Source organism: Synchiropus splendidus, chromosome 16, assembly GCF_027744825.2.
Source record: "Synchiropus splendidus isolate RoL2022-P1 chromosome 16, RoL_Sspl_1.0, whole genome shotgun sequence".
In the NCBI taxonomy this organism is placed as follows: domain Eukaryota; kingdom Metazoa; phylum Chordata; class Actinopteri; order Syngnathiformes; family Callionymidae; genus Synchiropus; species Synchiropus splendidus.
The window spans coordinates 17,542,540-17,614,628 of record NC_071349.1 but is presented as its reverse complement, the minus strand read 5'-3'; the positions used below and the strand labels follow the sequence as shown (position 1 = coordinate 17,614,628).

General features: G+C 45.0%; 1 protein-coding gene across 1 annotated transcript; it reads right to left on the bottom strand.

Annotated features, from left to right (window-relative positions):
* Positions 1-40,938: 40,938 nt before the first annotated feature.
* LOC128747788 (bcl-2-modifying factor-like) lies at positions 40,939-53,471 on the bottom strand. The gene is made up of 4 exons (XM_053845946.1): positions 53,322-53,471; positions 52,115-52,314; positions 51,478-51,680; positions 40,939-45,485 (listed from the first exon to the last, which is right to left on the bottom strand). Exons 2-4 carry the CDS (start codon positions 52,287-52,289, stop codon positions 45,375-45,377), a joined length of 489 nt encoding a protein of 162 aa, XP_053701921.1. The 5' UTR covers positions 52,290-52,314; positions 53,322-53,471; the 3' UTR covers positions 40,939-45,374.
* Positions 53,472-72,089: the final 18,618 nt, after the last annotated feature.

Genomic DNA, 72,089 nt, shown 5'->3' with positions numbered 1-72,089 from the left:
TGTTTCATTTCACTTTCACCACTTCAATACCAGAATCAAACCAACATGTTTCATCACTCGCTTTTGTCTCTCCTTTATCCACTTTTGAAGCTGCCTTGTGACATTAGATGTTTGACCACGGCCTTGCCTTCAACAGATACCACATTAATGACCCCCCACCTGACACATGGCAACATTTAATGTCAATAAAAGGGTTTTTAATTGAGAATTCATTCGGGAAAAAACACTTTTTGTATTAGTGTCCCTCACCGATTTGCCAAGCCAAGAGGGCATTTTGGATGCGCCATTAAGAGCTGCCATTTCTTCCCGTAATAGGGCACTGACGTTCCTCAGTGACATTGAGGACTTGCCTTTCCGGCCAAGCTCGAGGCGTCACTGACACTTCAGTTCCATTCTGCTCCGTGTTCCTATGCAAAGTTTGAAGGAGCTCATGTGTCACTGCCTGTTTGCTCAACCCTTATCGAGAGGGATTTTACCAGGCAAACGCTGTAAAATAGCTGTACAGCCAAGCCAAGAGGGCATAATTGACTGCGTTTCAAAAGAGGGCAGAGTGGATAAGAGAGAATAAGGGTTGTTTTCTGCAGTGCAAACCCCTTATCAGAGGGGTTCAGGTCAGGCAACTCTACCTGACCTGGTAGACTGTCGGATCTAGGATACCCAACCCTACGACCCCTCGAGGGGCCGTCATTCTTCATGAATAACCACCTCTTAACGTCCTCTCGCAGAAGTTCAGTAAACCATATAGGTCCATCACAAGCACCAAACACACACCGTGTTGCATAACCATCCCACTTCTGACACCATCCGACCGAGACCACAGACCAACTGGCCACGGCATTTCAAAAAAGAACCCATGAGGTGCCCGGATTAAGAGGAAGTGGAACGGACCATTAATTTCAAATAGCTGTTGGGCTTCAGTCCTTATATTTTAACTTGCTGCACGCCCACCCTTTCAAACTTGAATTAATAACGGGTCTATTGAGACGCCCGCCAAATAAATACATTCCTCTCGACCGTCTCTCACGCTGGCTGACACACTCCTGCGTGATGTTTCCAGCGCTGCCGTGAGGATGCAGCGCGGCTTTGTTCTGACAGTGAGCGGAGGTCTCAGGAGGGGGATGCTGAAGTTGAAAGCTCAGCACGCTCTCTGAAGTGGAGGGCTTTCATGTTTCACATGGAGATGTAGCTGGCGGAGAGACAATCCCAGGCAGTGTGTGTGTCATTCACCTTGTGCACAGTCTGAGCGCTGCAAAAGTCGGGGTTTCTCTTTCAGTGCTAAATTTACACGCAGAAAATATAATTGCCAGCCCTGGCGGTGGGACAGTAACAACTTATTAAAGTGTGGATTCTGGCTGCTGAGGTCACAGGGAACATGTCGGGACACGAACGCTACTCTTCGCCGCGCAGGATGAGAGTTAACTGCTGCAGCCTGTGTGTGAACGCTGAGTCACAGTGTGGTTACCACCTCTGTCATTTAACAGCCCCCTTCTAATGGCTCGCAATATAAGACGCTTATTATGGTAATTGTGTTCAGGCGGGTTCATCCAGTAAAACAGCACACCAGATGATGACAGCGGAATAAAGTTTATTAACGCAGATGTTGACAAGGGAGTCGAACCAGTCATACCTGTGCTGGGATGACTGAGAAGGAAAGTCATGCTACCTGGTGAACCAACCCCCCTGGCAACAGATGGTTGGGTAGGAATCAGAGCCCATACGATACCTCAAATAATGGCCGACGATGAACCCAGTCAAATGTTGAGCTGCCTAAACTTTGAAAACCTTCTAAGTGCAACTTTTCGAGAGATGAATTTGACCAGGGGAACGTCAGTTGAGACTCAACACAACACTTGTTTGTCCTTCACCTACTCGATTCTGCCCCCTAGAAACCGCCTTTATGCATTCCCATCTCAGATGACAGAGATAAATTCTCCTGTCTCGGGTCTGTCCTAGGGCCTCCTCCCACAACACCTTGCCAAGAAGAAATCAAGGAAGCATCTGAACTAAGGTACCCAAGTCTCACGGTGGCCGAGATGCTAACCCAACCTTGAAGTGAGGGTTCAGACATCCTGCTGAGGAAGCTCTGGCTCCAGCTTGTTGTTGAGAACGCAGATACAAAGTCCTCATGCTTGAAGACACTGGCGACATCACCTCCATCATCCCTTACTCCTGAACATGCCCCAAGATCTTGTCATCTCTATCAAGCTCTTCTGAAGCTGAGCACCGTGCTGTTCTCCATTGAACCCTATCTAAGGGATGGAGTGTGGGTCGACTCCAGTGATGCACTCATGAGGCTTCATGAAACAGTGCCGTCACTTTCAAACCCCCAAAGACATCTCTTTTTAAGCTGAGAGCGCCACCTGCTGGACTGCTGGAAAATGAGGATGCCATACAATCTGAAAACAAAAACAAAAACCTTAGGACAGTTTGTAAGAAGACAGATATGAGACACAAGTTACTGCAACTTATAGTAGTGATGGGCTGATGAGGCTTCATGAAACACTGTCCTCATTTTTAGAGCTCAGTAGGTGGTGCTCACAGTTTAAAAATGACGTCAGGTGTCATTAAAACGGTTGTTTAAAACCAAAGATTTTAGAGTACAGAGTGCCATCTAGTGGGCTCCGGAAATGAAGGCACCGTTTCATAAAGCTTCATGAGACCATCACTACCTTACAGAGAGACAGTTCAGTGGTACAGTTCAGTTCAGTCTATGTGCCTTCAGTGGGAACAAAAGAGTGGGAAAAAAAGAGCCAAAACAAATGTGTCCTTGCCAGTGACTTGTCTGACTCACTCTATCATGTGGCATCAACCTGTCTTCACATTAACCTCCTATCACTGCAATGAAAGAGAAATGAGGCGACCCAGCGAGAAAAAAAAAATCTGAGAGAAACAATTTAACCCATTTAAAATAGCACTATTGAGGCTTCAACAAACAAACAACAACACAGGAGTCAGCTAATTTCCACCTCTCTGAAAGCAGAAGGTGACGGAGCCCAAAAATGCAGCGTCACTGTTTTGCCGCCTCTAAAGTATCAAAAGCTTTAGAGGAACTTATTTGGCTCATGACCTTTGCCTATGATTACTCCCGAGTTCCGCTTTCCTCTGGTGGGTGTAGGATCAAGCGTGCCACTACAGTAAATTCACAGTTTCCTCTGCGCCGCCTGATGGAATTGATTTCTCTGTTGTTCAAGGAGAGACAGGAAGAACTGGTTTTCTGAGCAGATAATTAGAACGTAAAACAATTGCCGAGGTCCGTCTGAGCCTTGGGGCGTTGGCGGGCTTCCGAGAGCAAAGGAGAACGACAAGAAGAGTTATGTGTCATATATGAGGCACAAATGGCCTGGAGAACAGAAAAACAAGCTTGTAACCGCAAGGCCGAGTGTCACTGGACGCTCCTCAGAAGTGCTGGCAGCCTCCACAAACAGTCATGTGGAAAGTTTCAGTGTTTAGACAGCCGCAGAGGAACATCTGTAGAGAGAGCTGAGATGTGATGACCGCAATCTCAGGCTGCTTTCCGATGTATTTGGTCCATTTATACGTCAACATGTCTCCTTTCCCTGCACCGCAACACTTGTGGAGGGCAAATGCGAATCAAGGAAACCAAGTTAATGTGTAGAGTTTTAAACTGTTCCTCTCTTTTGTCTTCGACAAAAAAGTCTGTTCATTTCATGTATAGATGCATGTACAGTGGCCGCTTCACTAGGTGGGTGCGTGTTGGAGTCCATGTCGGGTCAGACTGGTGGCTACTTTGTGGAAGAGATGTACCCTAACAAGGCACCTGTCCACACCTATGAAGTCCTCCATCACCCACCCTACGCTCCAGGCCTTACCCCCCGCGGACTCCACCCTTTTACCACCTTCAGGGGCCAGAGATTTATGGATGATGATGAGCCTACTGCTGCTGTAGAGGGTTAGTTAGGTGACTCAAGGGGAATTAATGGCAAGGAAAACAGGCGTGTGGAGTAGGAGCTATGTTGAAAAATAAAGCAGTATATATGCAAATGTCATACTCTTTTCGCGTAAGGTTCAGACCTTTTCAATACACATTGAAAATACCAGTCGTTCCCCCATTTTTTCTTTTAGCCTCGCTCAGTTTTCATGGCATTCAACAACGACAAATAAGAAACTTTTAGTCCGGTTTGACGTGATGTTTTATTAGAGGCTCATTTCTGCTCACTTTACAAATATGCGCCCGTATATTTCAAACAATGTTACCGTCACCGATCACATGCTTCCTTTTGTTCTTTACGTTGTCGTTGCTGTTCACCAATATATCCACCAGGGGGAGCAGCCCACAGTCAAAAGTTTATGTCGACGACAACAAAGTCCAAAAGCAACATGGCGACCGTGGAAGAAGCATTGATCATGTAGCTCTTGTGCAAAAGAGGAAACGGAGGCAGCGTTGTAGCAGGCAGGTCGGTGAATATATCGCGACTGGAAGACGGAGAATTTCCACCATGTTCGTGTCTAGAGCTAGAGGTAGTAACAGCAACACTGTACGGAGAAACACACAGTGAAAGACCAGTTGTTTAATCTAATCCCAACAGGTTTAGATTTTGTGACTGTGACGCAAGTTTTTTTTTCTATGTAGATTAAGAAGGACCAGAAACAGTGTACTACTAGCTCCTTGTACAGGAAGTTGTTTTTGCAAACTTGTTTGTTCAGCTTGTAACTACATTATTATTATTATTATTATTATTATTATTATTATTATTATTATTATTATTATTATTATTATTATTATAGCCACATGTTAGATTAGCAAATATGGACCCAAAACAAACTACATACTCATCTGTGTATCCGCAGTATATTACCAAGTAATAAATCAGTATTAAGTGTAAGTATTGATCAGTGTCTTGTGGAGACTGAATAGATTTCACCTTGGAAAAGTCAACAGAAGTTCACTCTAAACACCAGAATAGCCGTGTATTAACTGTAAATAAACAAGTAATTACTTTATTAATACTTAACATGTTTTCTCCGATCCAAAGTCTTACTACTAACTAAAAAATGAACTGCATTTCCAGACGGCCCATCCGTCTAAGAGAAATGTCCTTTTCAAAGAGCGTCTATCTCCCTCCAAATCTCAGCCGTGACTCGAGTCTGGACGGCGCACGTGTGCAGCACCAGAGCGTCCTAACCAAAGCCCTGATGGAAATCTCATGAGGGGCCGGTCAGCAGAGCAGCGCAGCCGCGCACTCACTGGCGCCACTGTCAGATAAAGCCTGCCTGTGCGATGCACCCATATCTCTGTAACATTAACATTCAAGACCCGACTCCTTAAATCAACAAGTGTGACTGACTGGATTTGATGGAGTGTAAAGCACCTGGAGGTTGAATGGGCTGCTGCGCAGCACCACTCCGCTGACAGGAACCTCAAATCTATCACACGCTACCAACTCAAATGAGCCGCGGTGTGAGCGGCCACTTGTGTATCATTTCATTCCGGGGCTGTCGAACTAAACCCTCGACGACTCGGCCTTTGATGTGTGCTGTTATCTGAGCGGGTTTAGAATACAGTCAGAGTCTCTCCGGGGTTTTATTGACAGAGCGAGGAGGGGGCAGATAAGAGGCTCTTTATGGATGGTGTTTCCCCAGGAAAGGAGACCTCAGGGCCAGCCCGGCCGTATTGGATGACTCTGGAGACGGGAGTCTTCAACCCAGCTGTTCACACAAAAACTCCGCACACAACACAGCCAGCCCAAGGGGGCACGCCGGGGCAATAAAGCCGGGTCAGGTGCCAGCGACATGCCAGCACTGTGACCTCAGTGTGAGCAGCGTTCATCCAGATTATCTCCACTAAATGCAGATTCACGCTCGACTTCGGGTGGTTTTAAGCTGCTCTTGCTTCAGTCTTTGTTTTGACTCTCCACTGGCCGAGTGTTTTGGCCGCGTACAGAAACCACAAATGTTGCAAACGCCGTCTTATGAGTGTTGCATTAAAGCATTGAGACACCGCCGACTGTTGCAAGTCAGGTTTGCCTCACTCACGGTCTGCGGGCAAAACAAATTGAGTATGAAACAATATAAAAACAAGCCTGTTGTCTGAACAAGCGTTGGCCTGATTAAAGTTCCGGGAAGCTCGCGTTCATCATGTGATGGTTGGAGCCGACACTTTGACATGTTGCATCTGCTGCTACACGGAAGCACCGAGGGTTGAACCGCCCGCAGCCGTACAGCAACACACAACTGCCAAACCTATCACTCAGCACTGTGAGGTGATGCGAAGGCCACAGAGAGACACGTACTGCAGGGGAGCAGTGGATAGTGCTGCGTCAAGTTCAGGACCGGAACTTTCTCACTGTCCCAATGTTCTCTTCAAACACTTCCTCCAGACTTTTTGAGAGGTTTTGAACAGTCCAAAGATGAACTCCCAAAGAAGTCTAGCCGGGGACCTCACCTCTCAAGACCTCTCGCTTTGCTGTCGACCCAGAAATAAGAATGAAAAACTTCCAAATAAAATGGTCTTCCTATTTCCATTTCAGTCTTGAATTTAAGTGGCTTTTCGATTTTCGACCCAGGACCAGGTGGACACATTAGCAAATGCCTCCATGCGCTATTTTGAGTTAGGTCACCAAATGTTTATGACAACAACAAACTCCAAAACCAACATGGCGACTGTGGAAGAAGCATTGATAGTGTACCTCTTGTACAGAAGAGGAAACGGACGCAGCAATATAGGAGTTGGTGGCTGTTAAATATATCGCGACTGGAGGACGGAGAATTCCCGCCATTGTTATGTTTTCTTCGTGTCTCATGAGAGCTACCTATTGGGTGGTAACAGCAACACTGCCCCCCATGGTTTCCAGTGGTACTGCTTTGTTTGGTCCGTAAGCTTTGTGGAAATGTGCAGAAATAAACCCAGAGCAGGGACAGATGGATCTGTCCGTATCCGGATCTGTAGGGAACATTGGGCGTAAGACACAGAGGAGTGCGTGTCGACTCACACTGTGACCGTCTGAGACACAAACTGATGCGTTTTCAAGTGTGAGTCATCATATGAAGGGTCAGTCACTTTTGTAGACAGCAATATTTGCAAATAAAGTTGTCTGAATCATATTCCTCCTCTGTCTATTGTGTCACTTAGCTGTCGACACACTTCCCCTCCGTTCGAGGAAGCAGCACTGATAGCTCACCTCCACACTTCATCATCACATGCTCCTCTAAATTCTTGACATCAAAGTGAGTGCAGTTCCGCTTCACCATCCCACTCCTGACACCACTTGTCATGCAGGAGAATACCTGTCCTGAACTCTGGGCTCGTATGTGATGGACTGCCCACATTATGATCCGACTTGTTGCTCAGAAATCATAGCAAACTGCTGTCGATGTTGCAACATAATCCAATGACTCTTATTCATGTTAAGAGGCCATGACTCATTTGAAGAGGACGACACATGAAATTCAATTAGATTGCGATACATTAGATGCGTGTGAGCAGGAATCTTCGGAATACTGACTCGTGGACAATGTGGTCAAGTGGTGGTAGCGCTCCACGTGGCCCGCTGTCTTCTGGTGGCCACAGACTTCTACTGTCTCAGCAAGGTCTCTGTGAAGCTGGACACTTTCAAGCAGCAAATGAGGTTTGAAAAGGACCAAATCTGTGGCTGTGAAGGAGCGCACTGAGACGCCTGGCAGGAGAAGTGGAGCAGCAACTCCACTGCCATTGTTTCCTCTCAGTATCTGTTATGCAATCGGTGCACAACAAAACCACCGGTTGAATTGGTGCACCGGCCCTTTAAGAGTGCCTTGCCCCTGCGGAGGCCAGGACTGGGGTTTGTTTTAAAAAAAAAAAAAAATGGTCCAATCCGCCGCAAGATGCTGACATCAGCAAAAGCCAGGCTGGGGGTCAGGTGGGGTCGAGGCTGCCACTCGCCCACTGTGAAATCAAAACAGCCTGTGCAGAAATGGAGGGAAGACTAGAGAGGAGAAGCTAACATTCGCTTCATCCCAACAAGAAATAACCTCATCTGTGACAATAGGATCAACTTGTTTGAAATAACAGAAAAATTAAATGACATAAAATGTGTTTTTATATGTATAAACATTGCTAAGAAATGAATATTTACAATGCAAAAACACAGTATAAAGCACAAGAAAATGACTAGGAAATGATGGTGAATAATATTCACATGTGCCAAATCATATTATGGAATCACAGAACACCATAACTACTTATTTATAAGTAGACATGAACACATTTAAATGGAGGTGAAGTCTGACCAGACAGTAAGTAAATATCGAGGGAAATGAGTGCTTTTATCTTGAACAAAAATCTTCCAAAAACTCAAAATAAAAAGTAAAAAAGACAATATAATGATAATAAACATGTGCTTTAAAACTCAAGATGTTATTGTTTTTGTAACTAGTGCGTGATGCAACAATGTTTTGGGTCACACTTAAATATCTGAAAATAAAAAGCGAGTGATGAATATTTCTGAAATGATCTGTAAGTGAAAGGTTTGAATCTCAGCAGACAAGTTCCGTCTGTGGTGTTGAACCTGAAACATGGAGAAACAGAGGCCATGAAATCAAATTGGAGTGTGACTCTCGGTCAATATTTGCTCTCCTCGCTTGATAAACACGGCATCAGGTGATGTTCTTGGATTCAGCTCGGCCTCCGTGTCACGACAGATCCGGCGAGTCGTGACTCAGGCTGAATCATCTGCTGATTAGAAAGCAACACTGGCCGCCGCCCAGGAGGCAAAGTTTCATCATGAACTCATGATAAAGGAGTCGTTTCACCGACTTGCTGAGCTGCCGCATCAAGTCAACAAGTGCAGAGAAACTACTGAAATGTTGAATCACCACACTGAATAAAACTACAATCAGCTACAGACTGAATATCAAGGTCAATGTTAGCTAGTACCTACTATGTAGTTATGAACTTTAAGTTTCACTGTTTCACTGTTTCATGAAGAGGCTTCATGACACAGTGCCTTCATTTTCAGAGCCCACTAGATGGCGCTCTCTTTGGTTTTGAACAACCGTTCCAATGACTCTTCGTGCCATTAAAACCAAGAGCGCCACCTGCTGAGCTCTGAAAATGAGGGCACTGTTTCATGAAGCCTCATCACCATCACTACTGAGGTGTCTCTTGTTTAAAACTAGTGGTGGGCTTATGAGGCTTCATGAAACAGTGCCCTCATTTTCAGAGCTCAGCAGGTGGCGCTCTTGGTTTTAATGGCACGAAGAGTCATTGGAACGGTTGTTCAAAACCAAAGAGAGCGCCATCTAGTGGGCTCTGAAAATGAAGGCACTGTGTCATGAAGCCTCATCACCCATCACTACTGAGGTGTCTCTGTAATCGTTGAAAACTAGTGATGGGCTTATGAGGCTTCTTGAAACAGTGCCGTCATTTTCAGAGCCCACTAGAGGGCGCTCTCTTTGGTTTTGAACAACCGTTCCAATGACACCTCGCGCCATTTTAAAACCAAGAGCGCCACCTGCTGAGCTCTGAAAATAAGGACAGTGCTTCATGAAGCTTCATCAGCCCACCACTATTGGTTGGTGACGTTTGTTATTTGCAGCAAAAACTTAACCAAAAAATAAAAGTGAAGAACCTGTGAGGTTAATAATAAATAATAAATAATACAAAAAAAATTATAAATAAATACATTTAAAAATGCATGCAAAAATGAGGAACTACATTTTTAGATAAAAATATACAATGTAATTATGATTCATTATTATTGCTGAATTTATTAATTCTTTTATTTTTTTATAGAAGATATCCTGTAAATAACTAACATATTGTTGAAAAAAGATATAGACAAGAAAGAGTATTAAGTTTCAGCCGTCATTTAAAATGAAAACACACACACTTGCTCCCAAAGACGAACCCAACCTCTCACTGTCTGACTGCTGAACCTTTGACACGCACTCACACTGAAACAATTCTGTCTTCTGTCACCGTGACAAGTGTCGGCACTTAAGCTTTTAGAAGACGCTCGGTGATGAAGTGAGAGCCACTAATCCAGCGGCGGTGACACAATCTGCTCTCCATCGTCGCTGCAACTCACCAGGCTGCTTCGCCAACGTAAATATCACCGCACGGTTTATTCAACAAAGTTAGCAGCCCCGCTCTTAATCTCCAAAACGACATTTACAGTCAAATAATTCACTGGCTTTTGTAGGAAGAGAATTCCCCTGGTGGGAATAAGAAGTCGACTTGTTGATGGAACGGCAGCTTCCTGTGCCACTGCTTTATTTGTGCGAAAGGAAAAAAAAAAAGTGGCACTTTTGTGGTTAGTTCGAACTGTGAGACAGCGGATCGAAGCAGGAAGTGTGAGGTGGATGAAGTGCGAGAGTGTCAAGCTGCAAAACAAGTCAGAGTCCCGTGTGAGATACTTGCTTCTAATGTGTTGTGGACTCCATATGTGTTTAGAGCCGGTGTGAGCGCACACTGCCACGCTGAGGTCTGGAGGTCTGAAATGGAGGCAGGGCTTTACAGGAGGCCATCGGAAGGAAGCTGTGATCAATAAAAACATCAGAAGTTCAACCCCTTCACGGAGCGGTGCGATGCGCAGAGGTCGCCACTTCCCACCAGACCTGCGGAATAACAATGACACCAGCGTCCGGACTTTGGATTCACGCTTTCCACCTGCTTGTGCGGTTCCAAACCTCAACGACTTCGAGTAAGTTTCATTTGTGGGAAGCGGCGGCTTCCTGATCCGTTTTCACAGAGAAATAAATGGAAAGCCCCACCAGCACGGAACATTTGACTCATCAGCTGAGAGGGAAGAAAGCTCATGTTACGCATGTCACTGCTTGAACTTACAAACTGCTGTTTCTGCACTTGTGCGCTCCAATTTCACGGCTACGGCGTCGAGCCTCTCGGCCAATCGGAGCAGAGATTGAAGCCGATAACCAGATGGCTATGAAGCACCTGGTAAGAGACCAGCGAGAGAATAAAAAGACCGGAAGGCAGCGAGATAAGATGAAGAGGACAAACAAATCCACAGCATCCATCCAAACATATCCACTTTTTGTCCTTTTGGGGACATTGTGAGGTTTCTCATTGACATAACCCTTTCCCCAGCCTCTCCCCCTGACCCTGTTTTTTGAAGTCTTCATCCTGAAATTGTGCTGCAACCTTGTGGGGACCAGGCACAAAGTCATACTGTCCTCACAAGGATAGAGGTTTGTCAAGAATTGGTGCTACAAAAAGTTGTAGGATAAACAAACCTCCACCCACCCACACTCACACACACTTGTACTTCTATCCTTGTGGGCACATTGTGAGGTTTCTCATGGCCATAACCCTTTCCCCAGCCTCTCCGGCTGAACCTAACCATCCAAAACACATGGTTTACCATAACCAGGGCTCTGAACCAAACTTAAATTCATAGTGACCCAGTTATTTTGAAGTCTTCATCCTCAAACTGTGGCTGAACCTTGTGGGGGCCAGGCAAATGTCCCCACAAAGTCAGAGTGTCCTCACAAAGATAGAGTTTTGTCAAGAATTGGTCCTCAAAAAGTAAGATAAACAAACAAAACACTTGTACTTCTATCCTTGTGGGTACATTGTGAGGTTTCTCATGGCCATAACCCTTTCCCCAGCCTCTCCGGCTGAACCTAACCATCCAAAACACATGGTTTACCATAACCAGGGCTCAGGACCAAACTTAAATTCAATCATAGTGACCCAATTATTTTGAAGTCTTCATCCTCAAACTGAGGCTGAACCATGTGGGGAAAAGACAAATGTCCCCACAAAGTCATACTGTTGTCATAAAGATAGAGTTTTGTTGAGAACTGGTCCCCACAAAGTAGGATAAACAAGCTTGCTCCCCCACACAGACTTAGTTCTATCCTTGTGAGGACATTGTGAGGTTTCTATATGCCACAACCCTTTCCCCAGCCTGAACCTAACCATCCAAAACACATGGCCTACCATAACCAGGACTCAGAATCAAACTTAAATTCAATCATACTGTCCTCACAAGGACAGTGTTTTGTTGAGAACTGGTCCCCACAAAGTAGGATAAAGAAGCCTACAGACAGAGAATCCTACACACATGCAGGCTGTGATTCACAGGCAGGCAGAGTCAGTCTCCAGCAGGGATCTGTCCTCGCTAGTCTGCCCCAGGGGAACCGGTCCGAATACTTAAGACGGTCCTCTTAATCCCTCCAGTTCGACTACAGTCACACACACTATTATTTGAGGCAGAGGTGAACCAGGGGTGTTATTTTGATGGAGCTCTCAGTCTCACCACTCATCCTGAACAAATTGTACATTTAAATGGTGTGTGTCTTTTGGACCGGGTCAGAAGTGGGACGGACTTGAGGACCAGCATCATCCAAACGGCAGGTTCTGTACGTATGGAGCGACGAAGGACTCTGCGGAGCCAGAATGAATGGATGACTCAGAGCTATATCTGATGGGTGAGAGTGAAGAAAGGAAACCTGTGTACACAGACGACAGAAAATCGAAAGCTCTGACTCATAAAAGTCACTTAGGAGCGCGACAGAAATACCACTTAAAACCACTGAAAGTCAGTAGATATTCTGAACTGGTTAATTGGGAAATTAACAAGGTACATGTTTTCAAGAGAAAAACACCAACCACGTGTTTTAACCAGCAGAAAAAGCCACATCACTTTGGCAGGCTGAAGCTGCATTTCACAAACCCGAACGTGTGATGTTTGAACAGCACCTGAACAATATTGCTGTGTGACAAACAAGCGATAGAAAAGGGGCCTCTTTTTTCTGTTTTTTTTTTTTTTGACAGTTTGTGTTTGTTCGTGTCTCAGAAGAAAATGTCACAGGTTTGTGGTCGCACACGGGTTCCCCCGATGTTTCCATCCCACAAGTGAGGCATCGCTGAGAACGCGCTCATGTAGCCACCTACACAACAGCAGCAATAAACACTCTGACTTCTCGCTCTCACAGGGGAGAAGAGTTGATATTGGGCCGCTCCATTGTTACTGCTGCACAGAGTCTGAACCTGGACAAAGCTATTGATGTTGTCTCACAAGTCAAACACATTGGTTTAAATAGATAAACAAATGTTTGCATTTAGCCTTTTCTTTTTAGCACATTAAACATTCTTTAGTTGCTTTAGCAATGTTTGTATTAGACAGCAAAGAAAATGGAGTATAACAATAATAACAACATTAACTGTTGTTTTTATTATCTCACAAATTAGGTAAATAAAGACAGAGTAGTAGAAACATATATAACTATATATTATACTGTAATATATTATTATATAATATATGATTACATATTATTACATATTATTATATATATTATTACATATTATCATATATTATATATATATTATTTTATGAATAGTGTTTTACTACATAACATTTTTTTCACATTGCATTATATCAATATTATCATTAGATAAGCCTTTTTTCCCGTTAGATATTTTGTTATGATATTAACAAAAAGATCAATAAAAATAAGATTTTAAAAAAGGCATTTTAAAAAGGTATTTTCTACAAAAGGTTTTATATACTGATTATTTTCCAGTCACGTGACACATCTAAACAAGCCGACACTGACGCACTTGAAGGCAACCATTTAACCTCTGCAGACTTTCTGGACTGTGGGAGGAAACCAGAGTGCCCGAAGGAAACCCACGCAAGCTCATGCACGGTTTCGACTCCAGCCTACATTTCCTGACCACTTTTGCCTAATGCCCCGCCCACTTCTGCTCGTTTCTGAGCACATCGTAGCTTCCACCCGCCCATGAACAGCAACCGATTGAGTCCGTTTTATGACACACTTAACGTGTGTTTTCACGCAGCTTTTGGGCCGAGCACTAGTTTACCACCAACACACACACACGTACGCACACCTGTCACACACGTGTGTATTTTTAGTGGCCAGGCCGAGCAGCTGTTTGCCATTACTCATATCAGTGTGTAGCGCACCGTCGCTCCCTCCCTGTTATTCTTTGTGAGCCGCTGCAGCAGTCAGCGGTGACTCAACAGCGCTGTTTTTCCTGCTGCAGCAAATTAAAAATATTTGTCAGGATTCATTTGCGTAATGACTTTCCTTAATGCCACATTCCGAAATAAAGCAGCGGACGGAGTTTTGTCGAGAGAAATGCGCAATGTTTTCATGTGAAAGAGCGAACAATGTGCATTAAATATTGATGCTCAGCAGTCGTTCAGGAGTTTAGTCTGCTTATCTGGGTCATGTATTTGGTCGTGATGTCTTGAAATGTGGTCTTAGATCGGAAGGATCATATGGCAATGTGGTTAAAACGGAAGCGCCAGCCGAGCTCTCCTCTCTTTGCCTTAAACGCTAGAAACCCATGCCATTTTTTTACCATTGTAACTTGCTTGAAGGTATGAAACCATGAGTACCACAGTGAAACACAGACCAGAAGGCTTTCCACCATGAGAACAGCAGCTGGATTCAGACGCTGGACCCCATCCCGGTCGTCCGCCTTGTCCATTTGCAGCAGCACCTCTTTCCCACTGGTGTTGACAAAGGTTGTGTCCCATGTCTCCCCCTAACACTAGCACTTGGTTCTGAGCGCCCTCCACTATGAAGCGCCCTCCGACCACCAAGTGAAGCGATTGACATCCCTAAGAATTTGGGATAATGCTTCATGACTTCACGCGTAAAGACAACGTGTCTTGGCTGCTGTGCCGTGTTTTGTTTCCTGCGTATCCAGTGTTGGAAACAACGTTTTGGAAATGCCAGCTCCGTCGTTTCTGCAACCTCTTGCATCGGCGCTGATCATCTCACTTGGTTTGGTGAACCAACGGAGAAGAAATGGGCGGAGCCTATGTTGCTGTGATAGATGTGCCAGAGGTGTGAGGATGCTAACGTTAGCTTGGATGCTAGCCCACTGTTGTTTGTTCAGAAGAAATCAAAACCCACTATTGAACATCCATGTTGTATTGTTCATGTTGTGGGACACGGTGGAGCATTTGGCTCGCTGACGTGTGACACCAGAGAAAGTCAACAAAGGGAAGAGTGGTCCTGGCTACTAGCATGTCCCTGTTGTCCTGTCCAACATGGTTGTGAAATCAAGTCCTTTGGTCTCCTGAACATCTCTCCACACTTCATATTCCCACTTGGTTTCAAGTCAGCTCCGGAGCTCCCTGGGTTTGAAGGGATCATTTCAAGTGGTGAGGAGGACTGGGACACACCACACTGACACGTGACGCGCAAAACCCTGTGTTAGGATCAAAAACGAGTGTTAGGGTGAGAAATGGGACACAGCCTTAATAACCCATTGCACAAGACTCCCTTTTGGCTGTCATTGCATCAGTGCTTTCCAGCTATGCCAGCTGTCCATCACCCTATTGTGTCTCCACAGACACCATCCTGGTCATCTGTTTTGCCAACGTGTCACAGCCCTTTCCTGCCCTTGAGCACTGCCTGGCGCACATTTATCTGCGGGGATTTTCCAACCCCGCCGCCTCACACTCCTGACACCATCCCCGTCGTCCCTTCTCAGTGGACTTCCCAGTGAGACTCCACCCACTAGCCACCAGCAGCTCTCCTGCTCAAGTTCCCACACCCACTATCACACACAGTTACACTGAGGCTGACTCACAACTGACTCAACACCACGATGTGAAAATCTCAAACGCAAAACGGAGACGTGCTTGTTCCACATCTCCGACCACAGTCTTTTTCACGGTTGTGTTTCACCTCACGCCGCTATTGACTATTTCAAAATCCACTTCAGCATCAACCCCACAGGTGAAGTCATGTTTAGAGAGTGACGGAACTTAAGCCTGCAGAGATCAAGTCCCGGCCACTCCACCCCGAAAGGCCAAACACACGGCTTTATTACCCGTAATTAAAACAGCATTAATGACTTCCCTCTGGGCCTGGACATAAACATTCAGTTAGTGTTTTACAGAGCGCAATTACCCTGGTGGCGCGATGACCTCAGCAGCCGCGCTGCCTTCCTCCAGCAACAAAAGTTGGCCGGGAAGACACATCAGCTTGTTTAGCTTAACTCCGGCCGGCAGAGGATAACAATAAAAGAAAGAGAGGAAGAAGGGAAGAGGAAGAGCAGGATGTACTGTATTACGGAGTAATTGCCGAGCAGATGCTGAGATTATACGAGGAGGCGGTGGTGGAGTGGATTTAGGGAAGTGGTCGCGGCGTTTGGCTAATGGCTACGTTAATCTGATTTTCTTATCTGTCGCTAGAGTGATGTTTACACCCGGCAAGTGAGCTATTAGGTCGATAGGACGCAAATAGAGCTGTGTGTGAGATACATGTGATGTCAACAATAAGTCAAAGTGTAAGTGTAAAGTGTTGCAGTACATTGTGGGATACGAGAGAGTTTTGCTAGCGGGACGTAAAATCAGGTTGCAGGTGGTCAATAATTATATTTCGAATGCGCGGGAGCTTCCAAAAATACATGTTAGAAAACATGAGTGTAACATAGATCCACCAGCAGAATGGGTTACGTCTTAGCTAAAAACCTGACAACGGTGGAGCCAAAGCAAACAAACCATTTCCAGAAACAGTTTCATGGTGAGATATATATTGAAAATAAAAACTCTCTGGCATAATGGTGCACTCCACCTGCCTCAGAAGACGAAGCTAGGAATGACATCACGGCCAGGCTAGCTAAAAAGCGAGACATTCACAAAACCAGGTCTTGTGTTAGCCTTCTGCTAATGCTAGCAAATTCTGGACAAACGCAAAGCCTTTTTGCGTTTAAAAACCCTGCCAGCTGAAGAGGAAACCGAAGCACATAGAAGGTATTGGTTTGTTTCAGTGTGTTTTATTGTTGCACTTCCTGTTTACACTGAAGGAGGCCATCTTGGATTGTCCGACCTTGGGTTCATACTTCTAGAATTATGTGTCGAACCCGTGAAGTTAGGGTTAGGGTACCCTCGAAAATCTAGCTAAAGGTCCAACTGGAATATGTCTAAAGAGTTCCAACTGTTGTAGTGCATTATGGAAAATGTAGCAGAGTAATTGATGGAGTTTGAATGACAAAAAGCACCAGAACAAATGGACGTACAGGAAGGTAATCCTAGCAATAGCATGGGATCATTTAACACTTGTGGTACGCTATTTGCCTTCTCCTCCCAGATTCGACTTTTTCATTTCTATTTAATATTGTTCTGAACTTTCTTTTTAGTTGCTGTGATTTGACCTCCAGCAAGATATATTGTCCAGGTTTTCAGGTGTAAAGTATTCTTTTATTGACTGCGACAAGAACAGCGACAAACAATCCAATAACCTGTCTCCTGCTGGCTTGTGCACACTCCCTCATGTAATTCTTATGTGGCGCGCTGGACTAACCGAATTACCACCCGTTTCCCGCCAAAGTTTTCTCAAGTTTCAAGGTCCGACTTTAAACCTAAAATGACCTGGCAGGTTGTATTTAATTACACCTTGCGCCAGATGTGGCCCAGGGCCGTCAGTTTGACACACCTGCAATACGACAAACGTCACACGCTCACCGTGTTTTGTCATAACTTTATATTTAATTTGGTTGTCAAAACTACCAGACAGATGGCAACAACTTCAAACTTCACGCAGAGCCTCACTAATGTGTCCAACTAACATGGTTAAAGTTCATTTAATTTGTCATGTGGCTTGAGCTTGTGGAGCTTTATGCTCATAATATGTATAGAAAACTTTAGGTTTGTTGTTTATAATAGACATTACATGATAGGGATGAGATTTAAAAAATCAAAAGTTGAATTTCAAAAATATAAAGCTGATAATATAAATAGAGAAGAAAATGGGAATAAATAAAAAAAATATATTAAAAAATATATTTCTTGCAAAATCTGTTGTTCCACTCATTTTTACATCTATTCCTTCTTTTATTTATCAATATAATTTAAAAATACATCTTTTTTTTGTAATATTGTCCCATATGACGATTTATTTTACTTTTACTTTTTAATTTCATGATATTTGACTACCTTCAATGATTCCATATCTATAGCCGATGCATTTTTCCCAGCAGTTCTCAGAACTGTCTTATCACAACGATAATAAACATAATCTCTTATATTCCGCAAAAGTGCAACGTCCACTGTGGCGCTTTGGGACTCGTGAGCCAAACATCGCTTTCTGCGATCCACCGCTCTTTCAGGTATCGACTTAAATAATCTTGGTGTTTTTTCCTGCTTCGCACAAACCGAAAGAGCTTAAGATGATTAGACTGTTGGCAGTGGGGCCTTCAGGCATGGAGGGATTGAGGCCGACTTATGGACCAACCAGGTGTTTGTAGCGCTACAGTTGATAAAGGCTGGGACAGGGAGGGGCCCCTGGACGGATCGCTCAAGTTGAAGCGGGGGGTGGGGACAAATCCAAGCCCTGCAGATGAAGTGCCACTCTTTGCAGGGGGCTTCCCGAGCACGCTTTACTCCGAGAGGTCAAATCATTAACCCCTTATTGATAATTCTTCGACGATCACCCCTGAGGCGTCAACACTCTCCAAATAAACCGGCTTACTAGCGTGGATAAATCCATTCCTGTGCAACATGAAAACAACTCCGTGTCGGTGGATCACACTCGAGAACTTTCGGCGTGTCATATCGATTTACGAAAACCTCTCACACGTTTGTAGGAGCCTTGTTTATAAGCAAAATAATAACGTGTCCTGGCTGCTGGAGATCACATGGAGCCAAACACAACCCTCCTTGTCTCATGCAGCAACATGACTTGGCTCTCCGGACTCCAGGGAATCGGTGCGAGCCATTGTAACGTACTCCAACCTCAGGGGCGTGATTGAAAGCATGAGGTTTCGGGGTGTGAGAACCACGTGAGGCGAGTTGTTGAGCGGACAAAAAAGGCAAAAGAGAGTCAGAGAAAAGGGGAGACAAGCTCTGTTGTCTCCCGCTCAGAGAGGCCCAGCTGGTGCAGCTTTCATTATTCAAATGCTGCAGCATGACACTGAATTAATACAGAGATTGGTAAACATTGCAACACGAGGGGCTGCCGTGAAGATTAACTCGGCCTGTGTTGCCAACTCAAATAATCCAGTGGAACAATCTCCTGAGAGGGAAAGCAGGAAGATGGACTGGAGAATGTAGATTGGAGTCGTTCCAGTGAGAGACTTGGTGGATGTCAAAGTTACTACCTTCATAGCAGGGGCGTCCGGACTGAGCCACAATGGGCCTCAGTGGGTTCGGCTGAAACCTGCCTGGCTTAACTGTGTGTGCTTGTGTGGGTGGAACAAAAACCTGCACCTCCTTGGCCCTTGGAGGACTGGTTTGAGACCCTTGCTTCTTGGGTATAAAGTACCTGGGATGCTGACTTTCAAATCTGTCTATTTAGCTAGGGCACAAATGCATCAGTTCTGTAGTGGAATTCGAGTGCAGTCGCAAAATAAATGGTTAAAAAAAAAAAAAGAATTAAGAATTAAATGGATGGAGCCAGGCCCAAGGTTTGTTTGTCCTCATGGGAGCCGTAGACTTTTGGTGTTCGTGTGTTTACGTGCATGTGCAGTGTCTCGTGATCTACATTGACAAACTTCCAAGGATGAAGGCCTGGTGACGCAGCGCTACCTTGCCAAACTGGCCGAACTGACAGTGGAGAGTTAACATTCCAGGCTCATACGACGTCGCCTAAACAAGACTCTGTTTCCATATTCATTGTTGCTGAGCTATATTTAAGTGCAGCAGTACTGTTTTTTCTCGTGCTGTGAACCCTAAGACGCGGCTGATATAAGGGTTTTTACAGGCTAAAGAGCATCATACTGCCAAAATATTGAGCCTCATCACATCAAACCAATGAGCTCACAGGTGTTTTATTGACCTTAAAGCGTTCAAAATGTGCTGTTTTCACTTGCGTGTCTGCAGCTGCGGCAACAGAGCTGATCTCCTGGAGGACTGGAGAGGAGAAGCAGCAGCTGAGGCCAGCTGTGGTGTCAGAACTTCAGACATTTTGAGCACTTAAGCGTCAATAAAAGATGCGAGGAGTTTGTGATTCCAGTTCAGAACATTGCCCTGTTTGTCTCATGAGTCAGTCTCAATGCTGGAGCCCGTTTTCAAAACTAGTTTAGAAGTGACCCTCATGCATTTTTAAGCCTTTCTACGGCTCAGACAGCACCACTGCACCCACGGCTTATTGATGAACAAGATTTTCCTTCTTAAATTTAGTGGGTGTGGCTAATATTCCTGTGCACTCTATAGTCCAGAAATTACATCATGTGCTTTAAGTCATAGCTAAACTCAGACAATTAAAAATAAAAAACTTTAAAAACTGACAAATTCAAACGGCAAATTTGAAATTGAATGGGCTCAAATCTGAAGCCTTGTTTATGCTTTTGAGGGTGGAACAGGGTAGGTTTAACTAGGGAGGATACAGGAGGCAGGTTCGGAGAGTAGAGTCTCACTTGCAGTGGCGAGAAGGGAAATGCCAAAAGTTTGTTTTTTGTTTGTTTTTTAGCCCGCAGGATCAGGTTTTAGATCCATTCCTTTAGACTGTGAACTTACCTCTGAGAACCAGCAGCCCACTATGATAATAAAAATGATATAAAATGACACTCAGTAACACTAAGCTCAAGACAATGAAGCATAAAGCAAAGCAAAAAAGTCATACTAACTTAACTTCTAACTTAAAATCTTCTATCAAACCAAAGTGCTTCAATTCAACACAAGCCCACTATCTTCTGTTGTGTCAGAGACCCTTCCTTAAGTCAGGACCTGGAACACTGATGATTCAAGAGAAGAGCTACTGGCAGCCAAAACTGAACTGAATAACGGGAGCAACAACAGGAACCGTAACATCACAGAGCAAGATGTTCTGTTTTTTACGCCGCTCAACTTCCCCATTCCGTGACGTTGATGCTACTTTTAGCCATGGGAATCAAACACTCTTCACACGTTTAGCTGATTCACTTGTTGTGAAACTGCACGTCAGTCAGAGTATCATCTCTGAAAGAATAAAGCAGGTTTCCTCCTTCACGAGTTGGTCGTGGTCCAGTGGTGCTGCTCATCTGCAGTGGGGACGGATGACTCCGTCTGCATCTCTTGTTTGTCAGTGCCGTGGCATGGCAGTGTGCTAACCCTGTACCCAGGCAGATATTGTGAGATTCAACCCGCCCTGCCTCAAACCTCAAGAAGCTTCAGAGGGGAACTTGCGCTGAGGCGATACTCCCACATCTCATGTCCAACCTCTCACTCGCGGTTTGATTTATCTCCGATGGCAGTCGAAAGTCTCTTTCATCTCGAGTCGCTTTCATAACGAAAACCGAAGAAAGCGACGATCCAGAAAACATGTTTGTGAGAGCGCGCAGATTGGTGGAGGCGCAGGAGGGGCGGAAGTCAGAGACAGCACAACATGGGAAATACACAAAACGATATTTATTGACCTAAAGCACGAAGCTAACTAAAGTGGGACGCGGCCCAATAGACCCAGTCGACCTAATCAAAAACCATGCGGGTACTTTTGACTTAACAGTCTCTGATCCCAACTTTCATATTGTTATTTATGTAGGGCCTCAATGGCGGTGCCATCGAAGTCACACAGGTGCTTTGTATCCCAAGGAAAAGGAGCTGGACCCCAACCTTCAACTTTCATTTTTGTTCGGATCTGCTGCGGAAAGTGCAACGTTGAACACCTATTGTGTCAATACGTGACGTGGAAGGCGCAAAAAGTCAAGTTAAAAATAGTCAGGATTTGACGCCCTTGGAATGAGAATGTGTTGCAAGGTTTCAGAGGAGTTCAGGTGCCGCAGCGGCTCTCGCCCAACACTAGCTTACATGTCGTTACGTAAGCACTTTTTAACTATCCGGTTCAGTCGTACATGCTCACGCGGAAACTATTTAATCCGAGCCATACGACTCTGACGTGCAGTACCAAGCCTAAATAACTTGAAGTGTTGAAGAAGAGATGCTCCAGCCACACTGCTTTCCCTATCCATCAGTAAACAAACCATCCGTATGCAACACCTCCGACGTTGTGATGTGCCGATGAGGCTTCATGAAACATGCCTTTGCTTTGCTTTGGCTTTAAACAAGTGTTCCATTGACACCTCACATCATTTTTAAACTGCAGCGCCACCTACTGAGCTGTGAAAATGAGTGCAATGTTTCATGAAGCCTCATCAGCACATCACTACCTCCATATTTCCACTTATTCCAATCCATACTTTATTATTTCATGCATGTATGTCACATTATTTTTAAAGTAAATATTGGTCATTCGCAGATTTGTAGTACTTTATTTGAGACACTGAGGTGCCGAAAGACAAATTTTGAAAAAAACAAGATGTGGCACATGTGGGACAGGGTGAGTTCTGTAATATGGTTCGGAAAAATGCGGGTACAGTACATGAAGCATTCATTCCGACTTGAGTGGCCCATGCAACCACAGCGACGTGAGTTAAGTGAAAGGGACCTTTAACTGAAGGAGCAGCACAAAATAAAAGCTTCAGGACGAGGAAACTAAATAATATCTGAAGGTCATACAGCATCGACTCAAACAGAACACTCATAAATTGTATAAATATTCCTAGATAGTCCTTGATTTAGTTTGTGTGAAGAATGTTTGATGTCAAAACATTGACATTCATAAGCAGAAAGAATGAGTCAGACAACTGCAGCCAAGACAATCAAGTGCGTTTTCAGAATAAATAAACTGTGAAACCTCCACAGCGCCACCATCTGTTCTCCATTTCTGTAAACATATAACGAATAAAACTATTTTTTGTCAAAACTTTCTCCATGTTTACAGTCACAGAGGATTTTCTAATTCACCCTGAGATTATTATCTGCCTTCTGTTCGTCCATATTGTTGGTATTTTTCAGGCTTATGGCTACGTGTAAACAAGTGGAGGAGCGAAGCCGATCCCTGAGAGTGGGACACGCAGAAGTCTGTGCCAAGCTCATGACCTCCGTGTCAAAAGGCTTTAGGAGGGGCTTGTAGGCTCGGAGGGCAGCGCTGTCATGTAGCCTGCTTGTGATTGCTAATGTTTTAATCTAAGGGGTGCGTGAGAGCTGGGATTTGCCAGCGCCACCTTCCCCCACCGCTCAGCTGTCCCTGGGGAAAACGTGGATCTATGTTTTGCAGGAGCGGGTATGACGATGTCCAGACTTTTCCATGCTCCAACTCATGAAACCCGCCACGCTGCGCGGCACTTGTTTACAATAAAACTCGCAATAGCAGTTTTCCCGTCTGCCTGTGCCTGAAGAGACGCTGCCGCGGAGCGTGGATGGCAAAAAAGAAAAGATGAAGTGAGATTGATTGAAGTTCACGAGTTCAAGATCGTATCTGGATAGTTTGACTGGTGTTGCTTAACCACTTGAGTGCGAGCGCTGCCAACCGGCGCTGGTTTGGGGTGACTGACCATGATACGTAGATCATAAAAACCGGGCTCCAGCGGACGGTTCAGCGCGAGTTCAGAGAGGAAGGAGGAAACTGCGCCCTCCACTTCTCTGCTTTTCAGAATTTCAAATCACAAACACGCCTGCTTGTTCTTCAGAATTACACTGTTCGTGAGGAACTCTCTATTTTTACGGCGTAGTGATGAATCAGCAGATTTAGCAGTTACACTGCAAATGCTCTTCTTTATCTAAACATCCTGCAGCGGAGCAAAACGCAAGTTCCCATTGGACCAATAATGAATAAATAGCTCCCATGTGACCACAGGCCAAGTTCCATTTCGCTCCATCCTCTGTTTGTTTTCCCCACCATTGTAATTACCCTGCCCCCCTAAAAAACCCCAAACTAACCAATGGTAAACAAACCCAACAAACCCCGGGACCCTGACTCAGACCCATAAAAACACAAGAGAATAGAGGAGGGGGGGGGGCACGGAGGGGTTATGGGATAGTCGCTTATAGGGGCAAACATGGCAGAGTAGTAGGAGGAGGGAACATTAAGCGTCCGTAGTGTGTGTGTGTGTGTGCGTGTGTGTGTGTGTGTGTCCTCCAGCACTGACCCTGGCCCCCTGCCAGCAACAGTCACAGTCTAATTACCCAAATCTGTGTGCCAGCTAAGGGCATTGTAGGAGTCACTATTGTTTTGGGGCCCACGAGAGCAGTGGGCATTCAACCGTAGGTGCCCTCTACTTACCGAGGTGGAATGGCCTTTACATGAAATCTGTTTTGGACGGAAGGGCTTGATTGAATTAGGCATCTGATATGGGCCCGCTAAATGATACACCATGTCGGAGAATTAGGTAACAGGCCCAAATGAGACCACGCTTTCTCAGAGTTGGACGGGACGCTGCTGATGTGCAAAGAATAGTTATAGACTCGGTGCGACTGATCTAAAAGCGCTCTTCCGATTTGGTGTTTCAAGAAGAGGGAAGCTTGAGATTGCATCATGTTAGAGCTACATATTCCTCTTAGACTTGAAAGTAAAGGGACCAGCATGAGCAGTAAGAGAAGTGTTATTGGTCATTTACATTACGCTACGATTCCAGTTGCCTTGGAAGGGACAGTTCTGCGCCGTCCAGTTGTCAAAGTCGGAAAACAAGACAGTGGCATCCAGGAAAGCTATTCTCACATGTTGCTTGTCCAGTTAGGAGCAACTTCTTAATAAACATGTTCCACTTGCAACAAGAAAACCTGCTGTGTCAATAGGAAATATAAGTTCGTAAAACTTGTTGGTTTCCATTGGCTTATTTCATTGGTCCAAGACTTCTACTTCCTCTTTATGTTTGAGGTAGCCATCTTGAATAGCCTATTCTCTAGGGGTGTGTTCAAAACATCAACATGGGACTGTATTGTTGCCTCTTTACAAAAAACGTATTGACACGAGCGCCAAAAAAGATTCATTCAAGTTTCCTGATGCGTCTTTGAAAGATGATCCTTGCACTGTGCTGCGAATTTTGTGTGTGTTCTCTATTTTAAAATCATTAAAATGCATCTTTAAAAAAGTTGTGAAATATTGGGGAACGTATTGCCTTGAATGCCATTTATCGCGATACGCATGTATCGCATTACATATCGGATTGTGGCCACTGTATCATGATACATTTTGCATCATGAGCTTGTTGGAAATACCCAGCACTCGGAGTGTTGAGGATTCTCCAACTATGTCACCTGCAAATCTTATATGTGAGTATGACGAGTAAGGATGGGGGTGGTTCCAACGCACACGAAGATCAGGTCACCCCCTGTCTCTGGTTGATGGCACTGCTAGCCACTGCTAGCATGCGTTTGATGGCAAGGACACTCCCGTAAAAGTTTTAGTTTGGGTCACCAGTGGCAGCTCTTACTGCGCCGCCACAGCATGGAGCGGTCGAGCCCAGACAGGAAATATAAACCGATCTCAAGCTCGGGTCAAAGCCGATAACTGCCTGGATCACTGCCTTTGTTCAAGGCAAGACCAAGGAGCAAGTGGTCTGTTCGAGACAATAGAGTTAGGGCTTATAGTGGTTGTGCAGATTAAGTATGGTATGCAGTATAAAGAGGTTTGGCTTTGTTTACGAGGCTTGGTGCACACAGAGTGTTGGACAAATATTAATACATGACTAGCTACCCAAACCCTCACTGAGTAGTGAGTCAGTTGAACCCAAAGCACATGTAAATGGAGGCGTCATTAAAACAAATGCATGTTGTCGAAACAACACAGACAGACCAGACTCCACTTATTAGCATTTGAACAAATTTGCATGGTAAGGCGGCAGCTCCTAACCATGTGCTCACACCCACAACATGGGTAAAGCGTACAAACCCGACTTTTCTGTTGTTTTGCAATCATCATTTCTGGTACGCTGAGGACGCAGCGATGAGAGTGGGCGGGGCCAGGCAAGCGCCGTCTCAGTGGGGGACGAGAATCTGCTTTTTTGACTCAATTGAAAGCGGTATTGCGTTTCTCACGTGATGTATACCATGATGTGACATTTATGCCACAGTGTGCAGCTTTACGTTACGTACACACTCTGTGTTTACAGACTATTATCAATACAGGAGTAGACATTGTGACTCCGTTGTGAAGCGAGAATTTTGCACATGAAAATGGAACTGTATGACAAGTTAATGTTAAAATAGAATTAAAAAGAAACTGAGATCAACAGCGTCATGAAGTCAAAATCAGTCATCATGGAGTCACGGGGGCAGCAGCTCAAATAAAGAGGCCCAGACTGCTCACCCCACAGAAACCTTTTCCAGCTCTTTTGGGAGTTTTTAGGTGAAATGAGAGACAATCTACCAGATCGTGGGTCTGCCCTGGGACCTCCACCTTGTTGGACAGGCCTCTTCACACTAGAGCTCTCACTCTTTCTCTTTGGATGTCCAGACACTCTGCAGAAAACTTATTTTGCCGGCTCAAATCTAGTTCGTTCTTTCAATCAAACCCCAAGGTGGAAGTTGGTTGGTCACTCTGGATCTTTCGTCTCAGCTTTTTTCACAACTTCAGGCATCACGCTCATCTGAATGTGTTCAGCATGGAACATCACATTATGGCACATTTCAGCATGAATAAAACTCATATCTTTTGTTATGTTTTTGCCCTGAAAGAGGTCGACATTGTTCCTCGTAGCTGCTTGTCTGTCATGTGAAATATCGGGGTACGTCTTGCCTTGACTGCCATTTATCGAGATACACATGTGTCGCATTACATATCGGATTGTGGCCACCACTGTATCATGATACATCTGAATGTGTTCAGCATTGAACATCACATTGTGGCACATTTCAGCATGAATAAAACTCATATCTTTTGTTATGTTTTTGCCCTAAAAGAGGTTGACTTTGTTCCTCGTAGCTGCTTGTCTGTCATGTGAAATATCGGGGTGCGTCTTGCCTTGACTGCCATTTATCGAGATACACATGTGTCGCATTACATATCGGATTGTGGCCACCACTGTATCATGATACATCTGAATGTGTTCAGCATTGAACATCACATTGTGGCACATTTCAGCATGAATAAAACTCAAATCTTTTGTTATGTTTTTGCCCCAAAAGAGGTGGACTTGTCTGTTTTTCACCTTCCCTTGGTGAGGTGATGTCATTCTTTCCCAGCATGAAATCTCTCTGCTGGTAACCAGATTAGCCCGGCGTTCCCGTGTTTGAGCGCAGCAGGGAGAGCCCGGCCGCGGCTTAGAATCCCTGGCCTCATCTTTATCACACCCATGACTGGATTTATTAAGACTAATGCCATTAATCTGTGTGATTTTCAGTGTAAACCCATTAGGGGACATGCTCGACGCCAGATAACATGATAGGGAACTCTCTCCGTTTTCAAGTCTGAGCCAACTTTTATCAGGCGAAACTGTGATCTTGTCAAACACAGATAAATGTCCGAGGTCAGGATGTGCCGCAAAACAATGGCGTTAGGCCTCTTGTTATCCGAGGAGCTGAAGGCGAGGAGTTATTTACATCTGCGTTATCTACTTCCAGCCAGATCAGCGCTCGCTGTTTTCATCAGACAACCTTGAAAACAGAACCAGGAGGCATCAACAAAACAAACTCACTTCATGTAAACATCTTTTCGGAAAGATAGCGGAGGAGTTGTGGGTTATGTCTGCACTGACGCTCTGACAGGCTGTCAGCTTGTTACATGTCAAAGCATCAGGCGTGCTATAAAGCTTAATAAACTGTAATAACATAGCATGCTGGTGGCTTTCTGAGTGGTCAGGCTACAGTCGGGAGCTCTGCCTGCTCTCGCCTCGTGTGGTGAGTTTTCGGCAGCCGCGCTGCGTCTGCGACAACCACAGGGTTCACCGCCGTCTCGCACAGACATGGCAGCTGCTCTCTTGTCGGGGCCTATCATCGCCACACCTCACACCACAGTCACATGACACCGCGTCTGCTCCATCCGTCTTCCTGGTGACTACCACAAAAGTTCGCATAATCACATGTGTGCCTTTCTGAATCACGTGCACATTAGACTTTACAATCGAGAGTATTTTATTGTCAGGTCACGAGGGACCATACAATTTGGTGTGGTAGTTAACAGGGCCAAAAAAAAGTTACCCTTGAAAGGATTTAAAATAAAAATAGCAGAATAGGGGTTTGATTTATCTCTCCAGTGGTTCTTTCCAAGGAGATCTTGAAATGATCCAGACTAGACTTCTCATTCCATCATCAGAAGAATGACAAAAAATATTTCTCTAGTTGCTATGAAAGGTGACGCCCACAGGTGAGGGGCAGGTGAGCCTTGCAACCAGAAAAAAGGAGGTTCCTGTGGTGGAACTGTGGCAGAGGCTGGACCTGTCCGAAGGTGGGTGGATGACCCACAACCCCCTGGACCGACAGGCACTATGGGGAGGTCTTACATTCAGATTTAAACCTAGTAACCTAGGATACTTCCAGGAATACTGCTCCTGTCGGGCACCTGGGTTTGTCAGCCGTCCATCCCTACATTTTCGTTGCCTACTTAGGGTCAAAGAGGCTCAGACTTTAGGTCAAGCCTGGAGGTCATGACAGTTTTTGTGGTTGATCCAACATCATGACATCAGATGTTGTAAGTTATTATTGTCCCATAAAGAGTTTACACTGAATGATTTCTGTCTGGACTTGTCAAACAAACATTACACACTATGTTGTGTGATTGTTTTCCAGCCCTCACTTGTCTGTGTCTGCATCTGATATTAATTTGGCTCTTTCGCAAGAGAATTATTCATGAGCAAATCTGCTGGTTGGAATGGCTCGTCTTGTTTTGTTTTGCCGCGCTCCCCTGATGCCCCTCTGCAGGGAGCGTCTGACAGCATCGGCGCGTTTTGATGGAGCAACTGTGCCAAAACAGCTCATGAAGTTGAAATAAAATAGAATAAGATTAAAGCTCACTCACAGATGTGACAGTAATCCCTTCTCAAGTAGTTATTGTCTTGTTTCCCCAGCGTTGCTCGTGTAGTTGTTTGTCTTCAACAGGGTTTTCATGTCGTCCCCTGGTAGCGCTGGGGTGACCTGGGGTTAATGATGAGCAGCCAGAGACGAGATAATGAAAGCCCCTTCGTTCCCCGGTGGTTCTCAAATCCAGATGTCTAAAACTCTCTCTTTGAAAACTGTGAGTTCAGGAGTTTATTGTCAGTCCTCTGGGTGCTGGTATTAGCCAATCATTGTTCAGAGATAACGGCAGCTGGCTGCGATGGAATTGTGTGAGAAGAAACACGCAAAGCTGGTCGGCCACCGTCTGGACCGTCCGTCCTAAAGGGAGGAGATTTGACGCCTGGAGGGAGACGAGTTGGACTCGATCTGAAAACCTGCGACTGATAGCTTTGAGTCACTCACTTAGCAACCATGCTAACGGTTGCTAACACGGATGTAATGTCTCCTTAAACCAACAACTCCTAAACTCCTCGTGGAACTAATGATAAAAACAACCTGAGTGAAAGAAGTTGAAGACAATTCTGCAGATCATCGCCGTTGCGAGTTACAAAATACATACTGCATTCAATTACACACACAACTTCTTGATTGTAAACAAGGTTATTCGACATCATTAGACCGTGATTCGTCTATAAGTTTGTTTCCTTCCGCTGAAGCTCGCGCACCCGCACATCACCCAGTCCGGTCATAGTCCAGCTACTCAGCTTCGTAGCTGCTAGCTTCGTCCAGCTTTGCGGGTCGTGTAGTCCGACTAAGAGAAATTCCAATTTCTCTTAGTTGGACTAAGCTGTTTACATGCATTTTAAAAGTCCAAACTTAGCCGGACTAACACATTCCAAACTTCGAAACAACTTAAGTGAAGTGCTTGTATATGGTCAACATAACATACTTTACCGATCCGGATCGGGACGGATCCTTCTGTCCATTCTCGCCCTTCAATCCCTTCGTATTTCTGCACGTGTAACGGAGCAGTACCACTGCAAACTGTGGGGGGGCAGTGTTGCTGTTCTTTCCTGATACGTAGCTCTAATGAGACATGAAGAAGACATAACAATGGTGGAAATCCTCCGTCCTCCAGCGCGTTTTAACGTCCTCGCCAACCACCGCCTCCTACAACGCTTCCTCTGTTTCCTCTTTTGCGCAACAGCTACATGATCAATACCTCTTCCACAGTCGCCATGTTGGTTTTGGAGTTTGTTGTTGTGATAAACTGTTGACTCTGGGCTGCTCCCCCTGGTGGATATATTGGTGAGCAGCAATACCAACGATTAGTGACGTTACCATTGTTTGAAATGGACGTAAAGAGAGCTTTAATGGGCCTTGAAGGAGACTCTCCATGACAAACTTTCGTCAACTTCTGTTTGTCGACAGGCTGGATCAAACTAGATGTAAGACAAATATGGTGAATTTCTTGAATGTAGCAGAATGAAAAGAGTCAAAGAAGAAGAAAGTGATGTTGTCATTGGGCGTGACTGGAAAGGACAAGATTAGAAATGAGTTTAACAGTGGGTTGGAGGCAAAGTTAGGGAGGGCAGATGGTTTGGACTCGTGGAGATTTGAGGCAATATTGGACCAAGAATGTTGGAGAAGAGAGAGGAAGAGGTTGATGTCCATGGATGAGACATGAATTGGACAGGAGTGAGGATGATCATGGTGTAGGCTGAGGCAGTGGACACTGAGCTGCAGTAAGAAGAAGGGCAACTGTCTGTGTCTTTGCATGGATCAACCGGCCAACTCACATTTTCTACATGACCCAGGTTGTTCTGTTTTCTTGGCACACAAAGCTGTAACTGAAGTCTTGCTTAAGGGTCCAGAAGTGTTTAAAGAAGGAGCAGTCAACAGTGTAAGTCAGTGCAAGTCAACACGTCAGGAGTGAGCTGTTATTGCACGAGAGATCACATTTATAATAATAATTAACATTTTGCCGTTGCTCGTGTTGTTTTTCATACCCAGATGTCCTCATTAGAGGTTTATTTATTGTGAAGGCTCAGACACAAAGTTGACTTGCAGAGCTGAAGCCAGAGTTGAGCAGAAAAGCCAATCTATGACTTTGTTTATTGCCCAGGCTCTGTAACTCGTGCAGTTGTTTGAGAGGAGCTGGCCGCCTTCCAAACCTGGAGTAAATCAGCACTGTCAGTCAGAAACAACAGCCAGCAAGAGAGACGGAGGAGGAGGAGGAGGGGGAGGAGGAAGAGGAGTCGAGCGTGTGAGGGTGTAAGGATGAGGGGGGCTCGAGAAGTTTTGTGTGTTTGTATATGTGATGGACATACAGATAGCGAGGGAGTGGAGAAAAACAGGGCCAATGAGACTCGGAGAAGGAGGGATGAAGTGCCAGGGAGCTGGGGGAAGGGAGGGCGAGAGAGAAGTCAGAGGCAAGAAGAAGGGAGGGACGACCCGGTGCTCTGTTGTGAAACACGAGCTCGGAAAAAGCGCTCGGAGTTTAACATGTTTTTGCAGTTGTTACTGTTTGGAGGAGGCGCGCTGACACACTGGTACACACACACAGACACACACTCACGCAATTGTCCCTCGGCCCCACCCCTGGTGCTCTGCTTGTTTTTCTCATCCCGCTCGCGCCATCAAGGTGAGGCGGCTAACAAGCTGACGTCTGTGGCGCGAGGCCAGCAGTTAGCTCCTCTCTAACTTCTGTAGCTCGGAGGCACCGCGCGGCTCCTGATCTCCTGAAAGTGCCGGTGCATAGAGCTCCTCTCTTGTTACGGCTCACCGCAGGCCCGGCGGACGGCGGCTCCCGCGAAAGCTCGCCGACTTCTGCGAACCAATTACAACGGCCCCTCTTTGTTTACGTGCTGTCGATGGAGCGACACCGCTGCTCATGACTAGCCCACATGCGGCTTCTCTGCCTCAGACATGCTGCTGCCTGTAATGCAGTGTAAAACACCCGTAATCTGTAACACACTCCGCGTCAAAGAATGAAACCTCACCAAGACGTTGGTCTCACACCATCATCATCATCTTCACCGGTGTTTGAAACTTCAACACCTTCGTATCTCGCAGCATACGGGACGCTGTGTTCCCACTGTCCATAAAAGTTTGGGGTTGAGTGGACATTTTGAGCTGAGTTCACTTAAGTTGAAAGTCGTGATTTTATGGCACTAAAATAGTTTTATTAAATTATTGTTTGTAAGCTCTGTGTAATATAATCATGTGATAAACAGCATCATTTCAGATTGACCTACTTTGCTCCTCCCGAAGGGGAACTCAGGGCCCGTCCAGACCAAGACGTGTGGGTTGCAGCCCCACAGGTTTCAGACTCTTTCAGTCGCTGAAACCGCACCTTTTTGAAACCGGGTTACAGGGTGGGTTGGTCTGAAAGACCGTCTTGCAAAAATGAAAGCATGTTGGTGTTTATTTTGGAGCCAGCAAAGTCAAGGTCAAAACTTCTGTGTCCTTCTTGCACTGACAGATCATATCTAGATTGGCCTCCAAATTCACTCTTAACACACCACAGACATGAGGATTGTAGGAAAAGGATCATCTTTAGTGAGAACATTTACCATCCTTGGTCAAGAGCCAGATTATTATTATGTGTGTGGCCCTTTAAGAGACTTGTACAATGGCTCAAATTTTCTCGCCAGACAAACATACTGGATGTAGAGGGTGGTGAGTCAGGTACCTGGGAAAAAGAGGTGAGGAACACAAGGAGTCAGTAGTGATGCGTCGGTGAGGTATCGTGAAACAGTATCGCAGGGGTTACGAAAAGGTCTCCTAATTTCAGAGGCTACTAGATGGCGCTCTTGGTTTAGGAATGATGTGAGGTTTCATTGAATGAGTTGTTCAAGTCCAAGCATTTTACAGCAGAGCGACAACCAGGGCAGTGTTTCACGAAACCTCACCTACCTATCACTATCGACCAGCTATATGGTTTACGTGAGAAGGATATGTGTGACAGGAAATGACTAGCTCCAAATGTAGGGAGTCTGCAGTCAGACGCCACCACCACCATAAGCTACTTCAGTAGCATCCCTGGTCCATAACTAGACGGTCCCATTTCAAGAAACAGCACACCAATATTAAGAGGATTCTGAGACGATAAGAATAGCTTTTCTCCCCTCGACGTTTGGGACTCCAAGTGGAGAGGTCAGCTGAGGTGACTAGGGCATCTATTCAGGATGCCAAGGCAAATAAACAACAAGGTTGAACACCAATAAAAGCATCATAAAAGAGTAATGCGATCTGGAAATTGATAAAATTACATTGTTTTTGGATTGAGAGACGCAGCACTTGGCTTTGTTGTCGAAGGAGCGCCAGTCGAGCGACACTCCTCCTCAACATGCCTTTTTCCCCCTCCAACCACATGTTGAATCTCACAGATTTCCAGCCGACGGGGTGCAGCTCCTAATTGGGTCCGAGTCGTGGCGGACCTGTGTGAAGGTTCTTGATAAATACAATCTTTGAGAATATAGCAGCGAGAACAATGGCTTGAGGGGGGGGGTTGAAGACAAGTTCAGCAGGTTCACAGCGCCAGACTCGGCGGATTTCAAATCCCTCCCTTTGACCACAGGATACTGCGAATGTTTGTGAGTCAGAGATTTGTGTCGAGTGTGTGCGTGTCACAGCTGTGAGGCTGCGAGTGGCTGCAGCGCAACAAAGCTGCGAGCTCTGCTGGGTTGCGCTCGGTAAACAAAGGGAGCTCACAGCACTGTGTGGTGGTTGCCCAACCTCTCCTGAAGAGAGAAAGTAAAGAAAAGAAGCAGCAAGCGGTTCAGAAAACAGACTTTTGATTGTATGGCCGGGAACTCACGGTCGCAGTCGAAATACGAGCTGCTCTTTATTTGATTATTAACCGGCGGGTTATGACTAACCATGAATACTGCTCAACATCAAAGTATTTATTGCTTCACGCAGAAGCGCAAAGTCGTCACATGTGTGCGTGAAAGTGTGTGACAGTTCTTACATCTGTGCACAAGTGTTTCTTAGGTGTGTGCGCCACAGTTATTGTCATACCTTCATGTGTGTGAGAGTGTTGTGTTTGAAGTGTGGTCACTTGTGTGCGTGACAGTGTTCCGTGTGTGTTGTGGTGTTTTTCTAGTTTGAGACTTGTGCATCCAATTGGTTTAGCTAGTGTAAACAAAAGGAAAGCACTTGTTCATGACTTTATTGTTGTTGTCTCACATCAGTTATTCACAAGTGTGCGTACAAGGTTTTTCAGTGAGTTCTTCACATGGGTGAAATGGTTACTCGCCTGTGTGTGTGTTTGTAATTCAAGTATCTGTGCTGGATTTTTATGTTTTCACACATTTTGCATATGTGTGAAACAGCTTTTCACCTGTGTGGGTGGGTTATTCACAAGAACAATTCCTGTTTGTGTGACAGTTATTGACCTTCATGTCTTTCCATTATATGTGTTCTGTACGTGAGTTATTTCGGGAGTGTGTGAGCGCTACACAGTAGACGTGTGTGTGAGGTGATTCGTCATGTCTGTGAGACAGTTGTTGACTAGTGTGTCTGAGAGTTATTCACAAGTGTGAGTTATTCGCGTTTGAGTTACGTATGTCGGGGTTTTTCACATATGTGCATGACAAAGATTCACAGGTGTGTGAGAGAGTGGCTGCAATCCCCATGTATGAAGGTTAGTGACATGAATGCATGACTTATTCATGGATATGTGAGAGTTAATCGCACATATGTGCGACTTATGCAAGTTATTCCTACATGTCAATATGTATGAGTTAAGTGTTGCTGACATGCACATATCAGCAATTGTGCATTATTATTTGCATGAAAAAACGCATTTCATATGAGTGCGAGCGAGTTATGGAAGCACACTTTATCACACTTGTGTGTTCTCACTAAAGACATGAGAGTTATAAATGTGTACATGAGAGTTAGTCACACATTTCCATGTTGTGTGTGAGAGTTATTAGTGACGTGTGCGTGAGAGTTGTGCTCGAGTTGTTCACATTCAGTATGTGTGAGTTATTTGCATGAGTCAAAGCTATTCATATGTGTGTTATTCATGCGCACAAGTTCATCATACATGAGAGTATTTAACGTGCACATGAAAGTGTATCAAACACGCATGAGAGTTAGTCACACATGTGCATGAGAGTTAGTCACACATTTCCATGTTGTGTGTGAGAGTTATTAGTGACGTGTGCGCGAGAGTTGTGCTCGAGTTGTTCACATTCAGTATGTGTGAGTTATTTGCACGAGTCAAAGCTATTCATATGTGTGTTATTCATGCGCACAAGTTCATCAACATGTGCATGAAAGTGTATCACACACGCATGAGAGTTAGTCACACATGTGCATGAGAGTTAGTCACACATTTACACGTTGTGTGTGAGAGTTATTAGTGACGTGTGCGCGAGAGTTGTGCTCGAGTTGTTCACATTCAGTATGTGTGAGTTATTTGCACGAGTCAAAGCTATTCATATGTGTGTTATTCATGCGCACAAGTTCATCAACATGTGCATGAAAGTGTATCACACACGCATGAGAGTTAGTCACACACTTGTATGAAAGTCACTCACAGGTTTGTGCGTTAGAGTTAATGACGTGTGCATGCGAGTGACTCAAGTGCGTGAGAGTAACTGACTTGTGTGTTTGAGAGTTATTAAAGTGTTTAAGTGAGAGTTGTGGACATTTATGAATAAATTCAGATAGTTAAACGGATGCATTGAGTTACTTAGGCACAGAAGAGTGTCATGAATCCTTGGGATTTGCTCAGATGTGTGCGTGACATGGTTCATACCGACTCTGCAGAAGTGACAGCCCAAACCCGAGTGACACCGCGCGGCTAAGGATCCATCGATGTCCTGCTGAAGAGCTGCTCCGCTCCCTCCGTGCAACATTCAGGCAGGCAGGAGTTAAGGGAGCCGGCTGCAGTGTTTTGATTGACTCTGCAGACATAAACAAGAGCCGTACTTGTGCGTGACCCCCGAGCCTGACCCCAGAGATAGACGCTGCTCTAATGGGTGTCTCTTTCAGCAGCGGGGAAGGCTGCAGGAACAGAGGAGCCATTGTTTGGTGCAGGGAAAGCCAATTCTCTCCCTATTAAGTGCTGAGCCAAGTGGAGAGGACCACAGGAGCCATGAGGCTGAGGTAAACAGACGGGAGGCAGGGGACATCATTTGAGAGTCGCCTGGAAATGGGGGGAAATTCAGTCTTCCTCATAAAGAAATACACTTGTGCGCTGTCATTTTATATCAGTATGAAGTAGCCCATGTGCTCTTTATGGCGAGACACGAGTCACGGAATGTCCACAAGTCTTGTATGCACAGTTAACAGCGCCGGCAGTTTACACACAAGAGGACGCAAATCTGAAAATGGCTGTGGATTATAGGGGATTTGATGCGAGTGTGGCCGCGCAGGTGTAGTAATTCCGAACAAATGAAGTGTCTGCGAGGACCAAATTGCAGGACGGGGTTCTGGGGCAGGTCAAAACAACACTTGAGGAGATGGGTGGAGGAGCTATACGAGGCGGGAGAGGAGCTAATAACCCTGACGGCCAGATGCAGATTGAAATTACGAGGCAGACTTTTATGGTGACGGTGAGACAGAAACCCCAGAACAGTGAGAGGTTGTGCGTGGAGCTGCTGCAGATAAAGGCCTTGTCTGAATCATTATTCACCCAGGTTCAAGGCTGGAGGTCAATTCAAGATAATGTATATGACCGTCACCTTTTGCCCTGTGTAGCTGGGATCGGCTGCAGTTCCCCATAGAAATGTTTGTTTTTAAGTTCCTGCTAATAAAAACACGAAAAATTGGATAAAACTTAAAATAACATTGACGAAATTATTAAAAAAATAAATAAATAAATAAATAAATAAAAAATATATATATATATATATATAATCTGAAAAACTTTATTAATCCCAAGGGAAGTTGTGTTTGTAACATGCTCTGTACACAACATATCACAATAAATTAAAAAGAAATTATATTAAAAAGTGCAAAAAACAAAAGTGATTCAAAAGATCTTAGAAAAACAATGTGCAACAAATGCAGTTCAAGAACAGAAAATGTGCCAAAAAACCCTATATATATATATATATATATATATATATATATATATATATATATGTTATTAAACATCAAACAAGTATAAAGGATAAGATGTGAATAATTTCAACATGACACCACCCACACCCTATGACATGTATAGCATTCGACACTGTCCTCAGGAGACCTGATTCTTACTCAACAAGCCAAGTTCAAAGGTCATCCCTGCTTCTTTCCTTGACTCAACACTGTGGGGCTAGTTATCTAGCCATCCAAACTTATGTGTTGCTTTAGCGATGAGGCTAAATATGAACTGAATATGAGCCAATAACTTTACACAGGGCCACAGACAGAGAGGAGGTTGAAGATATGGTGTTGACCTCAGTGACCTTGCTTTGCCAGTCAGGATCATCTGTACAGTCTTGACTGAGAATTGAGTGGCATTGTCATCCTGACTTCATTCCTCAATCCATTTCATAATTTTTAAATAAAATGTATCACAGAAATCTTTTTTTTTTAGCTTCACCTTGTGCTCATATGCTGCATGCATCTTTTCTACAAGAAGCCTGAGTCCACACTGGCAGGCGTGGAGCAAGAGGCGGGACACACCCGGCACTGCACGCCACTTCACCGTGGAGCAACATGCAGAAGAACAGTGGCTGAGTTGGGAGCCTCCAGTTACCCAAATGTGCCTGCTCTAGACTGAGGGAACCTGCAGTGAACACGATGGCCCTGAGCTGCCGTGTGACCTTTATAAGTACGGCTTCATCTCCCAGCTCAGTCCCACAACTGTGAGCGGTTGTTTTGCAACGCGTCCTCCGACACACACACACACACACACACACACGAGGAGGGGCTGCAGACAGGTTTTCTTTTTCTTCCCTATCTGTAAGTCGCCAAACAGGTGAGTCAGGTGTCGGTGAAGGGTGAAACTGAACCTGACATAAAGGACAATGGAGCAGCCACGCGTCAGCCCCGCGGGAGGAGTCGCCTCAGATTTGACTCACCTGATGAAGACAGAAAGCGATTTGTAATCGTCTTCAACACACCGTGTTTGATTTGTTCAACACCTCACAGGGGTCGTCGGCTCAGTCCGCTTACCTCAATATGCTGACTCATGCGTTCACCACGAAAAAGACTGTATTTTGGATGCGTGTCTTTCTTGTTTCCAGTGAGTCTTTTATCTGCGATCAAGCACGAGGGGGGTGGTTCCGATGTGGGACTTCACCCTCAGAGAATGGGACCTGCACAAGTCCCACTCTGCTCCAAACGCTGCCACGATATTCAGAAATTCTCGGGGAAACACAGTGACGGAGACGGTTTGTGTGAAGGCATTTCATGTGATAGAGGATCATCGCAGCTGTAGTGACGGGTTAGCGTTACCGTGATGGCGTCTCTTGGACTGGAGCAGCCAACTGCAAAATAATATATCATATATAATATATGACCTCCACCTTTCACCCTTTGTAGCTGGGATCGGCACTTAAAAATGTATGTTTTTAAGCAAGTTCTCGCCAATAAAAAAACAAAAATGAGATAAAACATAAAATCACATTATAACATAAATAGATAAAACCCAGTTTTACATCATAAAATAGACAATTTCAAATATTCATTGATGAAATGTGTGTTAATGGGTGAACATACTAGCATGTTTGCTAGTCAACTGCTATTAGCATTCCAAAAACAAAATATAATTTTTGCTTGTTCACGAGCCTGAATACTTCTTCTTCTCTGTTTAATAAATGTACACATAGTACTTTGGCTCAATACTGCTTCTCAGGTGACCAGGTGAATTGCACCTCACTTGTCGATGATGATCAAGGTAAAATCATAAATAATTTAAAATAACTTGAAGTCTTATTAACTGTGTCAACATAAATGACATCCAAAAAGTGGATTTTTTTTTTTCACATTTCACTTTTTTTTTTCTTCACATTACCGTGATGGCGTCTCTTGGACTGGAGTTGCCTACTACACACCCTGCTGGGACTGGAATGGCTCCAGAAAGAGGACTTATATTGTGGAAGCCCCCAACATAAAAGCTGAAGCAGGAAGTATGAGGTTGAGCGTTTGGTTGCCAGACCTCCTTCTCTCTTGAGTCCTGATCCTCAAGAGTGGTGTCTCCTCAACCCTGGGCCAATCTAGGAAAAGAGTCTACTCAGAGTCTTGGGTGGATGACAGCGCCAACCATTCTGTCAGTCACGCACCAAGCTTAGTGACCCGGCACCCAAATCTTCCAGGCAGACGTTAGGGACCCGAAATACTCAAAGACAACCACCGGCCTGAAGAGAAGGAGGAGCCGGTGGACGTGAACTGCGACCACCTCCCAGTGATTTTAGGAAGGACTTTGTTTTGTGCATCGCACAGGCCAGTAAATCTAGCACTAATCTTTTGTTTTTATATGTGTCAGGACGAATCAATCACTGCTGTGGCTTCGGGCGACGACTCTGCAGTGTAACTAATCTGCAGGCTCAGCACTGTTAGCCTTTAACTCTGGGAAGTGACAGTAATAATGTGTGAGCTAACTGAGAAACATGGGCCTTCTGAGCGGTCACGTACCGCGCGTGTGTGTGTGTGTGTGTGTGTGTGCAGGTATTGGCGAGGACTGGATGGGAGCCCCGCTGCGCTCAGTAAATTAATGACCTCACAGCAGGAGGGACGTGATGGGCACAGTCTCTGCCAAACGCCTGGATGCCCTCAGACAGAGCACTAATCCACCAGTGGGTTCCTCTCACTACACAAAGACCCTCATAATAAACTGGACGGGCAGAGAAGAGGGAGTCATTATTCCACTGCTGCCTTTTCCTCTAAGTCCTAATGTATTCAGGCAGTTTGTGGGGAACAAACAACAGATGTTCTCAGGTGCTAAAGACCAGCACTTACTGACAAACAAGTACACCAGTTATGTGTTGCTCAAATGGTGAAAGGTACAGAGAAGCTGAACATGGGAACAGCTGCTTCATGGTTTGTAGTAACTGCCTTTAGAACATTGTCGTGACCCAAGCAGGTAACTTTTTGCTGTAAAATGGCAGGGCTATAAATGAGAGTGGCGAAGAGGCCAGGGGTATTATAGATGAGCGGCGATGGAGGCGCTCATGAGGTGGAAGAACATGGCTTTCTCCTCTTCGAGATGTGCAGTACACTTCCAATGACATGAGCTGCTGTGGAAGGTAGCAACATTCAAGTGGTCTAAAAATGTTTGACCACTTTCCACACAGATTCCAATAGGTCCTAATAGTGATGGTATCATGAGGCTTCATGAAACAGTGCCTTCTTTTTCAGAGCCCACTAGATGGCCCTCTCTTCTCAGAAATCTTTGGTTTTGAACAACTGAACAACATCAGTTTTAAACTGTGAGCGCCACCTGCTGATCTCTGAAAATGAGGGCGTTGTTTCATGAAGCCTCATCAGCTCATCTTAGTGCCACTCACCTGCAAGTGTGAGGTGGCTGGGGAGATGGTTCTTTATTGGGTAGAGTGAGTCTCCAGGTGGGGGACGTCGAGAAGATAGTCCTGTAACAAGTTCGCTCCGACTCTCCTACTCTCGCCTGAGGTTAGGTCGCAATACAAGGAGCTGAAATGAGGGTTTTCTGCAGGGAGGCTGGACTCACTCTGAGGGATAGGAAGTCGGGTGAGGAGGCTCACTCAGGATGCCTCCCAAGTAAGGTCTTGTGAGCATGTCTAACTGGGTGGAGGCCTCGAGGCGCACCAGGGAGTTCCTGGAGGGGGGTAACATATCACTAATCCATACTGTGAGGGGCAGCAGACCAGTTCAGGTGGAGGTCCCTCTGTTCACTGCCAAACGCACCACTGGGCACAAGGGATGTAGCAAGTAAGTAAGTCAGTGTCACATGACCGAGTGCAGTAGGTGTCACCCGGTGGGTCATAAAGTCACTTCCAGAGGGAAACTGCTTTGTGGTCCTGAGAGGAACTCCAAATATAGAAACCAATTTTTGGCAAGGTTCATTAAACAACGTTATCCATGTGGTCAGCTACATTAAAATCTCCCCAATTGCGCATTGGCTTTCCTTTAATATACATTTAACCTTGCTTTTTTTTCTCAATTTGGGAGACAGTCAGGCCAAGAATGGGAGATGGCACTTACACAAAATAAATAAATAAATAAATATATATATATATATATATATATATATATATATATATATATATATATATATTTAAAAAAAGAAAGAAATATTAATAAATAAAAGTAAATACATATTAAAGAGTACAACGAAAAGAAAAAAAAAAATCCACACACTTAAACATGAATAAGATTTTATTGAAAAAAAGTACCAACAACAAGAAATCCAGAAAAAAAAGATTTGTAGAGCAAAGCTCCATATGTACAGCATATTGCACTACATAACAAATTGTCTTTACTTCCATACCATAATCAACAACCAAAATATATATAAAACACAAACATGAGTGCACAGTAGAGTCTCGAAAACACACAGTCAATGTTTACAAAAATGCTACATTTTCGCTGGGTCTCATTTCTTGGTACAAAGAGTGTGTGATAATCAAGACTTCATTTAAAACTGAGCAGTTAAAGGCATATTCCAGGGTTTTAGAAATACATGTACACCGTGTCACAAAATCACCCACAATGGATTTTGGTTTGCTTGTGTGTTCATACCACAATGAGATGTGCAAGGAATGTTGCAAGTTCATCTTGAAAAAAAAATGCCCTTGATCTCATAGGTGTCAAAAATGATCCCACTGGTCGTAAAAAAAAAAAAAAAAAAAAAACGGTTTACAAGCAACAACTGTTATAAAAACAGACCCCCTTTTTTTTTAAGAAAATACAATTTACAAAGTTAAGAAAAACCACGTAGAAGAAATGTTATTTAAAAAACCCTTAAAAATGAAAACCTTCCTTCAATTTTTTTATAAAGTGGACTAGAAAAATTCAAGACACTGACGGTTTCCGTAAAATACATGTCCCACTCCTGGGATGAGCGGCACTCACGCGGCGGTGGGTGGCGCTTTGGAACGTCATTCTAACGAAACTTTACAGGGCACGGTGGTGGATTGCTTACAACGGAGACTCTAAAGAGACACTCTAAATAAAAGTACGTTTCAAGAAAGCGGGTCCGATGAAGAGATGGGTAATTGCAAAGACGTATGCAGTTGGCAACAACCTAGCCTAGTGTTCTGTATTAGCATGAGCGCTAACATGATAACAATGGGCGTTCAACTCCACACATTCTATTCTTGCTGGTGTTTATGGCAATATAGGGAAACAAGTCAAACATGTGCCGCGATTGTAGTGGTAACCAGTACCAGCATGTACGCGGGAACACCTGTTAGCTACTTACATCGCACACAATTTGTCAAAAGGCCGAAAAATTGGGTTGTTTAGTCGTAACTTTCCGGTCATGAGACTTGTGTACCCAAGTCTGTTTAACAGGTAAGACTACGGTACAAATTTTAAGGACTGTCATGGTGGTATTTTGGCTAAAGAACAGGTAACGGAGGGATTGGACCCTAGTTTTTAGGCTAACGTTGGTGCCCACATGAAACTTAAACAAGTCGACTCTTTGGAATCTCCGCAGTTTCCCTTTCAAAGAAATCAAAACATCCTCCCACTCTCCTTGTTCGACGCCCAAAAATCTGGCGAGCGACAAGAAGATCTCAGGAGACCAATCCAGAGTATATACTTTACATGAACACAAAAACAGTTCGGGACCCATGGGATCTACAGAAACCAAAGTACTTTCCAGTGCATGTTGATTACAACAAAATCGAACAAGGGAATTGAACAGACGACAAAGCAACATCCTGTGACTTTAAAAGAACTCATTTGTGGTTTTTGCGAAACCTTTACGACGTGTCATTAACGACGGGCGATGATTCACGAGTGAGAGAAAAGTAACATCCTGCTGAAGGCGACGCCCTAAACCACATATTAAGAGTCAAAGGTTTCCGAAATCAGTCCAGCCCATCTTCAAAAAAAAAAAAAAGCATAACCGTTCACTGATACTACTCCACCCAGAATCGATGTTAAAGGGATTCAAAACAAGGCTCGAGTGGTGACTGTGAAAGGGTCTGAGGTTCGTCCCTTAGTGAAGAGGTTGTCGATGACGTGGCGCCGCCACCACGTTTGAGGTCTAATATGAATACAAAGTGTCTTTCATTCCGACCAGGCAAAATTAAAAAAAAAAAGAGGATGATTTTGGATGTGTCGCGCGACGGAAGGCAGGGAGCAGACAGGAGAAGTCATTGCACACACAAGTGTATACAGTAGAAGCGGGCAAAAATAAATAAGAAGAAAAATAAATTACCATGAAATGAACCGATCGTAACGGGGCAGTGTGAAGAGGCGGGGGGTGGGGAGGGCGAGTGGCGTGACGGGGGTCGCTACAGGGACTGGCTCAGCGTTCAGGATCCGCAGGAAACTATAACCACAACCTCTTTCAGTGCAACAACACTCCGTCGACTACCCCCCCGTCGGCGCCCCCCCTCCGCCACCCCTCACCCACACAGCCCCTCCAAATTTCTGAAATTGGCCAAAGGTTTCCTGCATCCGCGTGTAACAGACTCTCAGCGGCCCGCACATCCCTGAGAGATCTCGAAAAAAAAACCCAATTATGCAGTGATATACTTGACGAAATATTACAGACCCCTGATACATAAATCCATATTAATATATTGCTCCTTGGGTCCAAAGGTTGGCCTGTGTTCAGCAATAGAAAACATCACAACAGCATCTTCGACAGTGTCTTTGTTGGATCAATAAAAACAGCCACGTGTTCCTCAGCGACATCCCAAATCTGAACGACGATAAAAGACCCTTGTTAGAAAAAAATGGTGCAAAACCCCCTTTTTTTAATTAAAAAAAATCACCTGAGAGGAATCGAGTCTGTTTCACAGATTGATTATGCGGTTTTGTGTTTAGAACACAACAGTCGGCTCTTAAGCTGTGATCATGAGTGTTGACCAACTACTGAAGCCCATTTCACCAGTTAAAACGCAGTCGGGGGACAATAATGGAAGTTGTATCATGGCGGAAGACACAAAGTTGAATATAAGTTGCACAAAATCTTCGTCGATGTACTCAACTGTCTCCGTTTATTCACTTGAATTAGCATTTTAGCGGAAGAAATTGTGTCAAAAATATGTTTTCCTGAGCCAGGTGAGGAGCTAGGTCATCAGAGACTCAGAGTAGAGCCACTGCTTTTCCAAATGTAAAAGCACCGATTCTGAAAACAATTCGTTCAAATTGAGCCACAAAAATTGGAATGAAAATGGGCAAAGTTGTGACGTTAAATTTGTGATATACTTCGGAGTCAGAGGCCGCAATTTGAAATGTTTAAAGATATATTTTCAGTCGGGTTTTAACAATGATAGGCAAAGTAAGAGCTAACAGTTTGACTACAATAAACAGCCTCATTCAAATGAGACTAGTCATAACTCCAGAACTCTGCGGTTGATCACCTGACGCGCCTCTTTCGCTGGTGTAAATGGGCTTTGATCAAAAAGAATGAAATGTTCTTGAGAAACTGGAAACCTTCATATAAGACAGACTTGGTTTGAACTCTCGCAGGGTGCAGTCTAGTGCAAAAACAGTGGATCCGCAGCTCCACTTGAAGGGCAATGGAGGTCTGAAAACAATCAAGACTATACACAAGAGGAAGGGGAACAAAAGGCTGGAAGAACTGCAAGAATATCCATCTGAAATTTTCACATCAGGTTGTCTCCTCGTGAAGACCACCGTTGCGCTCGGATCTGATTTTACAACGTCATCTAGTGCACATGTGCCAAGTCTTCAAAAATATCCTCTATCCATCGCACTGTAATCTCAGTGAGCGTCCCGATAAAATCTAGACTTAAATCGACTTGTCAGGTCTTAAAAATCCCGACCATTCCCTGTCAGCCATTATTTATACGGACAGCAAAGTTGGTTCTTTCCATGCCATACTTTTCACACAGCCATAAATCCTTCGTGAAATACTGTCAATTTCAAAGCGCTCTTTTGACACAGAACAAGTACAGTTTCAGGAGCTGTGGGCGAGTGGATTTAAATATGCAAATGAGCCCTTTGGAGGATGAACAATCACAGTCAATATCTCGCTGATTTACATCGGATGAAATAGTCGTGGGTGTTTTGCAATACAGGAAGTGAAAGGCAAGCCTGTTGCCAATGACCACATTATGGGTTTAGATCAGAATACTTGGCTATTGCTGTCCATGTAAACAATGTGCTTCCAAGAAAACCCAAATCCAGGACTTCATCGTCAAATCACAGGAGGGATGGATGTTCTAAAGACTTGTGGTGCTTTGTTCACGGAAGTCACCTCTTTGGAAGTTAGTAAAAACAACTCGGTCGCCAGTGTAACTTCTATTTCCTCGCATAACCATCGTATTTACATTTCCTCTGAATACTCATTCTGGCAGAAGACATTGAATAAGGCATCCTCGGGGTCTGCAGAGGGAGGTGTACAAAAAAGAAACGGTGCAAAGGACTTCCACACCGGACGGATGGCAAACTTGTCCAAGTGGAGGAATCTCGGGGGCATCATGGCATCTTCTCGGAGCGATAAAGAAACACTTGATCTTGTAGAAAAAAGAAGTGGCGTCCCCGTCCTGCGGTGACCATCTTTCCATCCCCTCCTCCAGACGACAGACCCGTGTTAGATTTGACAGTGCCATCAGGAGTCCAGTCTTTTGTGGAGATGATGACCACAGACGTGAGGGGGAGACCCTCTCACCTCCGCCTCGCTCCTCCGGCGAAGGCCCTCCGGTCGAAGAGGAGGTCGAGCAGGGCCGTGGCCAGGCGCCACCACAGCAGCCTGTGGTTCCTTTGGTTTCGATGATACTGCAAGAACAAGACGACTTGGTTAGAACCACGACTGGCATGTCCACTAAAACATGGCCCTGGAATATACTGCCAGTGAAACCCAGACTACAAATACATAGGTTAAGGGTAGTGATGGTCTTATGAGGCTTCATGAAACCTTCATTTTCTGAGCCCATTAGATGGTGCTCTCTGCTCTAAAACTTCTGACTTAGAACAAATGTTCCAATGAAACCTCACATCATTTTTAAACTGTGAGCGCCACCTATTCAGTTCTGAAAATCCGACCACTGTTTCATGAAGCTTCATCAGTCCATCAATAGTTAAGGGAGGGAGTTATTGGCTCAAAAAGCCAGGTGATGTCAGTGTGTGGCATCAAAGCTGACACTTTTTCAGGACATACAAGGGACTACACTGGTTTTGCCTTATTTGGGGGGGATTATTGGAATATACGTCGCTCTTCTGTAGATCTAAGTGATTCATATAGGACTGGATTTTGGGCAGGAATGGGGCGGAGTTTGTTCTTAACTGCTATTCAGGTGTGAATGAGTATTTTTGTTTAGAGAAACAGAGACTGTTTGAGGAATATCCTGCCATTGTTTGTCATGAATTAGCTTCTCTCTTAATAGAACAAACGTTTTAGTACATTTTACTTGTCAGTTTGACCTTTAAATTTGTGTGTGTGAGTGTGTGTCAATGTTGTGCTTTTCTGAACCTGTCTTCCTGCTCTTCTTTTACCTGGCATCTCAAACATTCCTCTCCATCGCAAAACCCCACAACTTACACCACGACGACTCCCATAAAGCACTGCAACAGTAGAGTATGATTGTTCTCCTGTGACTTTAATTTCACCTCTTCTGTGATCTAGTATGCGCTGGAGGCAATGGTACTTAAGACCTTAATCTTTCACAAAAGAGCATCATTTGTGAGGAAGTTCGAAGTAAGCGGCAGCAGAAGTGAGTCAGGAATTCCTCAGTGATGTCAGCACCAACTAATGTTTCCGCGGCTGCCATGGATACATCGAGAGGTTCTCCTATAAAGTCTTGGGCGTGTAGGACAGGTTGAAGAGGCGACACGTTTTCAGCCATTTTTCAACACATTAAATCGAAAGTGGTGTCACAGATCACAAGCAACCTGAGAATACAAGTAGTCAAGGGCAACATACAGTCAAAAACACCTCTGTTTTTTCCCAATTCTATCGCAATCCTTCACAAATCCTTTAGAATCCAACCGATTTAAGCACAAGGACACACGCTGGCAGGGCCCCCTCAGGCTGGTGAGGATTGAGCGTGATTAGAGGGATCACAGCATCATGGCTATTGAGATAAGATAATTGTATAAAACAGGATTTCAGAGACCTTCCCGCGTGGAGTCAGCAGACATCTTCACACTTTCAGATCACTGGGATACAAAGCATCACCTTTTTCAACAAGATATGTTTTGGGGGTGAAAAGCCCAAATATCAAACGGCTCAGATTTGAGGTGCGTCAAGGTGCCGTCCAAAACCTCTGACCTAGTTAGAGGCTCGGAGCGGGAATAATGATAAGCCTTTTGCTGTGTGTTCTCTTATCAGTAAATGTTGCAGAGCGTTGCATAAGCCTCGCCTGGCTTGAATCGGCGAATCAAAGTACCGTCTCACAAACAGGTAAAAATCTCAACGCTTGCCTGGAGGTTGTTTTGGATTGATTGTTTGATGCTGGGAACAAACAACAGCACGCCATAAAAAAGCCAAACCCACTGTGTTGAAATCTGTGAGTGGAGGGAGAGCCGTCATACATCAACGCCACCCCACCCGCACACCTCCACAACCACTGAATTCTTCTTTTCAGCTTGTTCAACTTTGCTTCTTAAACTTGGTTTCAGAGTTTTGATGTGTGCAAATTCTTTGGATACAATCGAATCGACCTCCAATTTGAGAACAAGAGATTTCCGAAGCGCAAGGAGGAGTTTCCGGGTAGCTGAGGGTGACTCGCAAGGACAACACAACAGTCGAGGAGGACTCCTCCCCTTAAGGAAGATGGTTAAAGAGGACCGTAAAACCATACGACAGGGTCAAAATAGAACTGCTGCTTTGGTACATGGAGAGAAGGCAACAGAAGAAGAAGAGTTACGATATCGGGATGACCATCAACAGGGGTTCTGAGAAGAACATTGAATTGACCAGCGATGTCATGTACCCTTACGGTATGGTTGCTGGGGTCATTTGATCAGGTATCAAGCTGCCGAGGCCTTGTGTTTAGCCTTAAGCCTAACTTAACCCGGGACAAAACCCAGACGGGGCACAAACTGGAACAAACAGGAACCCTTCATGCAGCATGGGGACGCCTGTTCGCGGCCTTACTTGAATGGTGTCTCATGCATCTCCTCTCCAAGATGTGCATATTAAGACCAAGGCAGACTGGAGGACTTATTTCCTGGGTGCCTTGTTAACCCTAGATGGTAGGGGAGTAAAGTCCGGACCTACTTGCTGAGACCTCCGCCCTGCATCCTAACCTCAGATAAGTCGATCAGCTCTATAAATATTTTTGGCTATTTCGGCTACGACAAACAGACAGGAGGTGGAGTGAGAATGAGGGCATAAAGAGAATGGACCAGGGAGGTGAATAAAGGCAGCTCGAAGTGGAGGTGGCAACCTACGAAACATGGGGAATAGTGACTTCAGTGAAGGCTGCGGTCATCAGGTTAAGACTTGTGTTGTTGCACTTGAGAGTAAACACCGTCATGCAACAAACCCAAACATCCTCACCATTAATCAGACGGAGCAAATCCCAACTGAAATTGGGCAAGACCTTTCAGATTAAGTTGCTTCATTTGAAATTAACTTAAACAGCGCGGAGCTAAATTACAACCATTAAACAGGAGGAGTGAAAGACAGGAGGAGGAAAAGGCTCCACGTCCAGTCCCCGCCAGTAAACAGAGGGATTTATCACACGGCAAAAGCTTATGTTTACCACACGCTAGATGAGATGCAATTAATCTTTATAAACAGAACCAGAGTGATCCAGTGGCAGTGACCTTTCGCTCTTGACTTTATCAAGCTGAGAGACAAACACAGAAGGAAAGAGCAAGTGAGAGAGGGAGAGGTGCACGGCTCTGTCACAACAGTCATGACTCACGCCACCAACTGTCAGAAAAAAAACAACAACCCCAAGGCTCTAAATTTAGCCGGGGAAAGAGCCAGAGTCTTGCCAGATGCAGGGTGTCGTCACTCCGCCGTGCTTTATCTGACTCCCATGTGTGTTGTCTGTCACAGCAGCTGCTCACCAACTTTCCCTTATCTCTTGAGCAAACAGGGTCGTTTCAAGCACACGAAACTGCGATTAGTCACGTCAGGCAGCAGACAACAATCGCAAAGAAATGTGACGCTGGCGATCGCCGGCGATAAAACAATTGGGAATAAGAAGATGACTCCCTAATCTTTTTATCACGGTGCTTTCCTCCACTGTGTTTCATTTGCGTGACTCAGAAAGGTATTGTATTGTGACAGATTAAACGCTTTATCGAAGTCCCCTGTTTTACTTGGGTTAGCCATAAAATGACTGGGGGAAATACATGACACAAAATAAAGATGGAAAAAGAAACACTAACTAAAAGCAGGTGCTTCCAAAGAGTTGCATTAAAGGTTTCTTAAAGCTGAAAACATCCTGTCCTGAGTCAAAACATACAACTTTTGATGAAGTTTTAATCTACATTGTGGTATGTAAACAAATACAAATGAGTCCGTTTACTCCGGTGCACACGACCCGTGTACAAGAATAATAGCGAGCCACACTTTAGTGTTTTCTTTCTCGTGATAAGCCACTTCTACCATCTCTCCAACTGCTGAAAGAAAAAAGAGCGCCCTCGCTAGAAGCGTAGACACACACACACACGATATTCAAGACAGCTTTCAACACCTCCTATCGAAAGCACCGGGAGTCATCTATCTTAAAAAAACATGTGGATGAAACCCAACACTGCTCCTTGCCCTGCGCAGACCGGAGCAGTCTTCCTGCCATTGTGACTGTCATTATTGCGGTGTCTCAAATGGCAGACTGGCTAATGTCAGCAATCCTCCAGGGGGACCTCCACGTCCCCTCCAGGCCTCTCTGACAGAGGGGCAATTTATCTGTCGGCATCCGCCGCCTCTCCATCGCCACCTAATCCCTGCCATCGCCAGAGGCCGCGACCGCTTACGAGGAACACTCCCGGTGCCAAATAGATGGCAGTCAAAGTGCTCGGCTGCTTCAGAGACAGGTCCAGTGACCCACCGACGGGGGCAGACAGGAAATGCATCTGACTAAGACTCTGCAGCCAGATGTTGACGTGACTCAATGTTTACTATCTGTCTGTGAGCCCTAATCCCATTTTTATGAATTCACTCCCCGGCGCTGCCTTAAAGTGACACGGTCCCCTGTTTAAAAACACAGACACAGAAATCAAACCCCGCTATTCCTCGCACACAAATCTGACAACTGAAAAGTGGCTGCTGAGATTGGAAGAGATAGCGTCTTTAGCTAGCACAGCTATATAGCTGAGACACCGTTTGGCATACAGAATTGAAGATTATTCAATTATGGCGGCTGAAATAAGAGTCAAACTGAGGAAAAAGTGCACCGCACTTGTACTATACTAATGTGTGTGCACCATTTCCAGGATACAACCAGACTTCTTCACACTATCCGCCCTCTCTGGTGAAGCTGAAACCCACTTCCCCATCCTCTGACCCAGGTCTGCCGTGGTTGTGCGTCACCAGCCCCAGTCGCACATAAACACATGCTACTAACCCCCCCCCCCCCCCCCCACCCCCTCCCTCCCCCAGACTGTCTGTCTGTCTCTGTCATGAGTCATCACGAACCAAAAATAACTTGATAAATCGAAGCATAAAATGCTTCACAAAGCAGTTTCTGAAGAACTGGACTGGGCTTTGGCTTAAGTTACTTAACTGCTCCTCCAACCTCAGTGCTCTCCGCTGGCCCCTAGCATCATTACACACCCCTCCCCCCCCACCGTATTGCCGCGCAGACCCTCTTATTTGCGTATCTTGTGTGACCACTCCTCGCTCACGGGCTGACAGGAGACTCCCTGGAACCACAGCTGTTCCCCTTGGGCTCACGCGTCGAGCGTCAGGTTACAACATGTTTACAGGATCCCGCCACTTCTGCTTTTTCCCTCCACATGTTGCTCGGTCTCTGTTTATACGTGCCAGCAAAGACGTGTGTTTAACTCAACAACAAGAACTTGCACTTTGCGGTCGGGAGACGAAAAAAAAACAAAAAAACTTTCTGACAAGGCTGAAACACTAACAGAGAGATCGAGTTATAACGTGCCGACTCGGTGGACAGTGTCACCCTGACCACGGCGCTGCCGGACACAAGGCATCCTTCAGGCCACTTGCCTCTGCTGCACGAAGGGGAACAGCGAAAGAAAGGAGAGAGATAAACAGGAAGAGGAGGCAGGGGAGGACCTGGAGTTGGTGTAGTGGGGGAGGGACGCTCCTGGTTGAGAGAGGGGTGGGGGCTGATAGTGGGTGAAAGTTACTCAGCCCTTCCAAAAGCAAATACTCTCAGCTGCTCTGCATCACACCAGACCCTTCAGAGTTAGGAACTTTATTTAACACATATTCAGCCCCTCGGGACGGGACTCGGCCCCATCAGATCTGGGTCGGCAGGTGCATCATTGACAGCCCTTAAAAATGATGTGTGTGTACACTCAAACAGCTGCGTGTTATCTTCCCTTTACTTCTTATATGAAGCTCATGTTTACCTAGTTGCAGAGTGGGTGACTGATAAGATGTATATGCAGTGTGATAATAGGTGGATGGAAATGAGTCAGCAAGTTCGCTGGATGACTGATTTCTGACCTAATTTTGCTTGCATTGTGTTTGCTGAAGCAGTTGCAAGGTCGAACAGGGTGTGACTGGAGGAACATATGGGGCTGTTTGGTGGGCGGGAACGGCTCCTACAGCACCGGTCCGTGCTCATGTTCAGGGTGAATTCGGCTGGAAAGCGGCGGAGAATAAGAGCCTCCTCACCTGTTGGAGGTGCTCCCGGTGAAACTGGTCTCCGATCCGCTGCAGCTTCTGGCCGATGCAGGCCTCCAGGCTCTGTGCCTCCAGTGGCTGCTCAGGTAACTGCTCCATCCTGGGCTCTTCCTCTCTGCGCAGCGTTTGTCTCGCTTCCTGGTCGCCGAGGCGTTCAAAGTCCGCCGGAAAGTGCAATCGAAAACCTGTGTCCCCTGCAAGGCAGCACGTCTGAGGTAAGCACGGTATTGCAGAGCCCATTTCTTTGCCACTGTTACGGCGGGGTAATGGTTGATACAGGTGAGCGCTCCTGTCATGGCCTTTTGAACAGCCAAGCAGCTGGGTACACTCCACAGACACCATAAAAAGCTGCCGCGACCACGACTTTCAGGCGCCGCCGCCGATCTGTCACTGTCACCCTTTTCTGACCTTCACACTGGAGTTTTATAACTCTTCCCATCAGCAACAAGGAAATGCTGTTTTATGTCCCTCACATGCTGTCGGTGGTTTATCTGACACCCATTACGTTTACATGATGAGAACTTTTGAAAACAGGCCTGACCTCTTACCGTTAATCTTTCCGATCAAATCCAGCTCATGGATCGTCTACTTCAATAACACCACGGCTTTGTTTTGTCTCCCAACTCACCGTAAAAGAGTGGTCTTGGTTCCTCTGAGACTCCACAGGGCAGCATGCCGTTGACAGGTGCCAGGACAGGGCAGGGTGTTTGCGCTTTGCCCTTGCCTTCACACCTCCTTATCTCCCTGATGGTGGACTTCCAGTTGGGGTCTGGCTCGAGCACACCGTCCTCCTCATCGTCCATACGGGGGGACTGACAGATTTGAGGTCTGAAAGCACACGACGGTTTCATTACACAGCTCCAACCTTTCATTAGCATAAGAGACGGCGCGTCTCCTTCATAATGTGCGATCAATAAAACCACACTGGACGGGCTGGGGGGGGAGGCGGCGTAGATGCCGGCAATTGTGGCGGCAAAACTCACTACATTGTATTTAGACAAATGGCTCTGTCAACTCTGTGATGGAACCACATCATTCACTGTGGTCAGGGGGAACATTTCCATAAATAGAACTGGCTAAATGAATGGTTAAATGGTTTTGTGGACAGGAGCCAATTGGCCCGATAATTCTTTCATAATATTAACACCGTCCCTGCTCGCTGCCCATCTAGTGGGTCAGAAAGTTAGCAAAATATGGGTGAAACTCATGTAGATCCTCAAGACACGATGGAGACGTAATACAGGGTTTGACTGCTACCACAATTTAGGGTAACCACGGTCTCCGAGGAGAAGCTCGAGCTCGCCTGGACCTCACTTGATGCTCTGTGTTGATAAACACGAAGCAGACGGTGGAGGAGGTGGGTGTTTGTGTCAGACAGTGGCTCCCCCTGCTGCCCCCTGACAACCACAGTGGGGAGGAGAAGCGCTGCAACATCACGGTACGAACATCGGTGGCTTTATTGGAGACTCATAACGGTCAAAGTTGCGCAATAAAATACGGGGAAACGGCATGTACGTGCAAAGAAGTGGGGTGACACCGCTGTGAAAGTACCTAAAAGCAGATACATTTCGATTGTCATTTGATAAAAACGTGTGTCGTGGATGCGGGAAGTGGGGGAGAATGTAAACAAACACGAGTCCGGTCCGCGCACCGCGAAGCCGGCGGGACCGGACTCGTGGTGTCTGTGGGTCGAGTTTGTTCAAAGCGATTCCAGTTCGACGAGAGTGAAGTCAGCCGACACACGCGCTCGCAGCTGGTTCAACCACAACAAAACATTTGTGTGCGCGCACATGCGAGCCGGCGCGTCAAGCGGCTTCGTTTCAGGCAAAACTCACCACAAACACGGGTCCAGCTGCGACGGTGGCCTTCAGATTCACATGAAAAAATAAAAGGAAAATAATAAAAAAAATAAAAATAAACAGGCGCGAATTCAATATCCCACAAGTGAGTCAAGTTTGGTCCGCTTCTCCGCCACGGCAACTTCCATTCTGTGCCGGAGCGAGTGCAGCGAGCCGCTTTCACCGCCGGACTGACTCCTCCCACGGTGGGCGTGGCCTGGGAGTTGATAAATACAGCGGGTTCAAGCAGCGAGCGTTTCTCGTGCGGCGTCAGCGACTTGACAGGCATCAACCGCGACCAATCAGTGCGTTTGTTTTTGTCCCGCCTCCCGTGCAGAGACACGTGGGCGGGAAATTCCCGGTCGCACGTCCACGCTGTTGGCACGCTGACGCTGATCCAAAACACTCGATTCTGAACGTCTTAATCTGACGCTCAAAAGATGGCCATTCTTCCAAGACGCAAGTCTTTTGTTAAACACAGTTTATTTATGCGTGAGAACAAGCAAAACTATAATGTCAGGATGCATTGTAAGTTCACATTTAATAAAAGATATAAAAGGCAGAGAACATTTTAAACCTATCGTATGCAACTGCATTAAAGAATATGATACATAAGCAGCATTGATCGTGCAGAAACATTCTTGGGTCACATTGCAAGTGTCATTTCTGGAGGAGTACTCATTCGTGTACTACGTAAGAGCATAAACTAAACTGGTGATCGTGCGACGTGCCGCTACTGACTCAAGAAATGTGTCACATGCGCCGGTTCACTGGTGGATGAATCATCTTCGAGGTGATGATACCACCAAAATGTGTGATGATACTGATCACACATGAGGTTTTACTCACCTTCAGACCACACTGAGCTGAAGTCAGCAATATTTGGTTTTGATACCAATGTGCGTCAGAAGTGCTTCTGCTAAAATGTGACTTTTAATGTCCGGAAGCTTCTGTTTTAATTCCTGATTCTCCAGCTCTGCAGTGAACCAGCTCCTCGTAGCGGTGCAGGTGCTGATGATCGACCCCCATCCCCTCGGGCCATCGGCAATCGATAACCCCACCCCCCCTCTGCAACCCCCCACCCCCCCGGACAGCTGCTTACCCTGACCCTCTGCATTCTCTCACAGATCCCCCCACCCCACCCCACCCGGTCCCACAGCTCTGGTGTCCCAAAGCTGAGCAGTGTGAGAAGTCATGGGTTCTTGATTCTTGTGTCCAGTCTGAATAGGACGGACCTTGAGAATCCCAGTCAGCTCCTCAGCCCACACGGACGGAGATGCAGTATTAACGAGAGGATTGATTTACTCTTAACTGTGATGTACAAAGCTGCTTCACGTCGTACATGAGTGACCACCGCCAGAAAACACACGTGGGAACACACTCTCATCAACACGGCCCACAAAGACAGGACCAATCCAACATGGCTGAGTGCATAAGTGCATATTTAAATCCAGTGCATACGTCAAACCAAAGTGTATTTCCTTAACATACATTTGTATACATTGAAATTCATTGAGGTCATGCAGTGATAATAAACACTGACATCTTGTCATCCATAATTACACATAGCTCATTGACTTGTGTACATAGCCGTACGTATTTAAGTTTGCTCAGGTTCATCAGAGTTTTGTTTGAATTTAAATTCCTTCTTTGCACCACAGAAGAGCAAACTGCAACTAGCTCTCTACTGTTATTGTTATTATTATGATTTATTTTATTGTTTGACTGTAGAATAGAGTTTCATTAATGTTGGTGTATATTATTAAAAATGAAGAGTAAATATAACCATCATTCATATTCGTTTTAAAAGCACTGTTTTAAAGATAAGAATTCCTTAATAAAAATAAAAATAAAAATAAAAATAAAAACAAAAATAAAAATAAAATTTTAAAATAAAAATACTTACAAGTTGTTAATGTTTACAAATATGAGTGCAAAATATTGCTGAAAAAATAAATATATTTTTTAAAATAGGTTTGATTAAAAAAAAACACCAAAACACAAAGCAGAACTCAAATACAATAAGAGGAAACAGGGCTGTGTGTTTAGGAAACTTCTAGGTCGGCTCAGTGTGGCTGCAAGAGGTATGAAATCCAAGGACAACGTTATCACAGGCCTAAACTACAACAACCAACAAATGTCTCTCCTTTTTTTTCTAAATTAAAAAACAAATATGACTCACTAGTGGCAGGGGTAAAGAAAAAAAAAATCAATTTGGTGACCACAAGGTCTGTAAAGTGTTTGTTTTTGCAACTACATGCAGAAACAAACTGTGCTTTTAAAACTTTTCTGCTCCTCCGCCACTTTCTTTTCACTTCAGCACAGACTGGTGTTTGCATTATTCAAACCAAATGTTGGTAGTTTGTGTTTCCTGGACGCCAGAGATCCCCGGGAGAGAGCAGGACAGCAGCTTCAGTCTCTGTTACATCAGATCTTAACACACACACACACACACGTGCAGCGGCGAGTGTGAACACACATGACTGCACAATCACATGCCCTAGTTCCCTCTAACCTCAAAAGCCTATTCTGTGTCTTGATATTTCATTCTCTCTCTGCCTCCATCGCAAACAGTGTGAATCCTGCCTGGAAACTGGAGAGCAGCGACTTCATTTGCTCCAACTGGACGTGTTCCATGGCAACTGCATCCTGTGTGGGTTAGTGAAACACTGACCTGATGGCACAGATCATAGTGGACCAGTGACCTGATAACATGAGACCAGCTTGTTCATTGGAGCGATGCTCGCCAAAAACACGTCCATCCACTCTCTCACGCTGAAGATGTTCCATCAGCCCCACTGTTTTCCTCACCTGGACCACTTGAAGCGACGCTTGACTTGGACAAACATGTACGGTTTGTGTGCAAACAGCTGCGTGTTGTTTACTTGTGTTACACATCGTGGCGTCAAACGCAAAACAATAACACGCTCATGAGGAGACATTAGAGACGATGTCGATAATCCCTCATGAGAGATTTATGTCTGGGCGCTGCGACGTAGAGCCATCAGACCTGACAGGACCTCATCGCTTGGCGTGAAGCTGAGCGGCGCTTAAAACCTGCCGCCGTATTCTGTAAAGTTAATCTGCTGTGCCATATATTTTTACTTTACTGAAGACAAAACAAGTCGCAGGAGTGAGCTCTCCATAGGGTCCCTTTAGAACAGACCTGAGCAAAGTGTGGCTCGGGGGCCAAATGCAGCCCAATGCCTGTATTTTCGTGGCCCTTTTGACATCAACTAAAACTATTATGTTGTAATTTTTCTGCCTTTTTTTGTTCTTTCTCTTTTAGTCACCACCATCACCTGAACAGTAAATATACTATGTTTATGTTTTAAGACTACATTGTTCTTCTTCTCATTGGTGTGTTTTTCTTGTTCCCCAAAATACACTGAAGGAATATTAAAGTTGCCTTTTTATTTTGAATGTCTGGTCCATAGTTGATTTATATTAAGTGTATATAAAATGAAATATTTCACTTAAGTATATATTTTGGATATTTTTCCATCTTGCTTTGTAGTCATCGCTGTCTTTCATTTGATGATGGCCCCTCACAACCGTTGCAGGAAATTTAAATGCCCACCTCCGCTTTAGATACTCCGTCATGAGGGAGAGACTCGGAGTAGAACCACAGCTCCTCCACACGGAGAGAAGCCACCTGGGCTGGGGATCATATGAACTGTTTTGGCAAAGGGGGAATGGACTCATGACTGATGGAGTGATTATCTGCCACACTTCTGAAACATGGATGGATTTAGAAATACCTAGAAAAGTATGCTACATATAATCATTCCTAAAATAACACCCCTTACTTCTACTCAACATTAGCTACTCAAGACAGACAATCTAAATATGTTCAGTGTTCACCTTGACTTCACTTCGCTAGCTCAACTACTCAAGCAACAAAGTACCTTTTTTGGGCCTGTAACAATATTTTTCTTTCTTTTTCTTAGATAGATAGATAGATAGATTGATAGATAGACGGACGGACGGACGGACGGACGGACGGACAGACAGACAGACAGACAGACAGACAGACAGATAGATAGATAGTTTCCACTCAGCACAGGCAGATTTGACGCTATACTACACTTGCAAAAGAGCTTCCCCAATACTACTCATATCCTGGATGCGTGGCAATCTATTAATATTTGTGACCACATATTAAAGACAAGAGTGAAACTGAGTCATTTAGTTCCCTAAAGCCGTGGCCCAGAGGCAGAAAGAAAGTAAATCCCACTAGAAGTGCCTTGGAAAGCAAAGTATTTAGCAATCGCTGTCACATAGAGAAAGGTGAATAAAAAATGATGATACATTGAGGTGGAAAATGAAGTCAGTGTTGCACTATTTTTAGGAACTTGTGTTTGAAAAGCAAAAGTGAAGCTCTGTGTATCCACCCGAAGTTCAGTGGTTTCTTCCCCTCTCTGTAGTTTGTTTGTCTCTTCTGTTGTCATGGCTCAGCGGCTGCAGGCAATTCCACGTCGCTGAAAACTTTATTTTATCATCAGAAAAATAGAGCGCATTTCATATTTGGCTCGGGAGCTTCAGAAATAGGTATCACGAGCTACAACTGGCATGAAAGAATTCAGGCTCTTTGTGTGACCTCAGAAAGTGTGTCAGCTGTCTTCGACAAACAACAGCCAAACTAAAGTTTTACTTAATTGCCAGACATGTTTAATTCATTGCTTCATTAATTCCGGGAACTCGGGGGCTTCCTCCTCGCGGGCGGGATGAGAGGGAAAATAAAGCTCCTGCACGCTGACCCTCGCTTTAGGGACTGGCCTTTCATCTTCCCAGCAGGACACGTCGACGTGACAGTGGTGCGTTTGAGTTCAGGCTATTCCTTGGATGTAGCCAAGTTCATCAGTTCACAGTCTGCAGGTGATGCTTTCATGAGAACAATCGATGGAAGCAGAGGAATCTGTCTTCAAGACCGAAGGCTTCAGCTAATGAGTTTCACCGGCGTATCACGCTGTTCATCTCCCTCTTCGGAGAATACGAGGGTGTGCAACAGCAGACGTCTGTGTGGTAGCGGCGCGGCCGTCCACAAAGACAGATTATCCGGCCCAACAGCTGTGGACGCCACTGTCTCTGAAGTGGAGCTGCCCAGCGGTGGCAGAAGCCCAAGAAGCCTCAGAAAGCTGCGGACATGAAAAGCCCTCGCTCGGGTTATGACGACTCAAAGAGCCGGCGCAAACAAGCGCTGGGAGCGGGCGCCGCATCACACTGCTCTTTGAAATGTGGATGTGAGTTTCTGCAGGATTTTCGTCATGCTTTCAACAGCGGCTCCCCGGAGGTTGTTTTCAGAAAATACATCAAATAAGTGAGACTAAATATTTAATCGCTGAGATCATTAAACAATTATAACGAAAGCGAGCTGAGGTGCTGTTTCAAGGTTTCGCCGCTGGCGATGCTTAAATGTCACCCGTGTTCACAAAGCTTCAGTCAGATGACAGCAGAACGCTGGGGTTGTTGCTCTCTTCTCTGGTGCTGGACAGAAGATGCGGGAAGTGCTCAAAACATCATGGTGAATGAAATGTATATTGATATTTTTAATCCATTATTTTTCATTCACCTAGCTGTGGTTGTGTTGATGCTGAGCAATATTGGGGCGCTCTCATAGGTCTCTCCCATGTGGACATGTCCTCGCTATGTAGACCAACATATCCTCACTCCCATGGCATCATATATTCATGTTGGGAAAGTTACCTTTTGCGTCCTATACCGACGAAAAAGGCAACCTTCTGCGTCACATGATAACAGATTGGTGGGTTTTCAGTGTTAAACAATGTGTCAACTGCTATTTAAAGACCATCATACGGTCGTGCTGTTTAGTCACATGACATTCAATACCATCACAAAGGAGGAGTCACATAAGGGGTTTTTAATAGCAAATGACATCCAGCGTGATCCAGTGAAGAGAGCTTCAGCACGTCTCGACATGAGTCCTCGTGTTTGTGCCGTTCCACGTGGCCATGCAATAGAATAATATGGATGGAAATGATCCTTTTTCGTCAGTATGGGACGCAAAAGTCCACTTTCCCAACGTCAATATATGACGCCAGGGGAGTGAGGATGGGTTGACGTCAGCTCAGTTTGCTTTACGTGAGATTGAGGCATGAAGATAGTGTCCATAGTGATAGTGTTGTTTTCGCACGGGTTCTGCGCGGACAATAGACAATGGCTGGGCCTAAGATTGAGGAAGAAAAGAAGCGGTTTGTGCAGTAACAGCGGGATAAAAGTGACTGAGTCAAAGTGGAGTAGCAATTTCGTAGATGACAGACTGTTGCTCTAAAATAAGGAAACTGGATGCGACACATTTGAGGCAACCGCGTCAAACAAGTCGTGGCACATTGAACAAACAGAGCCCAGATTTAATGGTGACTGATGCAGGTACGGGAGATTCAACATGAAGAAGTGACATGAAAGAGAAGCTGCCATTCACTGACTCACTGAGCTGCCTCATGGTGGCGCTACATCTTTTTAGAGTCGCCCAGAAGAGACTGACTCCTACTTTTTTTTTAATGTGACTTGAGAGGCAAGGGGAACAGACGACTAGTCCGGTCCGAAACGCATTCAGTGTGAACGTGCTTTTTGAGCGAGTCGGACCCCCTGTGGTGAAAACAAATATTGTTCCATCGCTACACAATCTGGCTCTTATCACCGCCGTCTCTGTTCTCAATTGCAAAGTTCTCTGTTGATCCACATTTGCGCTACGTTTTAAAACAGAAAATAAACTAGCCATCGAGGAGAGAGTCATCATCTGAGCTTGTTTTTTTATCATCCATTTTATTATTCATAACCGCCTCCCTGGTTCACGGCCACCAAGTGGAAGCCTTGCAGCTCAGATGTGGCGGCGCTAGGATGAGGGCGACGGCCTGGACTGTGGTAAACAGGAGCGACACAGCTGTACAGCCATTGATTCATTTGAAACTTAATTAACTGTTGATGGCTTAGAGGCGTCCCGCTGTGAGGTGGTCCAGCTTCAGAGGCTTCGCGGAGCAGTTAATGGCGTCTATCAGCAGCTACTAATTATGCCGCCCGTGGCCCAGAATAGATCTGGTTTCAGCTTTGGGCTCCAGCCACCAAACACTTAGCATTCATATTTAATCGCTCTTCATTATCCAGCGACCATGTAGGAAGGAGACAGACCTTACCTGAGGTAGCTGACAGTTAGGTAACACTGAGGGAAGGAGGTTCACGGTGTGACGGACTGAGGTGTTTCAGTCCTTGTTCAACTTCATTTCACTCCTCTTTTGTTGTCAGTGCCCTGCAGAGAGTGTTGAGTAGTTTCTAGAAAGGCCTGTCTAACGTTGGTCTTTCCGTCAGTATTACAGAAGCAGAATCGACTTTATTGCCATGGTCAGTGGGGATCCCACCAACTAGGAAAGTGCTTTGGAATAAAGTGCTGTAATAAAATAAAATAAAATAAAATTGGCTCAGGGTGGAGCCGCTGCTCCTCCACATCGAGAGGAACCAGTTGAGGTGGCTCGAGCATCTGATCTGGATGCCTCCTGGACGCCTCCCTGGGGAGGTGTTCCGGGCATGTCCTACCGGGAGGAGACCCCGGGGAAGACCCAGGACTCGCTGGAGAGATGATGTCTCCGGTCTGGCCTGGGAACGCCCCGGGATCCCCCGGGAAGAGGTGGAGGAGGTTTGCGCAGATCGCGAAGTTTGGGCTTCCTCGCTCCGAATGCTGCCTCCGCGACCCAACCCCGGATAAGCGGCAGAAGAAGGTGAAGGTGAAGGTGAAAATAAAAGCTGATCACGAATTCAACAGTCTGACGGCCGAGGGGAAGAAGCTGTTCCTGTGTCGGGAGGTTCTGGTCTGGATGGACCGTAGCCTCCTGCCAGAGGGAAGAGGAACAAACAGTCCATGTCCAGGATGAGAAGGGTCGGCTCTGATCCGACCTGCACGTCTCTGGGTCCTGGAGACATACAGGTCCTGAAGAGGTGGCAAGCTGCACCTCTACAACATTACAACTACAATGGTCTTGTGAAAATTACGCTCTAAAGCAAAACCCCTGTCGTGTTTCTTCGGCCACTGATGCCGCCCATGACCACTGCAAACCTACAGCGCACACATCACAGCTTAGAAATGCAAGTTTTGTTTCATATTTTACACACATGCTGAGGCACCAAAGACCTAACATAACAGCCCCAAAAACCAGAAAAGTTCTGAAACTGAGATCACAAAAGGAGACAAACAAGTGTATGCAGAGTTTGGGGGGAGTGTCAGAAACCTTCCTCAAAGTGACTCAGGCTCTTTGATGAGCATAAGCACCCCCAATTTCATGCCCTCTCAGCAACTCCAGTCTTTCAAGTCAAATCTCTCCTGGTTCAAAGAGCACCGGGAGCAAAGAGGAAGTTAATCCTTTATCCTAGAAACAACCGCGGGTTTGTTGTTGGGTCAGAGTGCCGATGATGTCACTCCACTCAGGTGCTGTCTGATCTCCAAATATGACTGTCGTCGGCTCACGCCAGCATGTTATTGGCATGCGGGTGAAAACGGATCCGCTGACTCATGCTTTTGACTTATCATGAAACAGTGTCAGGTGAAGTGTCGAATTTTATGACCAGTCTGTCGGAGCTTTCCAGCACTTTATGAAGCTGAAGGAAGGGGTCGTACCTGACGTGCCTTGGCACCCAACACTTGTTTGTCCAGTTCTCCGACGCCAGCCAGTTGAAACTGGAGAAGCTCCTGAAAGATGCAGCAGCTATTAAACAAAAAACACATCACTATCCACTCGACACACATCACACTGATGTAAGCTATAAATCTTTGCGAGGCTACATTAGCGAGTGGCAGTCTGGACACTAGGGATACTCAAGGTGAAACTGAAATTATTTCCAAATAGTTCATGCTTTTCGGTGAGAACAAGTTCGGTTTATAGCTGCAGTTTTACACCAGCCTCAAGTTGAGGCTCCTAGAAAGAGTCAGCACACTTGAGATGAACTCAGTTGTAAGGGAAGTACCGCGGCCTGGAGTCTGACAACAGTGAGTCACGGACCAAACCCACTGCATGCTTTGGGAAAAAGCGCGTAGCTTGTCATATGAGTATTAATAGACACCACAAGGAAAGTCAAAGGAAGTTTGACTGCATGCATAGCACTATTTACCTGGGGTGAAAAAAAAAGTCTCAACTTCAGCACTAAAAACCTCAGCCCTGAGTCTGAAGAGCAAAATAGTGAATAATACATGGTAATACATAGTGTGGCTTGGAAATGTATCGGGTGGAACCTCACGATATGATATGTATCGCGATACTTGGGTCACGATACGATAGTATCTCAAGACATCGGACAGTAAAATAAATCACACAATATTATAAAAAACTAAAAAGGGCAATTTTAGTCAAAACTGCTTGATTCCACTTATTTGTTTATTCAATTATTATTCCTGTTTTTCCTTTAGCAACGTGCTGAAAACATCGTGCCTTGCAGTGGAGCTCATACTTTTAGTAGTTGTTTTAAGTCCAAATCAGCAGGAACATAAATTTCTGCTATAAAAGAAATAAAATGGTATTAAGAAATGAAATAACAATATAATATTGAAGGTTAACACATTGCAATGTGTTGCCATAACAATAATTTTTCTCACCTTTTTGTTTGTAATTAACGTTACAAAAAATATTGATGTGAAGATCAGCGTGATAAAATATTAAAATAATTTAATGACCTGTAACTTAATGATAATAATGTATTATTATTATTATCAATATAATAATAATGATAATAATAATAAATTACTACAACTAATAATAATAATAATAATAATAATAAATAAAACAATAACAAAAGTAACTATTATTATTATATTGCTATCGTTAATATTCTTATATATAATATAATAATGTATTATTGTGATTATTATTATTGTTATTACTGTTATTAATAATAATAACAACAACAACAACAACAACAACAACAACAACAACAACAACAACAATAATAATAATAATAATAATAATAATAATTCCACCCACAATTCATTCTCAGTTGACAATGATGGGAGAGAAAACATAGTTGTATTGGAGGAGGGGCACCTTGAGTTGTGTCACCTTTTCAGAGAAATGCCACAATGGAAGGGTACGGACTGGAAAGACTGTGGACAGGCTTGTGCATGATCAAACCCACTGAGCCTGTGTTTGGTCCGGGGCCTGGACTTGGTTGTGGATGTGTAAACAAAGCATTTAGGCGTCATTTGACCCCGGTGGAGTAATCATTGTGTGATCTCAGACATGCTCGTGTCTTGTTTCACGTCAGGCCCAGAGAGAAAGTCATCCATGTGCACGTACACCGGTCATTAATAGCGATTCACCAAAGATAAGTAATTACCTTTCTATTTCATTTGCATGGACCTAAATAGTCCGTTCTGCTTGTGGATATTCCAACACCGGCGTGACAAGCTTAAACCCCCTTCAGTTCAATGGAACCCGACGGGTCGGCTGCTGAAATATTAGCTGTGGGAAAACATGGTGTATGCAGCTTAATGTATATTTCATTAAATATTGACAGGCCGGTCATGACAAGCCGAGAGCGCGGCCGCCGTCTCGCCTGGGTCTGGAGAGGCGGGCTCGGTGGACGAGCTAGGGTCACAAGAGTGTGGTGACCTCCAGCCGGCGTTACGTGAACCCCCTGGTGGACTGGGATGAAGTCAGATTGCTTAATCCACGGAAAACAAAAGTGCTGTCAGTCAGAGCGGACGAATCGTCTCCAGCAGCAGCGGCAGCAGCGGCAGCAGGACCTGGACCGGTCCTAGCAAGCGCGGCACTTATGAGATATTGATGATGGAAAGACTCTAATGGTCTCTAAGTGTTCACCAAAATGGAATTTGTCTTCTGGTATGGACGGCCATTATTCGTCCGGGTAAATAGGATATGAGCGAGCGCGCTGTTTTCTTGTGAGTGCTTTCCACGATTGGTCTCCAGGTGTCAAATAACAATCGATGCCGTTCTTTGGCTCGTCCGCAGCGCCTCAGACGCAAAAATGAATTCAAATGTGTCTGAGGGCATCAACAGAGGAGCCCGGTGTTTATCCACGTTAAGTGGAATACACCGATCTGCAAATGCAGCCGGACAGTTTTTATGGTTCTTATGGTGTGAAGCGGAGCTGCGTGCTGCTCTCATGCGGCTCACCTCTGTGAGCTCATTGACGGGTCGGTTCCGCTCTGTTGCTGTTGTGGCTGAAACAAAAGATCAGTTTTGCTCACTTGGTATTCTCACCGTTTTTAATCAATAGTGACTCAGCGGTGCTCGCCATCAGTCACGTGTCCTGGAGAGAGACAACACGTTTGTGGTCCGGTTGGACCCACAGCCAGTACCTTCAAGGACAGACGGGAAATGAGTTCGTCGGAAAGTTAAGGAGGCAACCATCATGAGAGACGATGAATGAAAAGATTCTTTTTTTTCAAGCTGTCAGAAGATTAATTTTTTTATCTCAATTAATCGCACTAAAGATGAGTTAAATCGCGATTAATGACAAATTAATCACACCTTTTTGTGTGACGTAAAGCGAGATTTTATCAACCCAAGTGCTTCTGAGGTTCTTCTAAAGAATGTTCTTGACCATATCTGGACCCTTCTTTGTTGGGTTATTGGCTGAAGGCATTACATCCTGCTTACGATCTTCTCGACTTACGTCCACCCGTACTTACGACCACGGCCAGCAGATGCTATTTTTTGTTTTATTCAGTGTCTGGCACCGCAGCGCGTAGCACTCCGGATACACCTACGACATTATGGCAGCCAGCCGACATCGATCCCGATCCCAGTCGTAAGTCGGATTATACTTGTATTGGCCAGTCTGGCGTTGATGACATCTCCATTTAAGTTACATTTAGAAAAGGCAAAATATATATATTTTTTTGCATCAGCATTTAAACTTTCTCTACAGTGGTTTGAATCTTAAAAAGCCTGGAGAAGTTTGACAATAAGCGAAAAAGCCCTTTTGTTTACTCATAAAAATGTCAAGATGAGTTAAGGACTGAGCATTTTTACACCGTCACGTAAAACTGTTTCATTATTCGAAGTGAAAACTTGGCCACTAACAGTGGGGATAAACATGGAGGGATACCAACATGGAGGAGAAGAGCTAGACAACCCGCGGATGTGGTGAATGACAGGTGCAACTAGGGTCGGCAAGTGGACCTGTGAGTCCAACAAGTCCTACCTTATTCACGAGTGCGTCGATCACAGCGCCAACCAGTATGCACCACGAGCGACGCCCATGATCTATACATAGCTAGTGGCAACCCATCGCCTAACCCCACTGTCTTTTTATTTAGGTGAAGCATCAGGAAACACTGAGGAGGTGGAACATTGGAAAGTCCACTTGAGAATACCCCAATACTTGACGCCTTGCACTCAATTTCCACCGAGTCCGGAAACGCCGTGGGACGGTATTTCAAAAATAATTTTCCCTCGCTGTGGAGTGGCTGCTCCACTTCAACTCTGCGACAGTTCTATTGGAAGTCTATGGGAAGTTTTCATAATAAAACACTAAGTGTAGACGATATTTGCATGTTACAGTGAAAGAGCAGTGTAAATATTACGTCATGACCGGTGAACGTGTCTCAGAGTAAGTCAACGGAGCGCTTCGTCCGTGACAACATGGATGTCGAGTCGTCAGTTTTGGAGGTGGAGAGTCAGATCTTTATGACTCTTTATGACTCTCGTCATACAGTAGTAGCGCAGGATTGACTGTTCTCACGTGACATAGTGGATAATTTCGCGTCCCCTGTGCCACCGTCCCTGGTGGAAATTCAGAGTGAGGAGTGCAATTGTGACTCGGGAGGATGTTGAAGCTATATCAAGGTAAAGGACTTGCTGAAGGGAGAAGCCCAGGGAGATGCTTTCAAGTGTCTTGTACTGACAGATTACACAAAGCCATTGACTGAGGATGTTGACCACCAGCAAAGGGCCCATTGTTTTGACACTTCTGAGTAGTGCTGTCTCCTGTCACCTTCATCCGTCTGTCATATTTCTGGCACAATTTTTGACAGTAAGTATTTTAGCGATATTTTCAGCGATATTATATCTTAACATTCAGAATTAAAATGGGATTAAAGCCATACTTTTCTTCTTAAAACACAAGACCTGACAAAGAAAATGAAGTAACATGGTTGTCAACATTACATTCCCTTTGTTATAGACACTCCCCCCCCCCACAACCTCCCCTTCCCCCGGTGATTTTCTCTCCTGCAGTGCCCCCACCGATGATGTCATTCTAACAGCTTTGTGTGAATATTTAACCCAGATAAGCAGCAGCCAGGAACACAGCCAGATGTGGCGGCCACCGCGTGAGTCCGACAGGCACTTGACCACATTCCAGGAGTGTGATGTGACCGGCTGTTGGCTCCCCCCGACGGGATTCCCTTTGATTGTGCTCCTATCGGCTCGCCAATCGATACGCAGCACGGCGCTGATAAAACAACACGGCTCACATCAAAGTATTCGCCCGCCATGAGGAAAGGCGGCATATTAAAGAGTCAATTATTAATGGGGGTGACGGGGTCTCCTTTCAAGTGGGAGACAATTTGGAGAATGAAAAATCCATCAGCACAAATAACATCCTGGAGGTATTAAAGTCTCACTAGTTGAAGAAAGCAGCACTTTCCCAAAGTAAATCCTGTTATCTTTTCAAGGGGCGGTCAGTGATTTTCTCCTTTCAAATATCATTCAAGTTAATCTGCTCCATATATGTATCATAGCCGGCTATAAAATCACCATCAAGCCATGCTGATGGTTCATAATTGAGCCTTATGCAGAGCTCATATTGGTGTCACACGTGGAGTATTAAAGCCATAGCTCATGGCCGCCTGTGTAGGTTTTTATTCCTCTGCTGTGCATTGGGCTCAACGATAATTGTGAAGGGAATGAGCGTTTACTGCTGTCTGAAGTGATGTACCGCTGCTTTAGAGCCAAGACAGGCGGAATATAAAAGCGGCGGATGCTATATTATACACGCAATATATATTTTTAATTGCCCTCCGTGCATGTATGCAAGCGCGCTACGGCGGATCTTCAGTAATACAGGCTGTTGTTGTTGTTGTTAAACCCTGCCGAAGCGTGTTCGTTGGTGCGGTCAAAAGAAGCGATACATCTCAAATGTTTATGATTCAAAACATTTTTTATATTGTGGTATTTCTGTTTGACTTCCTGTTTGAGCAATACGGTAATGACTTTTATTGCTTTCATCATGATTTTTAATATAAATACATTGGCTAACAGATCGCTAGCTAAAAGTGAGCCTAGCAAAAAGATCAATAATAGAAGCTTTGTTAGCAAGAAATGTAGCATTTTAACATGCTAAAAAACTATTATTTCTGGCTAGCTAGCCTTACATTGCTAACACTAGCAATTCAAGTCTGTTTAGTTTCCCAAATTAGTTTCTTATTTTCTAATAATTACTAATGATTAAATGTGATAAATTAGAGGAGTCATCATGCCAAAAGAAATGTGACTGAAAAAAATCAAAATTAACAAGAACAAAATGAACCATAAAAGGTTCAATATAATTACACCTTGAATCCTATTGAAAATATATATATTTTACATCTTATTTGAATAGAAATCATAATAAAACTATGGACCAAACGTCACAGATAAAAAGGCAATTAATTTCAAAATATGTTTAGAATTTTCTTTCATTGAATTTTGAGGAAAATACAAAACAGAAAGAAGATACAAAAATTGTTGTATTTACTGTCGAACCAGTACTGGCTAAAACGGAAACAGGATAAAAAATTTAAAAAAAACAGTGACAGAAAATGACAACTTATTAGTTGTATACTTTTAGTCTGACCTCATGAGGGCCGCAAAAACACCGGCAAAGGGCCGCATATGGCCCCCGGGCCACACTTTTCCCAGGTCTGGTTTACAGTGTTGAGCTAACGTCTCACCTTTGTTTCTCATGATGAAGAGGCAACAGCCTGTCACCTGCAACATTGCTGTGACTCCGGTTATGAAATCCCACCCTGTGGCACCACATCTGCAGCGCGGCTGAACTCCTCACCCCTTACCTCCAGGTAACCCCAACATCTGTCTGAAACAGCATCGCCGCCGCGCCTCGGCCCTCACACGCCGCTGACCTCCTCTGCGGATCCCGATCAATAATTCCCTCAGTGTGACGCTTTCATATTTTAAATCACACGACACCTTTGGATTCACTCTATGATTTATTGATCCACGTGTCCGTAATAACCATGAAAGCAGCCCGGATTCACACTATAAAACACGTTTCTATATGTGGCTGCGCCGTTAAATATTAATACGTCAACATATATATAATAAATATGCATTTTTAATGCCCCATGCGGTGAAACAATGCAACATCTTTGTCTGTATTTTTGCCCTGTTGCTCTACCCAGCGGCAGTTTGCGCCCAGTCGGAGCACAAAGGAGAAAAACAAGCGGCAAGTCGGATCATTAGCTACCTGCCTGAGTGTTTCAGGGTCACTCTTTCTCATGAAGTTCGCCAGACGGATCGATTTGTGAGCGCGAAGATCTCTCTCCAGACCCGGCGGAGGGTCGACTGTGTTTGTTTCGGCCCGACCCGTCTGATAAATGAGTCTCGGAGCTCTCTTGTTTATCTCCTGGCTTGATGAACCGCGTGGCTTCATATGAATCTGTTTTTCACTTCAGCGGAGAATCAAAGTCAGGGAGAGTCACGGCGGCTGTCAGGATGTGAGTGGCCCAGCGGGGCTCCAGGAGGGGTCAAGGGGCCACTCTCTAATCTGCTCCTTTTGACAGGCTAATGTGCTGACTCAGCAGGAAGCTCCTGACCACCTGCAGCAGCCCATAGTTTGGGATGGTTACACTATTGTCCCGCGCACACTGAGGTCAGGAGGAGCCGCGGGTCCGTTCATGTAAAGGGAGAGAAAATGACTTACACATATTACGTATATTAGAAGGCGATGAGCCATGAAGAGTGATTGACAGCTGGTTTGTTTGTCAAAGCAGTGTCACTTCTGGTGGTAAACATGGCTGTCGCCGCCCTCATATGAATGGAAATCATCGCTAAAAATGGAGTGAAAACACAATAATATGAAAATATTCAGCGACATATTTTTATTCATAACATATGAAAGCAAAAAGAAAAAACACACCGAACAACATCTTTCAAAATATAAATGCTAAAACAGTAACTGGAAGTTACACTTCGAAGATGTGAGATTAACAATGTATTTTTGTATATTTTTGTATATTGAGAAAATGATCAACGTTGCTACAAAATAAAATCTGATGAAGCATATGTTTTTAATCGCTATAACAGGGAGCACACGCAACCTCCACCCTGAAAGGTCCAGAGCTGGATTTTAACCCTAAACCTTGCTGAGAGCCAGGCACCAATTGTTGCTATTTTCTATGATATCATTTCATAATATTCTCACTTTCATCATTTAATTTTTTTCTTTCATTTTTCCACTCTTTTTTTTTTTTGCTTCATCACCTCCTTTCTTCTGGCTTGAAGGCCCCTCACAACAGTCCAATGTGGCCCCTGAGGAACATCACTAGCTCACACCTGGTTCACCCAGTTTAGTAGTGCAACTATCCATCCATCCTGAATGGCTTATCTGTTGCCGGGTCGTGGGGGCAGCACCTTCAGAAGGTCCCACCAAACGTGCTTCTCACCATCTCCGACTGGGGGATCCTGAGACGCTCCCATGCCAGTGTACAGATCTCATCTGTCCATCTGGTCCTGGGTCGACCCCTGAAACACCTCCACAGACAGGCCTCCGGGGGGCGCCCTCATGAGATGCCCAACCCATCTGAACTGACTCCTCCGGAGAAGCAGCGGCTCTACTCCGAGTCTCTCCCAGGTGACAGAACTCACCTTATCTCTAAGGAAGGCACCCGACACTCAACTAATTTCAGCCGCTTGTACCTGGTTCTTTCGGTCATGACTACAGGTGAGGGTCAGGATGAAGGTTGATCCGCTGTGCCTTTTGGCTCAGCTCTCTCTTGCTCACGACAGAGCGGTAGAGCGACTGCAAAACCGCCCTGCTGCACCTAGTATTACAACTAATGAAGTACAAATCTTGTAGCTCCATCTTCCTCAGCTATTGTGCAGAACAAAACAATCCCAACTTCTCTTCACGACGGACTGTTTTTCCAAAGACCATTCAGTGGAATCATGTATGTGCCTCCTCGACGACTGGGTCACTATGGCGGTGGAAATATATGCACGTTACCCGAGGATGGATTGGCCTCATGTATTTTTATGATGTTAGTTGGCATGTCGACAGACTCGCTCACGCTTACATCATCATGTCCGTGAGTGTCGACGTTGCGCCACAAAGACGTTATAATGTATTATACATGGGTCAGGAGCGGAGTCTTTCTGAGGGGACGCTGCACTCCCCCAACACCCCACCCCTCCTCACCTCCACTGTCTGTGGAGGGGCAGCAGGCTGAGCAGACCCACAAATCACGCCGCCCTTCCGAACATCGCACACTCCTCAATAACTCACCACACAGAGAGTGATGTCATTCGTCTGCCACTTCCCTTTCACTGTTGCTCAACAGAAACGACGGATCAAAACTCCGATCGGCGGCGCGCAGCGACTCATCGATCTTTTCAACACAGCGGCCTTCAACCGACACGCAGTTCTGCCTGACTGATGAAATCAGGGATTCATCGTGGAAGTGGGAGTTTTTTTTATCGGTGACATCATCTTCTTCTTCTTTCAGCTGCGCTGAGAGCTGAGGAGAGTTCCCAACTTACAGTAGAGGAAAGAATCCTGGAACATTCCGCAGCCAGAGGAGAGATCAAACACACGTTAAAATCTTACTGGAGGTGTGTCCTCTCTGAGTACTTTTCCAGTTTTTAATTTCCACTCTTCTTATCTCAAGTTTAAAAAAAGCTAAATTTCGGATACTATTTATTACAAAACAGGGTCCTCTGAAGGTCATGGGTTCAAATCCTGGTGGGTTCTCCATGTGCAGGCATGAGTTACCTCTGGGCACTCTGGTTTCTTCCCGCTGTCCTAAAGCACGCAGATGCTGATTGATGAATTGTTCGTAAAAACAACACCTTTATTCAAATAACACTAAAAATTTGCAGTTTAAATTTATTTAAAACCACAATTATTATGTTTAAAAATGTATTTTATTTTATTTTATTTTATTTTTGCACGACGTTCCAAAGCACTTTCCCGGTTGGTGGAATCCTCACTGACATTTTCAATAAAGCTGATTCTGATTCTGAAATACAGGCAAATTGTAAATAAATCTGCCTCAGTATCACTGTTTCACTGAAACTACAGAGCCAAATCATAAAGCAATAATTTACTTTACGCTGAATAATTCAAGATGAGCTATGAATAAAACAAATCCTAAGAACAACAAGGCGCAGCAGGATTACAGCTGCAGATCAGACTAACGGTAATAACACTATAGTTACAGTTTCCGATGAGATCTCGCTGTAATGACAGTGCGTGTGTGCACGAGAACCCTGAGCAGATGAACCTAACAACCTCCTTAATTGTTCCTCTAAAAGGCCACCAGCGCTGTTGTCATCTGGGCGCTAAAGCAAGCGCCCTCTCATCCATCAGCTGCTCAGCAACATCCCTGTCTTTCACACCACCGTGCTGCTTCACACCTCCATTGTAACCAGTCCCATCCGAGGACTCCCTGCTGAGCCGGCCTCCTCAGCCCAGCTCCTCCTCTGTAACTCTGTCGCCATGGCGACCAGCGCTCTGTTTGTGTTTGTTTGTCCGGTGGAGGTCTGAGAGCATCGGCCCGGGTCAGTGTAGGCTGCCACCTGT

Coding starts and splice junctions, on each gene's coding strand:
- LOC128747788 (XM_053845946.1), bottom strand. CDS start 52,289: ATGGACGATGAGGAGGACGGTGTGCTCGAGCCAGACCCCAACTGGAAG. Junction 51,681..52,114: donor ACCAAGACCACTCTTTTACG/GTGAGTTGGGAG, acceptor GCTGCCTTGCAG/GGGACACAGGTTTTCGATTG. Junction 45,486..51,477: donor ACCGGGAGCACCTCCAACAG/GTGAGGAGGCTC, acceptor TTGTTCTTGCAG/TATCATCGAAACCAAAGGAA.